The 69,921-nt window shown below is 44.5% G+C and overlaps 1 protein-coding gene and 1 long non-coding RNA gene across 2 annotated transcripts; one reads left to right on the forward strand and one right to left on the reverse strand.

Moving 5' to 3' along the window:
• Positions 1-2,155: 2,155 nt before the first annotated feature.
• PDYN (prodynorphin) lies at positions 2,156-26,618 on the forward strand. The gene is made up of 4 exons (XM_039326960.1): positions 2,156-2,338; positions 20,542-20,686; positions 22,226-22,345; positions 26,124-26,618. Exons 2-4 carry the CDS (start codon positions 20,558-20,560, stop codon positions 26,586-26,588), a joined length of 714 nt encoding a protein of 237 aa, XP_039182894.1. The 5' UTR covers positions 2,156-2,338; positions 20,542-20,557; the 3' UTR covers positions 26,589-26,618.
• Positions 26,619-46,289: 19,671 nt separating this feature from the next.
• LOC120300650 lies at positions 46,290-61,777 on the reverse strand. The gene is made up of 2 exons (XR_005554708.1): positions 61,080-61,777; positions 46,290-47,037 (listed from the first exon to the last, which is right to left on the reverse strand). It is a non-coding gene; the product is annotated as an uncharacterized LOC120300650 (long non-coding RNA).
• Positions 61,778-69,921: the final 8,144 nt, after the last annotated feature.

Below are 69,921 nucleotides of genomic sequence, written 5' to 3' on the forward strand. Positions count from 1 at the left end.
AACAAATTGGACACAGGTTACCCCCTTCCTTTCAGACAGGAAAGTTGTAGCCCACAAAGCTTTCTAAGAAGTCAAATCAAGCACTACGCAATCCTTCAGAAACGCTTGGTCTGGCTAGTGCTCACTGCTGCAAATATGACTCATAAGAAATGTACACCTTTGCACATCCGAAGGAGGAAAGCTTTGCCCATACAACCATTGTTGTTGTTATTGTTGTTGTTGTTGTTGTTGTTGTTATTATTATCGATCATCGCACAGTCAGCCAGATGTTCAGACTGGATTTGGCATTTTGTCTACCTATCGAGTCCTTACCCAGGACCTGGGATAGGCAGATGTGGATGTTTGATGGTATTACAGATATCGTTGCAGGATGGAAGCAGTTTATTATTATTATTATTATTATTATTATTATTATTATTATTATTATTATTATTATTATTATTATTATATATGGAGTAGCCAAACTGAATTGGCATGGCATTAACCGGCAGCCAAAATACATTGGCAAGGATTATAAGAATGAAAACAAGTCTTTGTCACAGATTTACTATATACCCAGGGGTTACTTAAAACACTTTTAAGGCAGCTGTTCAATTTTAAGAAGCTGAACATGTAAAGACAAGCTGCTTTTAATAGGCATTAGAAAATAGACAATGTATTCCTTTTGGAATTGATAGACCTAGGCAAGCAAATACATTTATTTATTTATTTATTCTCCCCTTTTCTACTTCTTGCACATTCTGTTTTCCTCTCCCAGGGGTGAGAAGTTTGCTATCCAAATATATTTTATTCTTTATACTGTCTCGATCCTCCCCTTTGGAAGGGACCTTGGAGGTCATCTAGTCCAACCCCCTGCTCAGGCAGGAAACCCTATACAATTTCAGACAAATGGTTCTTCAGTTTCTTCTTAAAAACTTCCAGTGTTGGAGCATTCACCACTTCTGAAGGCAGGTGGTTCCACTGGTTAATTGTTCTGTCAGGAAGTTTCTCCTTAGTTCTAGGTTGCTTCTCTCCTTGGTTAGTTTCCATCTGTTGCTTCTTGTCCTGCCTTCAGATGCTTTGGAGAATAGCTTGACTCCCTCTTCTTTGGGGCAGCCCCTGAGATATTGGAAGACTGCTGTCATGTCACCCCTTATCCTTCTCTTCACTAAACTAGACATACCCAATTCCAGCAGCTGTTCCTTATATGCTTTAGCCTCCAGTCCCCTAATCATCTTTGTTGCTCTTCTCTGTACTCTTTCTAGAGTCTCAACATCTTTTTTACATCATGATGACCAAAACTGGATGCTGTATTCCAAGTGTGACCTTACTAAGGCCTTGTAAAGTGGTATTAATACTTCACGTGATCTTGATTCTATCCCTCTGTTAATGCAGCCTAGCACTGCGTTGGCCTTTTTGGCAGCTGCAGCACCCGGCTGGCTCATATTTTAATCCACAAGGGTCTGAGAACTAGTGTCTCCACTAGATCGTTGACAAGTCAAGCTGAAACTAAGTGAATCCACTAAAATTAGCCAGCTTCCTCAAATAAGTCACCCAGACTTAATCCACATCTCAAAGGAGGAGGTCTGCAAACACAAACAAGAGTTCATTCAATTATATCTCCCAGAGGGAATTGCACATGAATAAACATAAGTTACACACACACACATACACACACACACACACACACACACACAGAGAGAGACACAGACACATGCCCCTCAAGTGTCACCCTAGAACCAGCCTGTGACACCCCGACAAGCTCCTGCTATAAAAATCTGCCGCTGTACCCCATTTCTTTGCAACCCGCTCCCAAAGCAAACTCTTTTGCTTTTAGAAATAAGTATTTCTTCTCTCCTCACAGAGGAGAGAAGAATGGATCTCATTTTTATTTATTCTCGTGCAATCCCAGCTCCAGTTGGATCTCCAAATTATTCTTCGGACCTGGGTTCAAAACACCCTCCTTCCCAAGCCCTGCCCAACGCTTGGGTCAGTTTTTTTTCCCCCTTTTCTCCTGGTTTTCTGGCGTGGCACTTCCAAGCCGGAGCAATGCTTTTTTTTTCTTTCTTTCTGATTTAAAGCTTTGCTTTTTCCTTATTGGCTCAGCGTAGGCTGAGCTGAGGCTGAATGACAGGAGGAAACGGGGCGTCAATAAAAAGGAGAACAGAAATTCTCTCCCAAAGGGTGGAAAAATCCAAGTTGCAACCTTACCAGCCCCTCTCCTACAGGCTGAAAGGAAGGGGGTGCTGAACCCCTGGAAGGAAAAATACAACATCAGCCTACAAATTTTGGAGAGTCCGTCTATTCTACTGGAACCAAATCTCGACATTCCATCTGCTTCTTCAACTTCTCCATCCCGGTAACTTCTTCACTCTTTTTTCAGCTGCAATTGTCTGCTTGTTAAGTTGCTAGCCTGCTCTTTTTATTCTTACATATGTATGCTCCTTCTCTTCCTTCTCTCCACGTGTGTGTTTTTAAAACTTCCCTTCAAATCCAGCACTAGCCACCAGTTGTGTTCCCTCGGTTTCCCTGGTATCCCTCGGGTTGTTTTTTTTTTTTCCCTGAGGACCAGGTTCAAAAGAGAATTTGAGAAAAGAAAAAAAATGGGATAAATGCTGGCAGGCATCCTTGCCTTACGATGCTACGCTGTGTTATTTATTGGCATATGTTTTATTCGTTCTTCTCATCCCGCCCCCTTTTTTTGCAACAGATGTTCCTTTTTGTTAATAATGAAATATAATTTATTATTATTATTATTATTAATAATAGTAATAATAATAATATAAAGTTGGAAGGGACCTTGGAAGTCATCTAGTCCAACCCCCTGCTCAGGCAGGTAACCCTGTACCATTTCAGACAAATGGCTGTCCAATCTCTTTTTTAAAGTTGCGTGGATTGTATATCTTGCTTTGACGAACAGGTTAAAAAGAGAAGTTGAGAAAATGGAAAATAATGTTTGAAATGATATAGGTTCTCCTGCTTGAGCAGGGGGCTGGACTAGAAGACCTCCAAGGTCCCTTCCAGTTCTATTCTATTCTATTCTATTCTATTCTATTCTATTCTATTCTATTCTATTCTATTCTACAATCTGTTTATTCTGTTTTATTCTACTCTATTCTCTATTCTCTATTTCATTCCATTCTATTCTATTCTATTCTATTCTACTCTATTCTACTCTATTCTCTATTCCATTCCATTCCATTCCATTCCATTCCATTCCATTCCATTCTATTCTATTCTATTCTATTCTATTCTATTCTATTCTAATTGTGTGCCCCATATTACAAATCTATGTTACGTTACGTTATTTATTCACGCTTCTATCTATTCATTCTTTTCCCCTTTCCTTGCAATAGCTGTTCCTTTTATTTAAAGTCACGTATAGGTGTGTGAGTGAATTTTATCTGTCTGTTATCTATTTATTGGAAGTATAACGTAAGCTTTATTTCTGGATGAACTAAGAGTCTTGCCATAAGGGGGGGGAAAGAAATTTTTGCTGTGGCGCATTTCTAATTTTTAGAAATATATAAGTATTACACATAAAAATATAGAAATATGAATTTTTGGCTGGATGTTGAAAAGAAAAATTAAAAAAAACCCAGATAAATTCTCCTCTCCTTATATACTGGGTTTGGAAATAGTTATAAACTTTCTCATCCTTATTTAACAAGAAAAATATATTAGATAAACAAATATTTCCAATGAGGAGATCTCTGTCTAATCATCAAATCGCCCCAACATCTAATATATATAAAAAGTGAAAGAAAAAGAATTTTTTTAAAAAAACCAGTCAATCAGTGAGCCCAAATATTATACTGGCATCCAATCAGGGTGGATTGTTTTTTTTCTATGTTTAATGTTGGACTTATTTGATATTTGGGTTGTTTTTTTTTCTTTTTTCCTTTTTTGTACGCAAGTATTTTTGGTGGTTACTATTAGGTGTATAGATCTTCTGTTTTGTATTTTATTCTCATTGATAAAACATAATAAATCTTTAATATAAAGGGAGCAGTCTAACCCATGCTTAGAAAAAAATCCTTTTTCTTTTAAACATTATTTTCCTGCGCCTTAAATGCTTGTCAACCTCTTTTGTTCATTTTTTCCGCTTCTTCTGAACTGTGGGTATACTACTGTATATTGAATATTTCGTTTCGCGCAGAGATAAATTCATTGAAGGCAATAAAAATCCTCTCTGTAAACACAGGAGAGGATTTTTACTGCCTTCATCCTATTTCTCAGAGCAGAAGGAAATATTCAGTATATAGCAGCATAAACAATCAAACATATTTGCTGCAGAAAAGGGTTGATTCTTTCCAAATCAAATTGTCTGGAACGCTGTGAGACCTCCGGTTGTTGAAATCAGTGGGATTTTATAGTTATGGTCTTCCTTGCTAAAGAATTGCTGGAATTGGGTATATCTAGTTTAATGAAAAGAAGGACGAGGGGGGACATGATAGCAGTGTTCCAATATCTCAGGGGCTGCCCCAAAGAAGAGGGAGTCAAGCTATTCTCCAAAGCACCTGAAGGCAGGACAAGAAGCAACAGATGGAAACTAATCAAGGAGAGAAGCAACCTAGAACTAAGGAGAAACTTCCTGACAGAACAATTAATCCGTGGAACAACCTGCCTCCAGAAGCGGTGAATGCTCCAACACTGGAAGTTTTTAAGAAGAGACTGGACAGCCACTTGTCTGAAATGGTATAGGGTTTCCTGCCTGAGCAGGGGGTTGGACTAGATGATCTCCAAGGTGCCTTCCAACTCTGTTCTTCTGTTTTTTCTGTCCTGTCCTAACAATATTTGGGTACTTGTCACAAAAAGCTAAACCTTGAACCCGTGTTAACACAATTGCTGTGCTTCACATGCCACGCTGGAGCAAATGAATGGTAGGCGGTCCTTGACTTAACGATCACACCTGAACCCCACATTTCCAACAGTCGTTAAGTGAGTTTGTCTCCATTTTGCAACTTTTCTGGCCACGGTGGTTAAGGGTAATCACCGCAGGGGTTAAGTTAGCCACACACAGTTGTGAGCGTGAATCTGGCTTCCCCGTTGATTTTGTTTGTCGGAAAGGTTTTCCTGGGGATAAAACCTCTTGGGATAAAATTCAGGATGAAATTCTCCTTCCCAAAATAGACACTAGAGAAGCAGCCAAGGTTTCTCTCTTTCCTTACATTTGCTGCTGGAGAATGAAATCTCAGGGGGTTGGATTAGAACTCAGGTCCCCAACACCAGGTTCCGTGGAGAGAGGGTGGAGGGTGTGTGGTTTTGTGTGCTGCCTGTATCTCACGGATGGGGCTTTGCTTGATTGTGCGGACCAGTTGCTGGCGGACTGCAGATCGGGGACTGGGGACCCCTGTTTTAAAGCATTTTCATGTGGGACCTGTACACCCCTTAAAGCAGGGGTGTCAAACTCAATTTCATTGAGGGCTGCATCAGCATTGCGGTTGCCCTTGGGGGGCTGGGTGGGTGTGGCCAGGATGGGTGCAGCCTACTGCGTGGGCGTGGATGGGGTGGGTGTGGCCTACTGGGTGGGCGTGGCCAGTTCTACATCATTCGCGTCAAGGGTGCTAATGGGGGCCTGGGCAGGAGTGGGACAGATCTGAGGGTCTCTGGCAGAAGGGGGGGGACCGGGGCAAGTGTCAAGGCATGGTCCACCGGGGCAAGTGCCAAGATGGCCACCACAAAATTGTACATTGGCTCCCGGCCGGCCTGGGCCAGGGCCAAGGCAGTGGGGGCCGTTCCCTCACTGTTTCCAGGATGGCTTCGCGGGCCACTGAAACCACTTCGCGGGCCGCATCCGGCCCCCGGGCCTTGTGTTTAACATGTCTGCCTTAAAGTGTGTCCCAGATCTGTGGGTCTCCCTAAAACTGCAGAAAGTGTGTGGGGAGAGGCCTTTATACCAACCTTCCCATCCTGGGACACCTGAATACGCTGGATTTCGACTCTCAGAATCCCTGGTTAGCGTGAGCCACCAATGGCCCTAGGATTTAAGAAATTTGAGCAACCATTTGGGATTGGTTCCTAACTTATCTCATGTTTTGCTCATTTTTAATGTTTTGCTTTTACGACCTTCTAAGCCAGAGGTCCCCAACCTTTTGGGCAACAGGGACCGGTTCCATGGAGAGAGGCATTTCCACCAGACCGGAGAGTGTGTGGTTTTGTGTGCTGCCTGCATTCCACAGATGGGGCTTTGCTTGTTTGTGCGGACCGGTTGCTGGCATGCCATGGCCCCGTCCCGGTCCAGAGACCGGGGGTTGGGGACCACTGGACTAGAAGATCTCTAAGGTCCCTTTCAAACTCTGTTATTCGGTCAAATAGAACCTCTGGGTTCAAAAGCAGGCTATCTGATTAGATAGTATGATCTCTGTAGTAGGACTGTAGTAGGACTCATCTGTAGTAGGTTCTGTAGTAGGACTCCTCTCTCGTGTAAAACTCAGAGTGATCCCAACAAAGAGGAAACATAGAAATCAAGGCATTCCCATTACACAACGTACTGATCCTAAGCATTCACAGAGACTACATCTGCATTTTTAACTGTATCTACTGTGTTAGTATTAATATTGCATCCAATTCTGGTCGGCATGATAGAAAAAGGATGCTGAGATTCTAGAAAGAGTGCAGAGAAGAGCAACAAAGATGATCAAGGGACTGGAGGCTAAACTACTGAGAGAATGAGATATGTCTAGTCTAACAAAGAGAAGGACTAGGGGTGACATGATAGCAATATTTCATATATTTGAGGAGCTGCCCCAAAGAAGAGGGAGTCAAGCTATTCTCCAAAGCCCCAGAAGGCAGGATAAGAAGCAATGGATGGAAACTAGTCAAGGAGAGAACCAACCTAGAATTAAGGAGAAATTTCCTGACAGAACAATTAACCAGTGGAATGGCTTGCCACCAGAAGTGGTGAATGCTCCAACAATGGAGGTTTTAAGAAGCAACTGGACAGCCATTTGTCTATAATGGCTTAGGGTCTCCTGCCTGAGCAGGGGGTTGGACTTGAAGACCTCTAAGGTCCCTTCTAGGTTGATTCTGATTGAAATTCAGTCTGGAACAGTAATTTCTCAATCTTGGTGCCTTGAAGACATGTGGACTTCAACTCCCAGTAGCAAGAGAAAAGAACGAGGCATGCCCCAAATATTCCTTTTAGTGGGGACAATAATTCTCCATTATATTCGTCATCACTGGAAATGTTTAAAAAGAGATTGGACAGACATTTTCTCTGGAATAACATAGAACAGTGACCGCGAACCTTTTAGAGACCAAGTGCCCAAACTGCAACCCAAAACCTACTTATGCATCGTCAGGTGCCGGGTGGGCGTGGCCCATTGGGTGGGCGTGGCTGCGGTGGTAACAGCAGACTGGGTGGGACTAAAAAGCTCAATCAATCAATTCCAACTTTGCGAGATCTTTTTTTCCCCGTGAGAAGTTGAAATTGACTGATTGATTGAATCTTTTTTTTTTTTTTGCACCCGTCGGCAGAGGCCTAAAGCGAAAAGGTTTTATAAAACCCAGCTGAAGGCCTAGGACTGGGGCGACGGCACACGTGCCCACAGAGAGGGCTCCGAGTGCCGCCTCTGGCACCTGTGCCATAGGTTCGCCACCACTGGTCTAGGGTTTCCTGCCTGAGCAGGGGGTTGGACTAGATGACCTCTAAGGTCCCTTCCAACTCTGTCTTTCCGTTCTGTTCTTATCAAGGAGAGATTCAGCCTAGAACTAATGGGGGAAAAAATTGTCAGTGAGAACAATCTATCGGTAGAACGGCTTGTCTTCAGAAGCTGTGGGTGCTCCATCACTGGAAGTTTTCAATAAGAGACTGGACAGCCGTCTGTCTGAAATAGTATAGGATCTCTTGCTTGAGCAGGGGGGGGGGGCTGGACTAGAAGACCTCTCAAGGTCCCTTCCAGTCCTACGATTCTATGCTTCATGTCCTGATTCTATCAGTCTGTAGAAAGTTTACCCTCCAGTTGTAAATCACAATAGCAACCAGAGATCACCTCCCAAGGGATGGACAAGGACTATCCATTAGATGCAAACAATTCTCTCTCTCTCACTTTATCCCTGGCAACAACACACACAAAAGAGACTGAAAAGGTTTTGTTCCTTAATTGGCTTTGAGCGCTTAATTGCCACGCTGACTTTGACCCAACAGAATGAATTGTTACGCCGTCATCCACCCCTGCAATATTATTTATATCAAAAATAGGACCTGGAACTTCTTTTTTTTTTCCTGTTCTCAGCTAGCGGAGGCCACCGCATTGACCTTTTTAAAACATGGAAAAAAGAAAAAAAAAATCAAACGGATGACTAATAGTTATCATATTATCGGTAAATGTTTTTATATGCTAGGGCATAAAAAAGAAAAGCATAAAATACGTCATCCTATAACAGTGGTCTCAAGTCCGTTAGATTTTTTTTTTTTGTAAAAGGTGTGTATTTTAGGCTTGTAATTTATTGTTGTTGTTGTTATTGTTGTTATTATTAACAATAAATTACAAACCTAAAATGCACACCTTCTTTTACAAAAAAAATCTATAACAAAAAAAAAATCTAACGGACTTGAGACCACTGTTATAGGATTGACGTATTTTATGCTTTTCTTTTTTACTCCATAGCATATAAAAACATTTACCGATAATATGATAACTATTAGTCATCTGTTTGATTTTTTTTCTTTTTTCATTTTTTTAAAATGTCAATGCAGTGGCCTCCTAATCCTCGTGGCCGCGAGCTGAAAACAGGAAAAAAAAGAAGTTTTAATAATAATAATAATAATAATGATGATGATGGAAGGGACCTTGGAGGTCTTCTAGTCCAACCCCCTGCTCAGGCAACAACAACAACAACAATAATAGGTATTGTTAGGTATTGTTACTGATTGTGATACTAAAGAGACCACATTAAATTTAATTACAGCTGCAAGGTTGTTAGTAGGGCAATGTTGGAAGAAGGAATCTTTGCCTACTTTGCAAGAGTGGTTTTTAAAAGTTTCTTATTTGGCGGAAATGGCAAAGATTTCGGCTTTCTTGAAGGATCAATCGCAAGAGAAGTATGTTGCGGTATAGAAAAAATGGATAGATTTTATACAATGTAAGTTGGATATTAAAAATATTATTTAGTTTTTTAATAACTTATATTTAAAATTTAAAATATCTTATAGATTTTATTCCTTTTTTATTTTTATTTTTTATTTTTATTATACTTTCTTTTATCTTTTTCTTTTTTCCTTTTCTTTATTCTTTTTCCTCTTAAGTATTATTTTTTTGGTATCTATGTTTTTTATATATATATTATTGTTAATTATCTTATAATTTGTTTAATTAATGTATTTAATATTTAGAGTTATTCATGGTTTATATCTTTTTTTAAGATTTTTTTTTTTTGATGAAATTTCATTTAAGCCTATGTTCAGCTCTGGGAAGGTCGGGGGAGGGAATGGGAGGGTTGGGGAGGTTTGGGGATGGGTTGTTTTGTTTTTGTAAAATTTCAAAAATTCAATAAAAAAAAAATAATAGATATGGAAGGGACCTTGGAGGTCTTCTAGTCCAATCCCCTGCTCAGGCAACAACAACAAAACAACAACAATAATAATACAGTTGGAAGGGACCTTGGAGGTCATCTAGTCCAACCCCTGCTCAGGCAGGAAACCCTATACCATTTCGGACAAATGGCTGTCCAGTCTCTTCTTAAAAACTTCCAGTGTTGGAGCATTCACCGCTTCTGGAGGCAGGTAGTTCCACTGGTTAATTGTTCTCACTGTCAGGAAGTTTCTCCTTAGTTCCAGGTTGCTTCTCTCCTTGATCAGTTTCCATCTGTTGATTCTTGTCCTGTCCTCAGGCACTTTGGAGAATAGGTGGACCCCCCCTCTTCTTTGTGGCAGCCCCTCAAATATTGGAAGATTGCTCTCATGTCCCCCCTCGTCCTTCTCTTCATTAAGCTAGGCCTTTTTGCAAACCCAGCCTGATCTGCCGAGTCTCCTCAAATGGACATCCAAGGCCACCGATTTCTTTACATCTGTGACATATTATTACCATATATTTAGAATGTGAAAGTCTTCCTGGTGTTGGGAACATTTTCACAATGCGGCTCTATTTATATCATTGTTTCTGGCCACAAAGCGAGCCTGGGAACATTCTTAGCAAGGCCTCGGTTTTTGGCGAGCTTGTCAGCAGGAAAACGACTGCGCTGCTTTTGGGCTTTAATAAGCAGATTTAAAGCACTCCGAGGGCAATCAATAACCGAGCCTGTTCTGATAAACGGCGTGGAAGATGGGGGGACCGATCGGTTTCCATCCTTTGGTGCGGGAAATGTAGAGGATTGGAAGGCTCCGAGAAGCAGTCTTTCGGGAGAAACAACTTATGGGCCCCACGACGTGGGATATTAAAAGAGGCCTGTTTTGGCCATCTTGCTTTACTTGGTGTCTTTGGATCGCCTTAGGAGAAAACTTCTTTAAATGAGAGTCTTTCAAGCTGTGGCCAAAATCCTATCTCCCTCACTCCATCCTCCCTCCCTCCCCCTCCCTCCCTCCCTCCCTCCCTCCCTCCCTCCCTCTTTCTTTCTTTCTTTCTTTCTTTCTTTCTTTCTTTCTTTCTTTCCTTCCTTCCTTCCTTCCTTCCTCCTCCTCCCTCCCTCCCCCTCTTCATCTTTCTTTTTTTCCTCTTTCCATCCCTCCCTGCCTCCCTCTCTGCCTCTCTCCCCTTCTTCCCTCCTTCCTTCCTTCCTCCTTTTTCTTCCTTCCTCCCCCTCCCTTCTTCCTTCCTTCCTTCTCTTTCTTTCTTTCTTTCCTTCCTTCCTTCTTTCCTTCCTTCCTTCCTCTTTCTTTTTCTTTCTTTCTTTCTCTCTCTCCTTTCCTTCCTTCTTCCTTCCTTCTTCTTTTCTTTCTTTCTTTCTTTCTTTCTTTCTTTCTTTTCTTTCTTTCTTTCCGTTCTTTCTTTCTTTCTCTCTCTCTCCCTCCCTCTTTCTTCCTTCCTTCCTTCCTTCCTCCTCCTCCCTCCCTCCCCCTCTTCATCTTTCCTTTTTTCCTCCTTCCATCCCTCTCTGCCTCCCTCTCTGCCTCTCTCCCCTTCTTCCCTCCTTCCTTCCTTCCTCCTTTTTCTTCCTTCCTCCCCCTCCCTTCTTCCTTCCTTCCTTCTCTTTCTTTCTTTCCTTCCTTCTTTCCTTCCTTCCTTCCTCTTTCTTTTTCTTTCTTTCTTTCTCTCTCTCCTTTCCTTCCTTCTTCCTTCCTTCTTCTTCTTCTTTTCTTTCTTTCTCTTTCTTTCTTTCTTTCTTTCTTTCTGTTCTTTCTTTCTTTCTCTCCCTCTTTCTTTCTTTCTTTCTTTCTTTCTCTTTCTCTCTCTCTCTCCTTTCCTTCCTTCTTCCTTCCTTCTTCTTTCTTTCTTTCTTTTCTTTCTTTCTTTCTCTCTCTCTCCCTCACTCTTTCTTTCTTTCTTTCTTTCTTTCTTCTTTCTTTCTCTCTCTCTCCCCCCTCCCTCCCTCACTCCTTCCTTCCTTTCTTCCTTGCTTCCTTTCTTTCTTTCTTTCCTTCTTTCTTTCTTTCTTTCTTTCTTTCTTTCTTCCTTCCTCCTCCTCCCTCCCCCTCTTCATCTTTCCTTTTTTCCTCCTTCCATCCCTCCCTGCCGCCCTCTCTGCCTCTCTCCCCTTCTTCCCTCCTTCCTTCCTTCCTCCTTTTTCTTCCTTCCTCCCCCTTCCTTCTTCCTTCCTTCCTTCTCTTCTTTCTTTCCTTCCTTCCTTCTTTCTTTCTTTCTTTCTTTCTTTCTCTCTCTCTCTCCCTTCCTTCTTCTTTCTTTCTTTCTTTCTTTCTTTCTTTCTTTCTTTCTTTCTTTCTTTCTTTCTTCTTTCTCTCTCTCTCTCTCCCCCTCTCTCCCTCACTCCTTTATTTCCTTCCTTCCTTCCTTCCTTCCTTCCTTCCTTCCTTCCTTCCTTCCTTCCTTCCTTCCTTCCTTCCTTCCTTCCTTTCTTCTCCAATGCAAGTTTTTTTAGACAGACTCCTGGTTGTTCTGCAAAACGGGATAAAGGTGTAGGAAAAGGAAGCCATGTGTCCTTCACCTCAAACCCCTCGTCTTTCTTAAGGGATAACTGAGTTCTACTTTGAGTATGAACCACTCCAGATCATCTCCCAGGACATTTGATTCTGGATCACAAGGTGGCTGTTTTGGGGACAATGAAACTCTGCCAGTGCTGTAGAGGGAGTGGCTGGGGAATGGCGTTACATCAAAAGGTTTCAGGATATCTGGAAAGGACTCAACCAACACAATGGCTTTTTGACACAATGCAGTCGCTAATGGATGAGGTACTTCTAATCTAGCTCCTATGTTCTAACCTACATTTGCATTATCACCACTTCCTGCCTTAATTCCTCCCAATTTAAACCCCACATTCAAGTATTGGAGAAGGCTTAGTACAGGACACGGACACAATTACACCTTGTAGTAAAAATGTGTGTTAGGCTAAAAAGGTGCCACAGCTCCTTGCTGCGTTTTGCTACCCGCTACTAGACCTGTGGCCGTGCGGTTTGTTATGGCTGATAATGTATTGATTTATTTTGTTATTATATTGTGCTGTGTGCTGTGTTTGACATTAAAAAAAAAACCCATCTGCTTTAGGTGGCGTACAGGCAATCCTCTGCTTACAAACATTCATTTAGTGACTGTTCAAAGTTACGATGGCATTGAAGAAAGTGACTTATAATCATTTTTCACACTTTCGGCCATTGCAGCCTCCCCTGTGGGCATGTGATCAAAATTCAGATGCTTGGCAACCGACTCGTATTTATGACGGTCGCAGTGTCCTTTGCGACCTTCTGAGAGGCAAAGTCAATGGGGAAGCCAGATTCACTTAGCAACCGTGTTACTTGGTATATAGGGTTTCCTGCCTGAGCAGGGGGTTGGACTAGATGACCTCCAAGGTCCCTTCCAACTTTATTATTATTGATCATCGCACAGTCAGCCAGATGTTCAGACTGGATTTGGCATTTTTGTCTACCTATTGAGTCCTTACCAATGACCTGGGATAGGCAGATGTCTTATTATTATTGTTATTATTATTATTATTTATTACTACTACTACTACTACTACTACTACTACTACTACTACTACTACTACTACTTAACAACTGCAGTGATTCACTTAACAGCAGTGGACAGAAAGGTCGTACAATGGGGCAAAACTCACTTAATGACTGTCTCGCTTAGTAACAGAAATTTTGGGCTCAATTCTGGTCGTTAAGATGAAGACTAACCTGGAAGAAGGATTCGTTGCCTACATTAGAAGAATGGACATTTAAGGTTTCTAAAGGATCATACACAAGAAAGATATATTATGGTATGGAGAAGATGGATAGATTATATTAAGATTAAATATGGAACTGAAAAGTTCCACTTATTTTATGATTAAATAATAAGTATTATTAATAATATTTAAATTAAAAAATATTTATTATATAACAATTGATTATAAACTGATTTTGTTTATGATATGTTATTAAGGTTTAAAGGGAGTTAAGGTTTAAGTATGATTTTAATTGTTGTATAAATTGTTAAACTTGTTTAGCTTATGATTAATATATTTGTTAACTTAATTAGATTATGTTTCATATGTTTGAAACACCCTGTATTTGGTTCCGGGAAGTCTGGGGGTGGGGGTTGGGGGAGGGCAAATGGGTTTATTTTGTAACTTTTAATAAAACTTTTTTTTTAAAAAAAGAAGACTAACCTGTATCTTTTCTGTAAATCGTTCAGCATTCTCATCCTCCTTTCTCGAGCGAAATCCACAGTAGGAAAGTACAGCGCTTGAGTTATATTTCAGCACCATGGAGAGCAACTCCTTGGCTACAATACCAGGAAATAAATCATTACATCAGAATAAAACTGGAAGGGAACTTAGAGGTCTTCTATTCCAACCCCCTACTCAAGCAGGAGACTCTATGCCATTTCAGACAAATGGCTGGACAATCTTTGCTTAAAAACCTCCAGTGATGGAGCACCCACACGTTCCGGAGGCAATTCAATTAAATGTTCTCACCATAAACCTTATATTCTCTGTTAGTTATACCTTTGCTGCCTATCATAGTTATAATAGTTTGTTCTGCTCTCACAATTGGGAGGGGGAGCTACATTAGGCATGCCAAGTCAGGGGTCTAGGTGGATCTCACATGTTGTTGTTGTTGTTAATTGCAAAGTCGTGTCCGACCCATCGTGACCCCATGGACAATGTTCCTCCAGGCCTTCCTGTCTTCTACCATCTTCTGGAGTCCATTGAACCTCACGCCTCCTGCTTCAGTGACTCCATCCAGCCACCTCCTTCTCTGTCGTCCCCTTCTTCTCTTGCCCTCCATCTTTCCCAGCATCAGGCTCTTCTCCAGTGAGTCCTTCCTTCTCATTAGGTGGCCAAAGTCCTTGAATTTCAACTTTAGGATCTGGCCTTCTAAAGAGCAGTCGGGGTTGATCTCCTCTAGGACTGACCGGTTTGAACGCCTTGCAGTCCAGGGGACTCGCAGGAGTCTTCTCCAGCACCAGAGTTCAAAGGCCTCAATTCTTTGATGCTCAGCCTTTCTTGGGGTCCAACTTTCACAGGATCTCACATACTTCTTAGTTAATTTCCCCCCCCCCAAGCACTTGACTACTCTTAATCAGAATAGAGCTGGAAGGGACCTTGGAGGTCTTCTAGTGCAGCCCACCTACTAAAGTAGGAGAACCTATGCAATTTCTTAGTCACCATCGTCAGAGGCTTGATTTCCAAGTTCTGCTGTTTCTCCTAGAATCCTAGGGCTTGGAAGGGGCTCTGGAGGTCTTCTAGTCCAACCCCCAGCTCAAGACAGGAGTCCTTATATACCAGGGGTATATAACAGAGGTAGGCAACCTTGGCCCTTTTATGACTCGTGGACTTCAACTCCCAGAATTCCTGAGCCAGCCACGCTGAGAGAAAAGGGAGAGGTTTCCAAGCTGAGCCAGGCTGGCTCAGGAATTCTGGGAGTTGAAGTCCACCAGTCATAAAAGAGCCAAGGTTGCCTACCCCTGGTCTAGGAGGCTCACCACTTAGAACAGGAGGACTTAGGACAGGGGTAGGCAATATTGACTCTTTTATGACTGGTGGACTTCAACTCTCAGAATTCCTGAGCCAGCCATGCTGAGGGGAAAGGGAGAGGTTTCCAAGCTGAGCCATGCTGGCTCAGGAATTCTGGGAGTTGAAGTCCACCAGTCATGAGGGGGCCATAGTTCCCCTATGCTGGCTCAGGAATTCTGGGAGTTGAAGTCCACAAGTCATAAAAGAGCCAAGATTGCCTACCCCTGTTATTTACCATCTCAGACAAATGCATGTCCAACCTTTTCTTGTAAATCTCTTGGGACACGGCAATCTAATCTCTGTTCAATCCCACTGTGCAATTTGTAAATTGTGAATGATATTGATACGCAGAAGTGGCTATAATTTATTACGCAGTTATCAGTTTCATGAGCCTTGGACAAGTCCAATCCACCTGGAATGTTCAGAATCCTCTATTCATCCCTAGCTGTTTTGATTTAAATCATATTTTAATCTGACTTTTAAGGGGGAGGGGGAAATTGAATAAATAAAGAGAGAAATGCCACAAAGAAGAGGGAGTCAAGCTATTCTCCAAAGTGCCTGAAGGCAGGACAAGAAGCAACGGATGGAAACTCATCAAGGAGAGAAGCAACCTAGAACTAAGGAGAAACTTCCTGACAGTTAGAACAATTAACCAGTGGAACAATCTGCCTCCAGAAGCTGTGAATGCTCCAACGCTGGAAGTTTTTAAGAAGAGACTGGACAGCCATTTGTCTGAAATGGTATAGGGATTTCCTGCCAGAGCAGGGGGTTGGACTAGATGACCTCCAAGGTCCCTTCCAACTTTATTACTACTATTACTATTATTATTTTATGGATCATCGCACAGTCAGCCAGATGTTCAGACTGGATTTGGCATTTTGTCTACCTATCGAGTCCTTACCCAGGACCTGGGATAGGCAGATGTGGATGTTTGATGGTATTACAGGTATTGTCGCAGGATAGAAGCAGTTCCTAGTAAGGCCGCCTTTTGCAATTGACTAATAGCAAATTTGTCAATGCCAATGGTGTTCAAGTGGTGCTCCAGTTGTTTTGGGATTGCACCCAAGGAGCCTATGACTATTGGTACTACCCTTGCTTGCTTTTGCCACAGTCTTTCTATTTCTATTTGTAGGTCTTTGTATTTTGTTGCTGTTGTTGTTGTTGTTGTTATTATTATTATTAAATAGGCTGTTCAATTACATTTCTAAAATATGGAGTTTCCCATTTTATGAAGATCTTTGATTCTTTGGGGCTTAGCAAAAAGGAAGACCTTACAGAAAGAAACTTATCCTCTTGATATTAAGAAACGGATCTGGGACATGAATGTCTCATGTATTTTGAAAAGCCCCTCCATTTTAAAAATGAGAAGATGGAACAGTATGTCTTTACATGGCCTAGATTTAAGAACAAGCTTCAGGACTGAAGTAATTCCATATTGATACAAACCAGTATAATATGCATCTTTTTCATTCATTCTTTTTTCCATTCTATTCTGTTTTATTTATTTGAATCACTATAATGAATGTATTTTTTAAAAAAATAATCACCCTGTATTTGGTTGGTGCAATTGATTGCAATTGTTTTTGATTATATATTGAAATAATTGACTTTTTTTTTTTTGAAAGGAAGAGACTTTTCCTTCAACTATTCCAGGGGTTCTCAACCTTGGCAACTTTAAGACTTGTGAACTTCAACTCCCAGAATTCCTCAGCCAGCAAAGCTGGCTGAGGAATTCTGGGAATTGAAGTCCACAAGTCTTAAAGTTGCCAAGGTTGAGAACCCCTGAACTATTCAGATTTTTTTCCACCTCAGAAAATATCTTGTAAAGCAACTGTTACAGATCAACCTGATTCTGGAGACTCAGAGTTTCAGTGTTAGCCTGAACCCCGAAAATGTGGTGATGCATTGTTGTGGTGGGAAGCATGTGAGGGCACCCAGTTGTGGGGTGTGTCAGCTGCCACAGAGTTAGGCAAAGACGTTAGCCCAGCCACACACTCAAACCCGTGAAAAGAAGGGCAAAGAAATTCCATTCGTCTTTGGCAAAACTGAAGTGATACAGGCAATTAGTCAAGTTAGGGCTATGTGACTGGGTGACTTTGAACCAATCACCAGGAGACTGTGAGTTCTAGTCCTGCCTTAGGGATGAAAGCTGGCTGGGTGTCTTTGGGCCAATCACCAGTAAATTGTGAGTTCTAGTTCCGCCTTAGGGATATAAGATGGCTGGGTGACTTTGGGCCAATCACCAGGAGACGGTGAGTTCTAGTCTCACCTCAGGCACAAAAGCCCACTGGGTGACTTTAGTCCAATCACCTGGAGACTGGGAGTTCTAGTTCTGCCGTAGGCACAAAAGCCCACTAGGTGACTTTGGGCTAATCATCAGGAGATTGGGAGTTCTAGTCCTGCCTCAGGCATAAAAGCCATCTGGGAGACTTTAGTCCAATCACCTGGAGACTGTGAGTTCTAGTTCTGCCTTAGGCACAAAAGCCCACTGGGTGACTTTGGGCCAATCATCAGGAGATTGGGAGTTCTAGTCCCGCCTCAGGCATAAAAGCCATCTGGGAGACTTTAATCCAATCATCTGGAGACTGTGAGTTCAAGTTCTGCCATAGGCACAAAAGCCATCTGGGTGACTTTGGGCCAATCTTCAGGAGACTGAGAATTCTAGTCCCGCCTTAGGCACAAAAGCCATCTGGCGGACTTTAGTCCAATCACCTGGAGACTGTGAGTTCAAGTTCTGCCGTAGGCACAAAAGCTGTCTGGGTGACTTTAGTCCAATCAACTGGAGACTGTGAGTTCTAGTCCCGCCTTAGGGATGAAAGCTGGCTGAGTGACCTTGGGCCAATCACCAGTAAATTGTGAGTTCTAGTTCTGCCTTAGGGATATAAGATGGCTGGGTGACGTTGGGCCAATCATTCTCTCTCAGCCCAACCCACCTCGCTTTGATCTCACGGTTGGGGCTGCCATCTTGATTTTTTTTTTTAACCCATTCTGATCTGGGATCTGCCTATTCTGGCACTTCTTGAATTTGAGATTTATCTTTTTAGAGCAGTGGTTCTCAACCTTTTTAATGCCGCGACCCCCCAACCGGTCGTAAGTTGAGGACTACTCAACCGGTCGTAAGTCGAGGACTACTCAACTGGTGCAGCACCGTTTGCAGACTGGGACTTTTGGCGGGCTCAGCAGGGCAGAGACAGCCTGGACAATCCCTATTGGCTTTGGAAAGCCAATAGAATTAGACTCTATTCAAGAGAGTCTATTCTATTGGCTTTCAAAAGCCAATAGAATAAAAGGGAGTAGCACAGCTAAGGAAAAGGGGGGAAAAAATGGCAGACTGCGTTGTTTGGCAACCCCCGTGAAATGGTCGTTCGACCCCAAATGGGGTTCTGACCCACAGGTTGAGAACCACTGTTTTAGAGTCTCTTGTGAAAACAAGAACCCTATTTCTTCCACCCTGAGTACGAACAATTTACAGACTTTTGAGTTTGTGATCCGAAGCCCACACTCTGTAGGGTGTGTGTGTGTGTGTGTGTTTGTGTGTGTGTGTAACGGGCAGCCCCGAATGGCGGCCCTCAGATCTTTCCATCATGTTCTGAGGCTCCATTAATTAACGCTCTTAAGGCAATTTGGAATCAGCAGATGAGGAACGCCAAATGATTGGGATTGGATCGTGATTCGTGCCACTTTGCCGAAGCCAGCAGCTCGGCGTAATTTATGTTCTGCCGAGGCTGATAATTTGACATATGATAATGCGTATCATTCAAATTACGGCTTAATTTAGCACAAATGAATATCGGAGTGTTAGTTCTATTTCTCCCATCAGCCCCAATTAAGGGACCGTTTGCTAAGAAAGTCCACTCTGTCATCCGGGAAGAAGGTTAAGCTTCCGAATGGAATTCAGGACACGGATCCGGACCGGGCCTAGTTTGAGTCTGAGGTCACGAGAATGGCCTGCCAGTTGAGGGACGAAGCGTGTAAGCTAAGTGTTGGTGCACGCATCTGAGAAAGTCTCGGTCTTTGGGTGTTCCATTTTCAAAGGAAAGAAGATGGATTTCTTGCAGACGTCTCATGATCGAACTAGGTAACGTCATCAGTGCTAGAAGGGAGTGAGGTTTGCAGGGAGGAGGAGGAGGGGGAGGAGCAGGAGAAGCAGGAGGAGCAGGAGGAGGGGGAGGAGGACAAGGATGACAAGGACTATGGAGTCCTTGGTGCTCTCTGAGCTTAGTTCTTTTTTTTTGGCAGACATTTCATTATCCAAACTAGGTAACATCATCAATGCTAGTAGGCAGGAAGAGGAGAAGGAGAAAGAGAAGGAGAAGAGGACATCAGTGCTAGTAGGGAGTGGGGAGGAGGAGGAGGAGGAGGAGGAGGAGGAAGAGAAAGAGGAGGAGAAGGACTCTGGGGTCCTTGGTGCTCTCTGAGCTTGGTGGTTTTCTTGCAGACATTTCATGACCGAACTAGGGAACATCATCAGTGCTAGAAGGGAGTGGGGGGGAGGAGAAGGAGAAGGAGGACTGAGGACTCCTTGGTGCTCATTGAGCTTGACGTTTCATTACAAAATTAGGTAACATCATCAGTGCATCATTATAGCACTGATGATGTTACCTAGTTGGGACATGAAACATCTGTAAGAAAACAATTGAGCTCAGATACCCAGGATCCCACAGCCCTCCTCCTCCTCCTCCTCCTCCTTCTCCTCCTCTCTTCTAGCATGATGTTGCCTAGTTGGGTAATGAAATGTCTGCAAGAAAACCGCTAAGCTCAGAGAGCACCACGGACCCCACAGCCATCCTCCTCCTCCTCCTCTTCTTCTTCTTCCTCCTCCTCCTCCTCCTCCTCCTCCCATCTAGCACTGATGATGTCACCTAGTTGGGACATGAAACATCTGCAAGAAAACCACCAAGCTCAGAGAGCACCCAGGACCCCACAGTCCTCCTCCTCCTCCTCCTCTTCTTCTTCTTCTTCCTCCTCCTCCTCCTCTTCTTCTTCTCCTCCTCCTCCTCCTCCTCCTCCTCCTCCTCCTCCTCCTCCTCCTCCTCCTCCTCCTCCTCCCTTCTAGCACGATGTTGCCTAGTTGGGTAATTAAATGTCTGCAAGAAAACCACTCTCAGAGAGCACCACGGACCCCACAGTCCTCCTCCTCCTTCCTCCTCCTCCCTTCTAGCATTGATGATGTTACCTAGTTGGGTCATGAAATGTCCGCAAGAAAACAACCAAGCTCAGAGAGCACCAAGGACCCCACAGTCTTCCTCCTCCTCCTCTTCTTTCTCCTCCTCCTCCTCCTCCTCCTCCTCCTCCTCTTGTACCTCCTCCTCCTCCTCCTCCTCCTTCTCCTCCTCCTCCTCCCTTCTAGCACTGATGATGTTATCTAGCTGGGTCATGAAATGTCCGCAAGAAAACAACCAAGCTCAGAGAGCACCAACGACCCCACAGTTCAGCCCTGAGTTAGAAATATTCTCTTCCATTGATGCGTAATTGCTCTTAATTCTTAACTTGTCTTTCCTCCAGGTAGCTTCTGGCAAGCATGGACTGGCAACTTTGGGGACTGGCTCTCTATCTCCACGTGGCTTTCTCAGCTTCTTGGGACTGTGTCTCTCGGTGTTCCCTGTGTGTCCTTCACAGCCAGGATGCAGAGAAGCCCATCGACCCGCTAGTAAGTTACAGCAGAGGTTGGCCACAACACTGGAAACTCATCAAGGAGAGAAGCAACCTAGAGCTAAGGAGAAACTTCCTGACAGTGAGAACAATTAACCAGTGGAACCACCTGCCTCCAGAAGCGGTGAATGCTCCAACACTGGAAGTTTTTAAGAAGAGACCAGACAGCCATTTGTCCGAAATGGTATAGGCTTTCCTGCCTGAGGAGGGGGTTGGACTAGATGACCTCCAAGATCCCTTCCAACTTTATCATTATTATTATTATTATTATTATTATTAGTAGTAGTAGTAGTAGTAGTAGTAGTAGTAGTAGTAGTAGTAGTGCTGTTTTGCCAAGGGTCAAGACAGGGATTAGGTGCCCAGGCAATTGGTTCTGTTGGATCTAGGCTGACATACCCAATTCCAGCAGCCTTTTCTTTGGAGAATAGCTTGACTCCCTCTTCTTTGGGGCAGCCCCTGAGATATTGGAAGACTGCTATCCTGTCCCCCCTCGTCCTTCTCTTCATTAAACTAGACCTACCCAGTTCCAGCAACCGTTCCTTATATGCTTTACCCTCCAGTCCCCTAATCATCTTTATTGCTCTTCTCTGCACTCTTTCTAGAGTCTCAGCATCTTTTTTACATCGTGGTGACCAAAACTGGATGCCCCTTTCCCAGTGTGGCCTTACCAAGGCCTTGTAAACTGGTATTAAGAAGCCCAGCACAGCAGCCAAACCTGTTGAATTGACACCGCCATACATATTTAAAAAGAGGAAGGGTTTAATTGTACGGCCAGAGCCACCATTTTGAGTTTTTATGACCATCCCTGTCTGCACAAGTTTCAGAAGGGTGGAAAAGCATATTACAGGAGACCCCATCCTCACCCATAGCATCCTTGGCTATCTTGGCCACCAGAAAGAAAGTTCAAAATTAACCGCCCCCCCCCCAAAAAAAAATTAGAAAGAAATTCTCCAGCATCCTGAGAATAAAGTAGAAAACCGGAAGCCAAGCCGATTTTTGTTCCATGTGATGGCTAGGAGGTCCCTGGGGTCCCAAATAAAGACAATGCATTGTTGTAAACCACCCACACTCCTATGAGTGTGATAGGTAATGCAGGAGCTTAATAAAGAAATAAAATACAGGTCGACTTACAACCACAGCTGAGCCCAAAATTTCCGTTGCTAAGCAAGTCACTTGTGAAATGAGTTTTGCTCCATTTTACGACCTTCCTTGCCACAGTTGTTAAGTGAATCTCTGCAGTTGTTAAGCTAGTAACCCGGTTGTTAAGTGAATCTGGCTTCCCCCAGGGACATTGCTTCTCAAAAGGTCGCAAAAAGGGATCGCACGACACGACAACCGTCATAACTATGAGTTAGTGGCCAAGCGGCTCAATTTTCACCACGTGACCACGGAGGGATGCTGCAATGGGTTGTAAGAGTGAAAAACCAGTTGTTAAGTCCCTTTTTTCAGCGCTGCTGTAACTTCAAATGGTCACCCAACGAACGGTCGTAATTTGAGGACTGCCTGTAATTCTCTTGGCTTTTTTTTTTTTTTGCAGCGCTGCGCTTTGGGGTGCCAAGGTAGCTTGGGATCCAGTGTTGAATGGCGTAAATGTGAGCGACTTTTCTCGGTCTTAACTTCGTTTCCGATGGAGGAGGATGACACTGGCAGATCCCAGGTGAGTGTGAAAAGATATTAATACACACACAATATTGAAAGTTGACCAGATTTACCTCAGTTTTAGGAAGAATACCGCAGACAGCAATGTGAGGGAAAGGCCTAGTAAGAGGGCTTGTCTGAAGAGGCCTGAAATCAGGTGGTCCTCAACTTACGACAGTAATGGAGCCTGCCCCTTTCAGGTGGTCCTCGACGTAACGACCGCAAGGGAGCCCAGAAATTTCTTAAGTGAGCCTGGCCCCACTTTACAATGTTTTTTGCCCCGTTTGTTAATAATAATAATAATAATAATAATAATAATAATAATAGACAAAATGCCAAATCCAGTCTGAACATCTGGCTGACTGTGCGATGATTGATAATAATAATAATAATAATAATAATAATAATAATAATAATAATAATAATAATAATAATAATAATATGTCGCCCAGACTGACTACAAGCAGCGTCATGACAAAGTAGCAACAGTGGTGCATTGGAAGATCTGCAAAAAAATATCATTTGCCTGTAAGCAAAAACTGGTGGGATCATAAAATAGAGAAAGTCATAGAAAATGATAAAATTAAACTGCTCTGGGACTTCAGAATTCAAACAGACAAGCACCTGCAACATAACACCCCAGACTTAACAATTGTCGATAAGAAAGACAAAAAAGTCTGGATCGTGGATGTGGCAGTGCCTGGAGACAGCAGAATAGACGAGAAAGAACTGGAGAAGATAACAAAATACAAAGACCTACAAATAGAAATAGAAAGACTGTGGCAAAAGCAAGCAAGAGTAGTACCAATAGTCATAGGCACCTTGGGTGCAATCCCAAAACAACTGGAGCACCACTTGAACACCATTGGCATTGACAAATTCGCTATTAGTCAGTTGCAAAAGGCGGCCTTGCTAGGAACTGCTTCCATCCTGCGACGATGTCTGTAATACCATCAAACACCCACATCTGCCTATCCCAGGTCCTGGGTAAGGACTCGATAGGTAGACAAAAATGCCAAATCCAGGCTGAACATCTGGCTGACTGTGCGATGATCCAAAATAATAATAATAATAATAATAATAATAATAACAACAACAACAACAACAACAACAACAACAACAACAATAAAGTTGGAAGGTACCTTGGAGGTCATCAAGTCCAACCCCCTGCTCAGGCAGGAAACCCTATCCCATTTCGGACAAATGGCTGTCCAGTCTCTTCTTAAAAACTTCCAGTGTTGGAGCATTCACCGCTTCTGGAGGCAGCTTGTTCCACTGGTTAATTGTTCTAACTGTCAGGATTGGGACACACCAGCAGCATTTTCTCTCGTCAGCATGAAAAAATGGTCATAAAATCGGGTTGGTGATATGACATACCGACCAATGGTGGGATTCAAATACCTGAATAACTAGTTCTCTTATTGGATGCAGGCCTGGACCTCCAAGGCCTAGAACGGACTTCCGGAAGTGGCATCCATGCACTTCCGGTGGGCCATTCTAGGCCTGGGAGGCCTCCTCCCTGCCTCCTAGAATGGACTTCCAGAATTGGTATCCATGCACTTCCGGTGGGCTGTTCTAGGCCTGGGAGGCCTCCTCCCTGACTCCGAGGCCTAGAACAGATTTCCAGAAGTGGCATCCATGTACTTCCTGTGGACCGTTCTAGGCCTGGAAAGCCTCCTCTAGGCCACTGAGGCCTAGACTGGATTTCCGGAAGCAGTGTGCATTCAGCTGGTTCTCTGAACTCAGTAAAATTTAGCTACCGGTTCTGCTGAACCGGTGTGAACTGGCTGAATCCCACTACTGATACCGACCCATTTCACCACTGCCCTAACATATGACGGTAATGGGCAGGCTCCATTACAATCATATGTTGAGGACTATCTCTAAGCAAAGGGCCAGGGTAATAGCAGCCAGGTGGCTATACGTAATCCTCGATTTACAACAATTCATTTAGTGACCGTTGGAAATCACAACGGCATGGAAAAAAGAGACTTAGGACCATTTTTCTCTCTTACGACGGTTGAAGTGTCCCCCACGGTCACGTGATCAAAAGAAAGATAGTAAAACGGGGCAAAATTTATTAAGTCTCACTTAGCAACAGAAACTTGGGACTCCATTGTGGTCGTAAGTTGAGGACTACGCATAGCCACCTGGCTGCTATTACCCTTGCCCTTTGCTTAGAGATAGTCCTCAACATATGACTGTAATGGAGCCTGCCCATTACCGTCATATCTTGGGGCAGTGGTGAAATGGGTTGGTATGTCATCTCACCGACCCGATTTTATGACCATTTTTCCACAGGCCGTTAAATGAACACTGGTCGTTAAGCAAAGCCATTTTTTCACTGGAAATAAATGCTGATTTTCAGCAAAGCCATTGTAAAACATGACCACAGACTCTGTGTACACATGAAACCGCGTGTGTTGTATTGTGTTGTGTTGCCGAGTGCCCAAAATGTGGTTATATGACCATGGAGGGTGTGTGTGTGTGAAACAATTGGAAATTCTGAAGCGGTTTGTTACCCAACCTGAGAAGCCTCATTGAGAGCCGCTGCTATAGATGTCTAGACTTGGGCTTTGTCCCTCTTCTTCTGAGTGCTCCAGCTGACCAGGAGATGCTGGGGATGATCAGCCTCCATGGGATCCTGACTTCTTGATTCCTGAGGCTGACCAGCCAGAAGAACAGGCTCAGCACAGTCAGATTCCAGGTCAGAGTCAGACTTTGAATTGTGGCTTATAACATGAGGAAAGAGTTGGCCCGCCTCTGGAACAGGTTGATGATGAATATGGCTCAACACTTCTTTTCTTTTTTTCTCTCTTCTCTTCCATTTTTTCTCCCCTCCTCCTCTCCCCTCCTCTTCTCCTCTCCTCCTTCCTTCTTATATTCTATTTCCTTCCCTCTTCTCTTCTCTTCTCTTCCCTCTGCTCTGCTCCTTCCTTCTTATTTTATATTTCCTTCTCTTCTCTTCTCTTCTTTTCTCTTTTTTCTTCTTTTCCCTCTTCTCTTCTCTTCTCTTCCCTCGGCTCTGCTCTCCTCCTTCTTATTTTATATTTCCTTCTCTCTTTTCTCTCCTCTCCTCTTCTCTTTTCTTCTCTTCTCTTCCCTCTGCTCTGCTCCTTCCTTCCTATTTTATATTTCCTTCTTTTCTCTTTTCTCTTCTTTTCCCTCTTCTCTTCCCTCGGCTCTGCTCTCCTCCTTATTTTATATTTCCTTCTCTCTTTTCTCTCCTCTCCTCTCCTCTTCTCTTCTTCTCCTCTTTCCTTCTTACATTATATTTCCTTCTCTCTTCTCTTCTCTTCCCTCTGCTCTGCTCTCCTCCTTCCTTCTTATTTTATATTTCCTTCTCTCTTCTCTTCTTCTCCTCTTTCCTTCTTACATTATATTTCCTTCTCTTCTCTTCTCTTCTCTTCTCTTCTCTTCCTTCTTATATTATATTTTCTCTTCTCTTCTCCTCTTCTCTTCTCTTCTCTCTGCTCTGCTCTCCTCCTTCCTTCTTATTTTATATTTCCTTCTCTCTTCTCTTCCTTCTCCTCTTTCCTTCTTACATTATATTTCCTTCTCTTCTCTTCTCCTCTTCTCTTCCTTCTTATATTATATTTTCTCTTCTCTTCTCTTCTCTCTGCTCTGCTCTCCTCCTTCCTTCTTATTTTATATTTCCTTCTCTCTTCTCTTTTCTTTTCTTCTCCTCTTTCCTTCTTACATTATATTTCCTTTTTCTTCTCTTCTCTTCTCTTCCCCTTCCCTCCCCTCTCTCCTCCTCCTCCTCTTCCTCTCCCCTCCCCCATTTTCTCCAACAGAGTGTCCTCACCAAGGGAGATGTCAGCCACTCCTACGGGGGCTTCTTCCAGAGGACCGGGGAGAGGATAGGCCCAGAGCCAGAGGCAGATGAAGACAATCTAGAGATGCTGGATATTAGAGATGTGGTCTCTCGCCGAGAGGGAGAACCAGATCTGAGCTCTCTCAAGGCGGAGAGGAAACGCTACGGAGGCTTCCTCCGCAAATTCCCCAAGCGAGGCTCCGGGGTGGTGGGTACTGAGGAGCAGGAGGAAGAGGAGGAGGAGGAGGAGGAGGAGGAGGAAGAGGATGGGAGTGACCTGGAGGAGCTACAAAAACGTTACGGGGGCTTCATGCGCAGGATCCGTCCCAAACTCAAGTGGGACAAGCAGAAACGCTACGGCGGGTTCCTGCGCCGCCAGTTCAAGGTGACCACAAGATCAGCAGGAGGGCCCAAGGCCACCTCCGAGGAGCTGGCTGACCTATAAGAGGCCCAGATGATGGCAGCCCAGTCTTCCTCCTCCTCCTCCTCCTCTTCCTCCTCCTCCTCCTCCTCCTCCTCCTCTTCCTCCTCCTCCTCCTCCTCCTCCAGCTGAAACCCTTCCCCAAATCACGGAGACCCCTCCCCCTCAACCCCTGGCCCCTAGCTTTCCCCTTCCCTGTGCCAGCCAAGCCACGCAGAGAGCCCCTGCGAATCTGACCAAGAAGGAAAAGTATAAACCAGCATTGGTGGCTTAAGAGTCAAATGTGCTTCTTAGATTGGTGGGGTGGGCTTAGTTGGACCCCTGGCTGCATTTATACAACGAGCTAAGCTTGATTAGGTGAAATCTTATTTTTGGGGGGGCGGAGGGGGTTCATTTTTCTGCTTTTCAAAGATGTCTATAAAACGGGCATCTCCATCCTTTAGAATAGAATAGAATAGAATAGAATAGAATAGAATAGAATAGAATAGAGCTGGAAGGGACCTTGGAGGTCTTCTAGTCCAGCCCCCTATTCAAGCAGGAGAACCTATACCGTCTCAGACAGGTGAATGTCCAGTCTCTTCTTAAATATCTCCAGTGATGGAGCGCCCACAACTTCTGGTGGCAAGCTGTTCCACTGGTTGATTGGCCTCACTGTCAGGAAGTTTCTCCTTAATTCCAGGTTGCTTCTCTCCTTGCTCAGTTTCCAACCATTGTTTCTCGTCCTTCCCTCTGGTGCTCTGGTGAACAACCTGACTCCCTCTTCTTTGTGGCAGTCCTCAAATACTGGAATGCTGCTATCCTGTCTGCCCTATTTCTTCTTTTCTTTAGATTAGCCAAACCCAAGTCCCGCAGCCGTTCTTCGTATGGTTTGGTCTCCAGGCCTTGGATCACCTTAGTTGCTCTTCTCTGAACTTTTTCCAAACTCCCAACGTCTTTTTTGCGATAAGGTGACCAAAATTGGCTGCAGTATTCCAGGCGTAGAATTTCGACTTTAAGTGGAATTTCAACTTTAAGACGTGTGGGTTTCAACGCCCACAATTCCCCAGCCAGCCCACAGGTCTTAGAAGGGCCAAGGTCTCAAAGATTTTTCTAAAGTTCATCCTCGATTTACGACGCCACTGAGGTCAGAATCTCTGTTGCGGTTGTTCGGTTCAGTTGTGCCTGATTTTTACAGTCATGTTTTCCCCCGCAGCTGTTAAGTAAAACAATGCAGTCATTAAGTGAATCTTGCCGTCGTTAAGCGAAAAACAGCTTCTCCCATTGACTACTTGTCAGAAGCCAGCCGGGATGCTGCAACCGTCGTAAATAGCTGCACCTTGCCAAGGGCCCAAATTTTGATCATGTGTCCATGGAGATGCTGCAACGGTCATAAGTTCGAGGACCAGTCCCTTCTTTCAGTTTTCTTGTAATTTTGAATGGTTCCTAAACCAACGGTTGTAAATGGAGGACTATTTGTATGATATTCCGGCCAAATTAGGCCACAATACTAACAATTAATATTAGCTGCTAGAACAATAAAGTGGAACAACCTGCCTCCAGAAGTTGTGAATGCTCCAACAATGGACGTTTTTAAGAAGAGATTGGACAGCCATTTGTCTGAAATGGGTATAAGTCCAGCCACCTGCTCAGGCGGGAAACCCTATACCATTTCGGACAAATGGCTGCCCAGTCTCTTCTTAAAAACTTCCAGTGTTGGAGCATTTACTGCTTCTGGAGGCAGGTTGTTCCACAGATTAATTGTTCTCACTGTCAGGAAGTTTCTCCTTAGTTCTAGGTTGCTTCTCTCCTTGGTTAGTTTCCCTCAGTTGCTTCTTGTCCTGCCTTCAGGCGCTTTGGAGAAGAGCTTGACTCCCTCTTCTTTGGGGCAGCCCCTGAGATATTGGAAGGCTGCTATCATGTCCCCCCTCGTCCTTCTCTTCATTAAACTAGACATACCCAATTCCAGGGTATGTTTTAGCCTCCAGTCCCCTGATCATCTTTGTTGCTCTTCTCTGTACTCTTTCTAGAGTCTCAGCATCTTTTTTATATCATGGTGACCAAAACTGGATGCAGGATTCCAAGTGTGGCCTTACCAAGGCCTTGTAAAGTGGTATTAACACTTCACCTGATCTTGATTCTATCCCTCTGTTAATGCAGCCCAACACAGTGTTGGCTTTTTTGGCAGCTGCAGCACACGGCTGGCTCCTGTTTAAGTGATTGTCCACTAGGACTCCGAGATCCCTCTCACAGTTGCTACTATTGAGCAAGGTAGCACCCATACTATATTTTGTATATTCTATAATGTTTGTAAGTTGAGGACTAACTGTATGAAATTGTTTTATTCACCGCGCTGCCATCACAGATTATGCTCGGAAAAAAAAGCTGTCAAGTGATTTGTTCATTTTTCCCGCAGCCGCAGAGATGATTGAAGTGGGTTTCGCACCCTTTGCAAAGGAATCAACTGATCCTGACTTGTGATTTTGTGCGTCGTAGGCCCTTTGACCTGCTGTGTGAAGGAATAGCTTCATCTGAGCTCCGTGGCTCTAAGCCTCACCCTCTTGAACAACATGCCAAGCCTTGATTGACAAGCCATCATAGTTGGATGTAGCTCGCAAAGTGGCTTCATGTGGCCCGCGAAGCCATCCTGGAAACAGTGAGGGAACGGCCCCCACTGCCTTGGCCCTGGCCCAGGCTGGCCGGGAGCCAATGTACAATTTTGTGGTGGCCATCTTGGCACTTGCCCCGGTGGACCACGCCTTGGCGCTTGCCCCGGTCCCACCCGCTTCTGCCAGAGACCCTCAGATCTGTCCTACTCCTGCCCAGGCCCCCACAGGCACCCTTGATGCGAATGATGTAGAGCTGGCCACGCCCACCCAGTAGGCCACACCCACTCCATCCATGCCCACCCAGTAGGCCAGTGTTTCCCAAACTTGACAATTTTAAGGCATGTGGACTTCAATTCCCAGAATTCCACAGCCAGCGTTGCTGGCTGTGGAATTCTGGGAGTTGAAGTCCTCATGCCTTAAAATTGTCAAGTTTGGGAAACACTGCAGTAGGCCGCACCCATCCTGGCCACAACCCCCCCCCCAGGGCAACTGCAATGCTGATGCGGCCCTCAATGAAATTGAGTTTGACACTCCTGCTCTTATGTGACGAGGCCCCCAGTCCGCCATTGTCCTCCTCCATCCCTCTCCATCTCCATCGAGGGCTTCTGAGGTCAATTTCTTTTTAATTCCACCACCGTAACGAGGTCTCTCGGCTTGCTTTTATCCAGGCTAAACTCTGGCTTGCTGTACAGGTGGTCCTCAACTTACAACCGTTTGTTTAGCGATGGTTCAAAGTTACCTCAGCGCTGGCAAAAAAACCGACTTGCGACCATTTTTCAAACGCTTATGATCACTACGGTGTCCCCAGGGTCACACGATCAGAAGTCAGATGTTTGGCAACTGACTCATATTTATGACGGTGTCCCGGGGTCTGGCGATCCACTTTTGTGACCTTCTGACAAGATTCGCTTAACAACCATGGGACTCATTTAACAACTGCAGTCGCTCACTTAACAAATGTGGCCAAAAAAGTCATAAAAACGGGGCAAAACTCAACCCATGTCTCACTTAGCAACATAAATGCTGGGCTCAGTTGGGGTCGTTAAGGCGAGGACTACCTGTAATGTGAAAAATAAACGGGCTTTCCCCCCCTCCCTCTAAGCGACTGGCGATCGAATACAGGCAGTCCTCAACTTATAAGCATTCATTTAGTGACCATTCAAAGTGGCATTGGAAAAAGTAATCTATGATTGGTTTTCCCACTTGTGACCATTGCAGCCTCCCCAGGGTCATGTGATCAGAATTCGGACTCTTGGCAACTGACTCGTCCTTATGACGGTTGCAGTGTCCCGGGCTCACGTGATCTCCTTTTGTGAACTTCTGACAAGCAAAGCCAGAGTCGCTTAACGACCGTGTTACTCACTTAACAACTGCAGAGATTCACTTAACAACTGTGGCAAGAAAGGTCATAAAGTGGGGCAAAACTCACTTAACGACTGTCAATTGTGGTCGTAAGTCAAGGACCACCTGTAGCTCCCCTTCCTTTCTGCAAGAGGCCATTAGAGTGGTGCTTGAAAAAATCCAGCCATTTTGGATCTCTGCTGCCATCTAGAGGTTTGTGGTGAGACATGCTTTTTTTTCTGGATCCCTTGATTTAACCATAAGACCATTATCATCGTAAGCTGCAATTGTCATAAAAACAGGCTATCCACCTGACCAATCCCATTTTAGGACCTTTTTTGGGGGTGGCTATTATCAAACATTGAAAAAAGGTTGCCAAATCAAGTTGGACAAGTAGGTGAACCACTTTACAATCGTCACCACATATACCTGTAACAGGGTAAGGCTCTATTATAAGATGTGTCGATCTGCTGGGGCATTCTGGGAGTTGAAGTCCATGCATCTTTTGAACGTCACCCAAGTTTGAAAAAATGAAAAAAACTGCAGGAGTAGGCCCTAACAGAAATCTAGAAAGCCACTCAGCCTGCTGTTGTAAACGAAAAGTCGCTTTTTCGATGAACGCAAGAATCACCCTGTATAAATTAGATTTTTTGAAGACAAGGATTGTGCACTGGCTTTTTGTACTCGTTGTGCTCATTTTTTTTTTCTTTTGCTATTTTCCCGGCTTGGCTCCACTGGGCTCAGATGAATGATTGCGCATCCAGTAAAAAGTAAAATTTCCAAAAAAACGGCAGGCCACTTCGTGCACTCGTGTCATCTGGATTTGAACATAGCCTGGTGCGATGTTTCGCTCATATGGACCGGCATTTTTGTTAATGTCCATAAACTTTTTTTACGCTTTGTGTTAAAGCCACAAGTGGTTTTAGCTGTCGGTAATGAGCAGAGCTGCCATCTAGCCTGGACGCTGCAAATGTTTGTAAGGAAAGAATATAGATAGTACTAGAACTAAGGAGAAATTTCCTGATAGTTAGAATCAAGATAGTTAGAATCAAGTTAGATAGTTAGAATCAAGTTAGAATTCCTGATAGTTAGAATCAAGATCACGCGAAGTATTAATACCACTCTACAATGCCTTGGTAAGGCCACACTTGGAATACGGCATCCAGTTTTGGTCACCGCGATGTAAAAAAGATGTTGAGACTCTAGAAAGAGTGCAGAGAAGAGCAACAAAGATGATTAGAGGAGGCTAAAACATACAAGGAACGGTTGCTGGAATTGGGTATGTCTAGTTTAACGAAGAGAAGGACAAGGGGGGACAGGATAGCAGTGTTCCAATATCTCAGGGGCTGCCATAAAGAAGAGGGAGTCAAGCTATTTTCCAAAGCACCTGAAGGCAGGACAAGGAGCAACGGGTGGAAACTAAGCAAGGAGAGAAGCAACCTAGAACTAAGGAGAAACTTCCTGACAGTGAGAACAATTAATCAGTGGAACAGCCTGCCTCCAGAAGCAGTAAATGCTTCAACACTTGAAGTTTTTAAGAAGAGACTGGACAGCCATTTGTCCAAAATGGTGTAGGGTTTCCTGCCTGAGCAGGGGGTTGGACTAGATGACCTCCAAGGTCCCTTCCAACTTTACTACTACTACTACTACTACTACTACTACTACTACTATTATTATTATTATTAATCAATGGAACAACCTGCCTCCTTGTGGATGTTGTGAATGCAGTCCCCGACTTACGAGTTTGAGCAACCAACCGCTCAAAATGACATAAAACTGACCGGTCCTCGCACTTAGGACTGTCCCAGTTTTCCCAAGGTCACATGATCAAAATCCGGTTGACACTTGTCAACCATCACGTATTCACGATGATGGGGCAACATCGCCAGGGTGTCATGATCAAAATGTGTGATCTTCACAGCTAGCTTCTAACAAAAGGGAAATCAAAAGGGAAGCCGCATGACTGCGTGACTCATTTAGCAACGGCAGTGATTCACTTAACAACCATGGCTGAAAATTGAGTGCAACGATTGAACAACCACATGATTCACTGGCTTGCTTGCTTAACTATAGAAATTCTCGTTTTGATTGCGGTTGTAACACGAGGATTAGCTTCAGTGAACAGCGAACCCAACGGTCTAATCGGATGGTTGAATTCGAACTCTGCACTGCTTGGCTCAGCACTTCCCCTGCATTCCTGTCCTTGGTGGTGTCTTTTTTTTTAAAAAAAAAAAAATGTGTCCTGGTTCTTAAGGGAGGCAGGCCAATTTAATTCCGTGGTTTTCAGGAAGACAAGCGAAGTGAAACAAAACGGCTAGACAGTCTGGCACGCCAAAAATCTCCTTGAGGTCTCCCCTCATTCTTTGCTCTTCGATAAATAAAATGATTGTGTTTGTGTCTGTCTCGGAGCTTTCTTCTCTTTCATCCTGAAATAATATACATTAGTGTGCATTTGCAAAAAGCTCCCGGATAAAAACAGGGTGCAAACTTTGGAATTGTACACACCGGAGAAGTTTGAAAAGATTTGCTTAATAAATGTTGAAGTTGAAAGAGACTGTCGTTCAGTTTTCAGCCTCCAGTGCAAAAAAACAAACAAACCATATCTGGATGAACCAGAGCTGACTTGTGTAATTCACTTGTTCCAAAATAGACTAGCATCACACAAAGAATGGTTTCTCCTAGACAACTGACTCGTGAAAATGGGCAGAGATGTTCCTTTGCAATTTTTCTGTTATGTCAGGGGTCTTCAAACGTGGCCCTTTTATGTCTTGTGGACTCCTACTCCCAGAATTCTTCAGCCAGGCACGCTGGCTGAGGAATTCTGGGAGTTGGAGTCCACAAGTCATAAAAGGGCCAAGTTTGAAGACCCCTGTGTTAGGTAGACCAACAGGAGAGACGGTCTGGTTTTATCCTGCTGAATTCATCAAAGGTGAGTAGCCAGGTGAATCTCTGTCACGAATTGAAATCACAACCCTTAGATCAGTGTTTCTCAAGCTTAGCCACTTTAAAATGTCTGGACTTCAACTCCCAGAATTCCCCAAGCAGCAGCAGCATTTCTGGTGGTTTTTCCTGCCTCAGTATAAAACTTTGCTTTTCTCCACATTAAAATTCATTTTGTTGGATAGGGCCCATTGCTCATGTTATGTGCTCCTGGCTACTTTCCTTCGTGACCAGAGGCAAGCTCGCCTGACCAATAACCAGCCAAGACATAGTGAAGGCCTTTTCTTTCGTTTATTGCAATAAGCGGGGAGAGAAGCTATCAAAGCTTGGTTCTCTCCAAAGTTTTAATCCAAATATCTCCTTCTTTTATTCATCCCTATCACCGCCACTACAGCCCTCCTCTTTCCCCATTGGCTGAGGTAGTATGAGGTTACACTCTTTCCATCTGCCTATACACATTTCCTGATAACATACTAAATCATATTCACACATAGAATAAGAATAAGAAAAAATAGACATTTAAATGGTTATTTTAAACTCAGTATATATTTATGTCTCCATTTTAAACAATAAGTTCTTTTCCTGCTTTTCAATTCAGTGTGTCTTTCCTCTTATCTTATTTTCCTTTTCTCCAACCTGTCTTTTCCTGGCTAGCCATTTCCTTTAAAAAAACTATTTTATGGCTTCCCTTTCTCAGACCCAGCTATTTTTGCCTATATGGTTTATCTTACTTCCTTAATATTATCTCTTCCTGACTCTCACCATCTGTATTTTTTTATTCAATTAGTTTCCATTGTATTGTAGGTTTAACTGACTCTGAAGATTTATCATATTGATGTATATTTATCACTCGTGTTTGTCAAGATCTGGTCCAGTTGCCTTTAAAAACAACAACAAAAAAGCACCTTGTGGGATTCTCAGCAGGACCTGAATCATCCATTAAAAGCACATGTTAAAATTGCACAGAGCGAAATGCAAACTGGGTGGGTGGGAGGTGTGTCTTTCCTCCTGCTCCTTCTGGAGGGGGGGGGGCTCTTCCCTCCACACACACACAGCTCCAAGAACAGGAACCAATGCAGCCAAAGCAGAAGCATCAGTCATTATGGTTACTACGGGGAGAATTTTGCAAAAGGCAGGTCATTTTCATCCAGAGACACAGAGGAAGCAAACCACCCGGCCTCAAGGTCACTCCAGCCCTGCTGGGGAGGGCTCAGGCTGCCCCTCCAACACACACCCCCCACATCCCACCGCTTAGCTCCCACCTTAGTAACAGTTCCCGCAGGCGACAAATTGTTTCTATGGAGATTGCAGAAGATTCTGTTCCTGCCCAGTTGCAAGATGACTTGGTAGGGAAGACAGAAACAGTGAGGTGCATTCTTATTGGATGGAGGGCTAGGAGCGTGTCTGTGTGTGTCTCTCTGTGTGTGTGTGTGTGTGTAGCGAGAGGAGAAACCACACCCCTTTCAGCATGATGTTGTTGTGTGCAGGTGATGCCACTGGTGACAAATTGCACTCTGCAATTTGGCCAGTGTTGCTTCTTGCAGGTGGTTGCAGGTACTGAATCAAAACTCACCTGCGTTATCACTTTGGTCTACTGGTTAAGAAACTAGGAGATAGTGAGTTCTAGTACTGCCCTATGCATGAGAGCTGGCTGGGTGGCTTTGGGCTAATCACCAGGAGACGGTGAGTTCTAGTTGGGAGTTGGAAGTCCACACGTCTTAAAGTGGCCAAGGTTGATTATAGATTGCAGAAGGTGTCCCAGATTCAAGTTCCATCATAGTTGGGGCAATGGCGCCCTCTAGTGGTCGGTATGTCAGTTACAAGTGCAGAGAGGAAAATAAATAAATACAAATTCAAAGCCGTGTTCAAACTTTCCAGATCTACTAAAGCAGTGGTGGCGAACCTATGGCACGGGTGCCAGAGGCGGCACTCGGAGCCCTCTCTGTGGGCAGGCGCGCCGTCGCCCCAGTCCTAGGCCTTCAGCTGGGTTTTATAAAACCTTTTTGCTTTAGGCCTCCGCCGCCGTGTGCAAAAAAAAAAAAAAAAAAAGGGTTCAATCGGTTAATTTTATCTTCTCGCAGGAAAAAAAGATCTTGCAAAGTTGGAATGGATTGATTGAACTTTTTAGTCCCACCCAGTCTGCCGTTACCACCGCAGCCATGCCCACCCAATGGGCCACGCCCAGCCAATGGGCCGCACCCAGCCAATGGGCCATACCCACCCGGCACTCGACGATGCATAAGTGGGTTTTGGGTTGCAGTTTGGGCACTCAAATCTCTTAAAGGTTCGCCATCACTGGACTAAAGCATCTGCGGTTCTGTGGGGATGTTTCTGAACCTTGACACACTTCAGATGGGTGGACTTCAATTCCCAGAATTCTTCAGTCAGATTAAGAAAGTCTGGTTCAAGGAAGGTAGCGCTGGTCTTGAGAACGGGGTGGAAGAGACGGGAAAACTGGAGGAGGGGAGAAAGAGAGTCAAGAGAGCCACCTCAGCCTCGTCCTTGGGGCAAGGAAGGCTTGGGGTGGGAGGTCAAGATTCCCTGGAGGCCACTCTGCAAGTCTGTTGTGAATTTTGGATAGCACTGCTGCCATCTGCTGGTTGTCGGGTATCTCGCAACCCACCTATTGGGGAAAAAACTCTTCACAATACGCAACTGGGTTAGGAATGAAGGGTAGGTGGGTCAGGGTTGGGAGGGAGGGAGGGAGGGAGGGAGGGAAGAGTGGGTTAGGGTTGAGAAGGAAGGAAGGAAGGAAGGAAGGGAGGGGTTAGGATTGAGAAGGGAGGGAGGGAAAGGGAGAGAGGGAAGAAAGGAGGGTGTTAGGTTTGGGAAGGAAGGAAGGAAGGAAGGAAGGAAGGAAGGAAGGAAGGAAGGAAGGAAGGAAGGAGAGAGGGAAGGAAGGAAGGAAGGAAGGAAAGGGTGTGTTAGGGTTGAGAAGGAAGGAAGGAGATATTAGGGTTGGGAAGGAAGGAGGAAAGAAGGGAGGGAGGAAGGAAAGAAGGAAAAAAAGGAAAGAAGGAATGGCTGGTTAACGGATGGGAAGGAAGAGAAAGAGGGAGGGAAGGGAGAGAAGCTGATCCTGGTAATGTCCTTTTAGGTTTTCCGTTTTATTATTCAGGCTGGGTGGAGGGAACTTGCTGAAAAAAACAGAACAAAACAACACAAAACAAAAACAACACTCTGCACAGCCACCTTCCTTGGCATCTGAAGCGTTCCCAGTTCTGAGCGTCCCACCCACACAGATGTCACGGTTCCGCAAGCGGTAACTTAAGTCCTCCCTCCCTCCCTCCCTCCGGCTGACTTCAAATCACCAGAGTGAGAATTCAACTCTCCAAAGTTGATATTTTTAATGGCTTAAGCCAGGGTCTTCAAACTTGGCCCTTTTATGACGTGTGGATTTCAACTCCCAGAATTCCTCAGCCAGCATTGCTGGCTGAGGAATTCTGGGAGTTGAAGTCCACACGTCAAAAAAGGGCCAAGTTTGAAGACCCCCGTTTTACACAAAGAAAGCAGTGTTAAACATAAAGGAATGGGTCAATCTGCTTTCTTTGTGTAAAACAGGGGTCATCAAACTTAGCCCTTTTGTGACTGGTGGAGTTCAACTCCCAGAATTCCTGAGGCTGGCTGAGGAATTCTGGGAGTTGAAGTCCACCAGTCGTCAAAGGGCTAAGTCTGAAGACCTCTGCTATAGAATATATAAGGCAGGTATGAGTATTTTGAGGAAATCTTGAAGGAACATTCTGGAAAAAAAGGATAGAGGCCTAATTCAGATTTTTGTTGGCTGCTTTATGGCTCCGCGGCTGGAAGATAGGTAATTGCCACTCAATTTAGAACAAGGGTAAGATTTCTGCTTTTTCCCCCCTCATAAAGAATGTAATGCAGGTATGTAGTCCTAAACCAGGGGTCTCCAAACTGGGCCCTTTGTTGACTTGTGGACTTCAACTCCCAGAATTCCTCAGCCAGCCATGCCCCAGAAGCGGGAAGCTCATGCTGGCCTAGGAATTCTGGGAGTTGAAGTCCATACGTCATAAAATGGCCACCATTGCACCAAAACCCCAGGCCTAGACTGAGGCCTCTGCAGGAGAGATGGCAGGCCTAAACCAAACCTTGCATTGTCAGCTCCGCTCCTTCTATGGACATTCTGTTTACTTATTATTTACTATTACTTATTATTTACTTATTAATTACACGTAGTCCTCGGCTTACAACTGTTCATTCAGTGACAGTTTGAAGTTACAAGGCCACTGGAAAAAAGTGACTTATAACCGTGTTTCACACTTATGACCGTTGCAGCGTCCCCAGGGTCACGTGACCAAAATTGGGATGCTTGGCAACAGGTTCTTATTTATGATGGTTACGGGATCCTGGGATCGCGCGATTCCCCTTTTAACGACCTTCCAACAAGCAACATCAAGCCAGATTCACTTAACAGCCATGTGACTAACTGAACAACTGCAGGGACCCGCTTAACAACGGTGGCAAGAAAGGTCGTAAAATGGGGCAAAGCTCAGTTCACAACTCTCTCACTTAGCAAGAGACGTGTCGGGCTCAACTGTGGTCGTAAGTCAAGGACTATCTGTATTTACTTATTTATATCCTGCCTACATTATTTTAACAATAACTCAAGACAATCTACATATTGAACACTCCTCCTCATAAGAAGGATCCTGTGAGGTGGGTTGGGCTGAGAGGGAGAGATGCCTGATGATTGGTCGAAAGTCAGCCAGCCAGCTTTCATGCCTAAGGCGGGACTAGAACTCACCGTCTCCTGGTGATTGGCCCTAAGTCACCCAGCCAGCTTTTAGGCCTAAGGCGGGACTAGAACTCACCGTCTCCTGGTGATTGGCCCTACGTCACCCAGCCAGCTTTTAGGCCTAAGGCGGGACTAGAACTCACCGTCTCCTGGGGATTGGCCCAAAGTCACCCAGCCAGCTTTTAGGCCTAAGGCGGGACTAGAACTCACCGTCTCCTGGGGATTGGCCCAAAGTCACCCAGACGGCTTTTGTGCAGGACTAGAAAATATTTTTATGCTTTTGTAAGTTTCCCAGAGTCACTCTGGATAGTAAGATGGACAGCACACAATTTAATAAATAAGCAGGCACGTAACAAACTGTGTTTATATGATACAGTTAGACTTTTTGCTTTGCTACACAGGGCACGGTAGGAATTCCATCAGCCTAACTCACCAAGGAGAGCCCCGTATGTACAGGCCAGGTGGGGTTTCAGGGCTGCCAATTAGAGGAAGGATAATTCAGGTGTTTTCTGTTTTTTTTTTTTTTAAAGTTTCATAGAATAGAATGGAATGGAATAGAATAGAATAGAATAGAAAATATGGAATCAAATGCAATGAATGTAATAGAATAGAATAGAATAGAATAGATTGTAGAATAGAATAGAATAGAATAGAATAGAATAGAATAGAATAGAATAGAATAGGAGATGGAATTGTGGTCGTTAAGTTGAGGACTACCTGTATTTCGTGGTCCCACCAATTCTTCCTTGCAGGCAAATGATATTTCTTGCACATCTTCCAATGCACCATTGTTGTCGTTTTGTCATGCGGTTATTTGTAGTTGGTTTTAGTATTAGAGAATAGAATAACAAGAGTTGGAAGGGACCTTGGAGGTCTTCTAGTCCAACCCCCTGCTCAGGCAGGAAATCTTATACCATTTCAGACAAATGGCTGTCCAGTCTTTTCTTAAAAACTTCCACTGCTGGAGCATTCACAGTTTCTGGAGGCAGGCTGTTCCTCTGGTTAATTGTTCTGACTGTCAGAAAATTTCTCCTTAGTTCTAGGTTGCTTCTCTCCTTGATCAGTTTCCATCCGTTGCTTCTTCTCCTGCCTCCAGGTGCTTTGGAGAATAGCTTGACTCCCTCTTCTTTCGGGCAGCCCCTGAGATATTAGAACACTGCTATCCTGTCCCCCCTCGTCCTTCTCTTCATTAAACTAGACCTATCCAATTCCAGCAGCCGTTCCTTATATGTTTTAGCCTCCAGTCCCCTGATCATCTTTGTTCGCTCTTCTCTGCCCCCTTTCTAGAATCTCAACATCTTTTTTACATCCTGGCGACCCAAAACTGGACGCAGTTTTGTTGAGGTTGGGGAATTCTGTCTTCGAGTTTCTTTTCTGTTTTCTTTTTTTTTAAAAAAAAAGTTTTATTTTGTTTCTCCCTTACCTGCTTATGGGAGGAAAGCAAAACCTCCTAAGCATCTGGGTGGAAAGTAGAAAAACAAAATCCACGTGGAATTGGAGGAAGCAGACAGAAGGCCCCTTCCCATCATCCTTGACATCGAGGTTAATCAGATTCAAGGTTCTTCAGAGATTTGAACAGAAAGCTTGCAGAAAACACATTTCCAAACAGACATTCCTCTGTTTCCATCACTCCGGAGTCATGGCCCCCTCAAGTTATCTCTTACAACGGTCACCTTTTCTGACATCCTCCTGGTTCCTTACACACACACACGCACACACACACACCACTTTCCAGAGAAATAATCAGATTTTGCTCAGGCAAAATGGAGGACCGGCCTGCTGTAGAAGGACGAGCTCAGCCATGGAACAGATGGGCACGCTGGGCGAGTTCCCTCCGGAGCCCAATTACGGAGGATGGAAGATGCTGGGGGCAACGGTGGCTGGCAAGATCTGGACCCAGAGCAGGGTGACCGGCTGGGGAATCCTGGGAGTTGAAGCCCACGCGTCTTAACCTTACCGAGATAGATGATCCTCTGATCACTCTTGAAGGGGATCATGCTTGCTCTTTTGACTGATCTGCCCTTAATCCCCCATAATATCTTCTTTTTTTTTTCCTGGATGTTCCAGCATTATTTTTCTGCTTCCCCTCCACCCATTTCCCTTATTTTCCACTCCCCACTCTTTGCCAGCTATCAAATGAAAAGTAATCCGGTTATTTGCAGAACAAGCCAGTTATGAGTGTACCCATTTTCTGGATGGGTGTAGTGTGCAACTGAGTGAGTGGAGTTTGTACAATGGAAGGGAAGGGAAGGGAAGGGGAGAGAAGGGAAGGAGAGGGGAGGGAAGGGAAGGAAGGAAAGGGAGGGGAAGGAAAGGGAATGGAGGGGAGGCGAAGAAAAGGAAAGGGAGAAGAGAAGAGAGAAGGAACTATAAAATGAGAAGGAGAGGAAAGGAGGAGAAGAGGAAAGGGAGGGAAGGGAAGAAAAGGAAAGGGAGAGAAGGGAAGGTAGGGCAGAGGAGAGGAGAGGAGAGGAGAGAAAATATAGAATAGAGGAGAAGAGGAGAGGAGAGGAAAGAGAATATAGAATAGAGTAGAGTAGGAGAAGAGAAAAGAGAATATAGAATAGAGTAGCTAGCGTAGAGTAGAGTAGAGTAAGAGAGGAGAGGAGAAGAGAAGGGAATATAGAGTAGAATAGAATAGGAGAGAGGAGAATATAGAGTAGAGTAGAATAGGAGAGGAGAGGAGAGAATAGAATATAGAATAGAGTAGAGTAGAATAGAATAGGAGGAGAGGAAAGGAGAGAAGAGGAGAGAAGAGAATATAGAATAGGAGAGGAAAGAGAATATAGAGTAGAGTAGAATAGGAGAGGAGAAAAGAGAAGAGAATATAGAACAGAGTAGAATAGGGGAGAAGAGACTTTAGTACAGCGGTGAGCGGTGAAGGTACCGTCATGGTGAGTTCTAGTCCTGCTTTAGGTATGAAAGCCGACGGGGTGATTTGGGGCCAATTACCAGGAGACGGTGAGTTCTAATCCCACCTTAGGCAGGAAGGCCGGCTGGTTGGCTGGCTGGCTGATGGTGAGCCAGTCCCAGATTCGTCACGAAAGCTGGCTTGTTGACTTTAGGAGGTGGCGAGTTCCAGTCCTGTCTTTGCCCTGAAAGCCGGCTGGATCACTTTGAGCCAGTCCCTCTTTCGCTCTCTCAGCCCAATCCACCTCCCAGGGATGTTGTTACGGGGAAAGTAGGAGGAAGAAGCAGCATTAGGTACGTTTGCTTCCCTGAATTGTCTACAAAAAATAATAAAGATGGCATGAAGATAAATAAACGAGCAATAACCCAGTTTAAAAAGTCGGGGGATAGGGGAAATGTGGAACCGCACCCCGTTGGCCCAAGGATCCATCGTTGGGCAGAGCGGGCCAACTGTCAGAAAACTTTCCCGAGGCGAGAGGGACTTTTGCAAGATACGTCAAAGCTGGCTGGCATTGTGTACATTGTGCGATCTGGAAAATAACTCGTCCTGCAAAATCAATTCATACGCCGATGATTATGTGAACAGATGCAATCCCAAAATGACATAAAGCTGTTTGCTTACTTGCGGATTTTGGAAAAACGCGACTCGGGGAAAAAAAAAATCACAATTTTTCTTTTTTTTAAAATAAAATAAAATAAAATACGGGTGGGAGAAAATAAAGAACGGCAGACCCCCCCCCTTTTTTTTCCATCTGTCCCGTGGCTGCTAGTCAAGCGATAAACAGCTGTGGCCAAGTCCAAACAATAATAATTAGAATTATTGTTCTCCTTCAGAATGGGCGAATAAGCGACGGTTGGACTTCCCATTCAGCCTAGCAGTTCTGCGTAATTGTAGATTGCCTCCCCCCCCCGATAATTATTGGTTTGGGCGAGGGTGGAATGTGTGTTTTTCTGTTTTTTTTTTTGCAAGCACCAGCTATTTTTCTATTTTGCATCGCTGCGCTCGGATATTTGGGTGGACGATCGAGATGAGACTTTCTTCAAGTTCTGCTTCTCTCTTCTTTTTTTCACAATGAAGCAGAAAAGATTGGTTCTTTTGCCCGGAAGTGCGTAAAAATAGTCCTCGATTTACAGCAGTTCTGTTTAGGGACGGTCCAAAGTTACAACAGCCTTGAAAACAGGGAATTATGATGGATTGTCCCTACTTTATGAGCCTTGCGTCGTCTCCAGGGTCACGTGATCAAAATTCAGACACTTGGCAACTGACTCGTATTTATGACGGTTGCAGTGCCCCCCGAGTCACGTGATCCCCTTTTTGTGACCCTAGTCAACGGGGAAGCCTGATTTGCTTAATAGCGGTGTTCCTAGCTTAACAATAGTACTGATTCGCTTAACAACGGTGGGCAGAAAGGTTGTAAAGTGGGGCAAAACTCACTTAATGACCGAAATGTTGGGTTCAAAGGTGGCCACAAAGGTTGCAAAATGGGGCAACATTCACTTAATAGTTTTTAAGAAGAGACGGGACAGCCATTTGTCCAAAATGGTATAGGGTTTCCTGCCTGAGCAGGGGGTTGGACTAGATGACCTCCAAGGTCCCTTCCAACTTCATTATTATTATTATCATTAGTTGTGTCACTGAACAACGGAAATTTTGGGTTCAAAGGGGGCTGTAACCTGTGGCCAGAAAAGTTGCAAAAAATGGGGCAACGTTCATTTAAACAGCTGTTTCACTTAACAATGGAAATTTTGGCCTCAAATTTTGGGCCGTAACTCGAGGACCGCCTCTATGTCTTTAACGCCAACTCAGTCATGACCACTCACACAAAACCAAAAGATGATGCAGAACGTTTTATTACAAAAATATCTTGCAAGCGAAAAAAAAACAAAACAAAATCAGGAAACAAAAAAAAAATAAAATAAGGTGCAATTCATACAAACACGTACTTTTCCGGTCCACAACAAATATATCCCAACGAGTTCAATAACCCTTCCCTTCCCCATCCCGCCCCGCCTCCCCTGACCTTCGTTCCATTCCTTCCGGCAAACTGAGGCCAAGCACTGAGGCTATTTCACAATCTTCCTATAAGTGGGATGCTCGCTGTTGTGTGGACTTCATTCCCCAGCATGCCTTTACCTGTGGAGGCTGGAATTCTGGGAACTGACGTCAGGGTTAGGGTTGATGAAGGTTGCTTTACATCAGGGGTGTCCAGCCTTGACAACTTTTACGACTGGTGGACGTCAACTCCCAGAATCCTCCAGCCGGCCAATACTTCTAAGACTGGTGGACTTCAACTCCCAGAATCCGCCAGCCAGCCAATACTTTTAAGGCTGGTGGACTTCAACTCCCAGAACCCCCCAGCCAGCCAATATTTTTAAGACTGGTGGACGTCAACTCCCAGAATCCCCCAGCCAGCCAATACTTTTAAGGCTGGTGGACTTCAACTCCCAGAATCCCCCAGTCAGCCAATACTTCTAAGAGTGGTGGACTTCAACTCCCAGAATCCCCCAGCCAGCTATGCTGGCTGGGGAATTCTGGCACGTGAAGTCCACCAATCTTAAAAAAAGTTGCCAAGGTTGGATATCCCTGCTCTACGCAATCGCTACTCGCTAATTCCCCCTTTTCTGCTTTGCCCAAGTTTTGACAATTCTCTTCCAAGCAGTAGGATTTTGAAGCTTCTGGGCGCCCTCGTTGTCACTGTAACTAAAGCAGGCAAACAGCTGGGGTGAGTTCTTCGCCGTGCTATGGTGTGTCATCCCCAAATAACAATCGTGAGTCAACCCTAAGGGCCACCTCCTTCTCCGTTGTGTTCATGAGCCCACAAGCATCACAATTAGCTTTGTTCCAATCCAGTTGGCACAGCACGGGGGTGTAAATTCAGAGCAGAGCTGGAGGAGAAAGATCCAGGAGAGGTGGAAGGAAAAGACCCAAGCGGCTGCCTTCAATAGCGGTTGCTGGGCAGTAGGAACATCTAGGTTGGCTTTGAGGGACACGCCAATCCAACTCCTTCCAGAAGGAAGCACCAACCTTCGCTCCTTCCCAAACGGGAATGGAGAATTTGAGGCCTCCAGATGTTGTAGAACTGTCACTCCAGAAGGAGGCCTAATGGGAGATGTAGTTCTTCAAAGTCTGGAGGACCGTAAGTGCTCACCTCACTTAGGTCTTTGCGACCTAGGAAGGTGAGGACTTGATCGCTTGCCCAGATTCCTGAATTCCATCCTCACGGTTTCCCTTTAAGAGGCTTTCAACAGGTATGACCTCTCCCAGGGTGTTTAAGAAAATCAGGGATCTCACAGCAGCACCTGGATTCCAAGCTCCACCAGGAGAACCTCCACGGGAGGGTCAATTCCAGGGTTCGGAGATGTGACCTTGGATGAGCTAGGGTGAAAAGGGATCGTCAACTAATCCAAGAGGAAGATGGCTCTTCAGGGGTTTGATGGAGAGCCAGCTGAAAGCAGCAGAGGTCAGGGGGAAGGTGAGGGAGATGTCTCAAGGTGGTCCATTTCCCTGGGAGCTTTTGAGGTCTTCTTGGATCCTCAAGATGGACATCGGTGTGCAAGATGGACCCAACAGCATTGGGAGACATCCCTATGGCTTCCCTCCCTCCTTCCGTGTCCACCCAAATTGCCAGTTAGTTCTTACACGTTACGGTTAAGGAGGAACGCAATGCCACAACAAGGAGGACCTTGAAAGAAAAACCATCTCAAGAAGAGTTTTGGTTACCGGTGGCATGGGAGCCCCAGAAGGTTGGTCGTGAAGGTTCAGAGCAGCCTTCCTCCAGCTTGGCAACTTCTCAAGAAGTTGCCATCTGGAGATCTTGGAAGCCAACCCTCCGAACGGACGTCTTCCCTGGCGCTCAGGCCCGTCCCTTGCTCCTCTGATTCTTTTCCACACTAGTGCTAAGTACACGGTACTACACTCACTTACAAAGAACGTACACAAATATTGGTATGTTTTAGTTGTAAAAGGAGTAAACAGTTATAAGGTTGGACAGTCAACACAAGCAGTACAGCGGCATCTCGCGAGGTGCCCCTACCCCCCTCAAGAGGGGCAAACGGGGTCCCGTTTTTAAGGGACCCCCCCTTCTCCTTCCCCCCCATTCTTATTCAACGGCACTTCCAGAACGAAAAAAAAAAAATTAAGACTTAAAGAAGGGAAGAAGAAGCCCCATAGATCTGGTGGGTAGGAAGAGAAGAAATCACAAAATAGGTGGGTCAGGTTGACCTCCCCAAAGGCGTCAGGTCAAGCCAGATGGGGCCCCTGTTCCTCTCCCTTCATCTGGAGATGTTTCCCTATGCTCCACCCACCTGGTGGGAGATCAAGAAGACCTCCGGCCAACAGCCCCGTCCTTCCAAAGCCCCAGCCTTGTTTTCAAGGTCAAACGTTGTCCTTCTCGACGTCCACCAGAAGAATTCATGAGTGGAGTTACAGAGAAGACTTAAGTTTGTGTTGCTGTAGACTGAGGGATGTGGGGGATGGCTAAACTTGAGCACTTTAAGACTTGTGGACTTCAACTCCCAGAATTCCCCAGCCAGCCGTGCTGGCTGGGGAATTCTGGGAGTTGAAGTCCACAAGTCTTATAAGTGCCCAAATTTGGAGATCCCCTGCCGTAGCTCTATCTCCGGGACACGAGGACGGTGGAAAGAGAAGGGAGATTCCCCCCCCCTTTCAGAAACACACACAAACACACATACACCTTCACACACACACACATCTTTACCGTTAGAGTTACTCTTAGTTTACTATGGGGAGAAGGCCCGTAACGAAGATAAAAGATTGGTCAGGAACCCAAGCGATTAATCAGTGGGCGTTCCTAATTCTCGAAGGGCCGGGTAGATCGCCGAGGCTGTTTCACGCGTCTCATCGCCTCCCCAAAACGAGAAGTCCTGAGGGAAGAAATGTTGATTTCAAAGAAGAGGAAGTAGAAGAAGAAGGAGGAGGAGGATAGGAGGAGGAAGGAGATTGACACTCGAGAAGCTTGTCTACAGATCTGTAGCCTTGCCAGCAAAAGCCTGACTGAAGCTGAGCTAAAGAGGCACGTCTTGTCACGGGCAAACCGAGGAAGTACCTGCGGGTTAGAGTAAAGCAAAGTGAAAGAGAACCCCTCTGGACCCAAAAAATGGGAGGCTTCCTCAGCCCAACAGCCCTTGAGAAGCAGACCTCCTTCTCCCCCCCCCCTTCTCCTGAAGCCAAGTCGAGACCTTTGAAGTGGACAGGGCCCAATCCACAAGTTTATTTCAAGTTTTAGGGGGCGAGCTGGGGCCACCGATACAGGCGGGCTGCGCGAAGGAGGAATCTCAAGGTGGCATCTCAGAAGCTTGGTGCTCTCCAAAGGCCAACGAGAAGAGCTTCACCAGGAAGAGCCAGACGTGGCACCGGCCTGCACCCGCGCGCCTCTCGTGGCCTGCTCGTCCTTGTTGGCGTGTTGACGGATGTTGAGAAGAGGGCGGTGGTGCTCGGTGAGAGAAGCCGTGTTAGATCCTTCACCCATCTTGACGTCTTCCGTCCACCCGCCGAGCGGGGAAGGAAGAAGTTCAGACACAGGATCCAGCTGTGAGTAGCACCAAACAGTTTCCAAGGGACCTCTGAGGAGCATGAAGATCGCGAGTCCAAGCCCTAGCGGAAGAACCCTCAGCCAACTGGTCAGAGGTCCTTCGAACCCCAAGCGGCCGCCGCCTCTCCCGGACATCACTTGTTCTGCACCTGGACGCTGGCGTACTCCGAACTCGCTTCCTCCGCCTTCAGGGCCGGCCGCTTGGGGGCTTTGTTCAGCTGCACCATATCCAAGTCTGCATAGGTGACGTTTTCGTCCTGGATGGAGGGCTGCACCGCCTGGAGGGTGGCGTACTCCGACTGGAGGGGGCTGTCCACCCGTGGGCAGGGTCTCTTCTGGGCCTCCTTGTCGAAGTTGAGATCTGCATAGGCCACGTTGTTGGGATCGGTGTCCTGAAGCGGGCAGCGGCCGAAAGGGAGGGAAGGAGACAAGAAAAGAGACATTTTTTTTTTTTTTTGTCTTTAAAGAATTGGATGGGATCTGATAGAAGAGAATGTTTGTAGCTCGGCGTTGAGCTGGGGGTGACCTTAGTGCTCTCTGAGCTGGGTGGTTTTCTTGCAGATGTTTCATGACCCAACAAGGGAACATCATCAGTGCTAGAAGGGAGGAGGAGGAGGAGGAGGAGGAGGAGGAGGAGGAGAAAGACGACTATGGGGTCCTTGGTGCTCTCTGAGCTGGGTGGTTTTCTTGCAGATGTTTCATGACCCAACCAGGTAACATCATCAGTGCTAGAAGGGAGTGGGTTTTATGGAGAAGAGGAGGTGGTGGTGATGGTGGTGGTGGTGGTGGTGGAGGAGGAGGAGGAGGAGGAGAAGGAGGAGGAGAACTGTGGAGTCCTTGGGGCTATCTGAGCTTGGTTGTTTTCTTGCAGATGTTTCATGACCCAACCAGGTAACATCATCAGTACTAGAAGGAAATGGGTTTTATGGAGAGGAGGAGGAGGAGGACTGTGGGAGTCCTTGGGGCTCTCTGAACTTGCAGATGTTTCTTGCAGATGTTTCATTAACAGACTAGGTAACATCACTGCTAGAAGGGAGTGGGGGATTTGTTCTCTGTGTATTTCACTGATGATGTTACCTAGCTGGGTCATGAAACGTTTGCAAGAGAACAGCCTACGCAACCAATCTCAGAGAGCACAAGTACAACGTTGTGGAATTCCAGGAGTCATCGCCCTGACATCTTAAAATTGCTAAGGTGGAGAAACTCTAATGTAAATCCAGAAATATAACACAATTTCTCTCCTTTAAAATGAAGCTTTAAGATCTTAACACCACGAGCTTTGATCCGTCTACCCACGGTAGAATCCACATTTTCTTAGTGAGCAGTTGGATAAACACCATATGGCTAAGAAAGAGGTGCAAATCTGGAGGGACTCGGATTGTAATTCTGTCACCTTCCCACTAAGTGAGCTAGCTTTTGAAGGAGGATGCGATAGGTGTGTGTGTTTGCTCCACTAGGCAGAACTGCCAGGATGCAGCAAGGGGACACGGGCTTACGGTTTGCAAGAACACAGAATCATAGAATCCCAGAGCTGGAAGAATCATTTCCATGCCTTCCAGGTTGAATCTCTGTTTAATGAGCTTCTACCCATTACTTCTGGTGCCTTCTGGTGCTTTGGAGAATAAGTCAATCCCCTGTTTTGTGTGACAGCCCCTGAAATACTGGAAGACGCTTATCGTGTCTCCCCCCCCCAAAAAAATCTTTTTGTTAGACTAGGCCAGGGGTAGGCAACCTTGGCTCTTTTATGACTGGTGGACTTCAACTCCCAGAATTCCTGAGCTAGCGTGGCTCAGCTTGGAAACCTCTCCCTTTCCCCTCAGCGTGGCTGGCTCACGAATTCTGGGAGTTGAAGTCCACCAGTCGTAAAAGAGCCAAGGTTCCCCACCCCTGGCCTAGTCCATTGTTTCTCCATCTCAGCAACTTTAAGACGTGTGGACTCCAACTCCCAGAATTCCTGAGCCAGCCACGCTGAGGGGAAAGGGAGAGGTTTCCAAGCTGAGCCAGGCTGGCTCAGGAATTCTGGGAGTTGAAGTCCACCAGTCATGAGGGGGCCATAGTTCCCCCATGCTGGCTCAGGAATTCTGGGAGTTGAAGTCCACGAGTCATAAAAGAGCCAAGGCTGTCTACCCCTGGTATAGGGTCTCCTGCTTGAGCAGCGGGTTGGACTAGAAGACCTCCAAGGTCCCTTCCAGCTCTATTCTGATTAAGAGCAGCCAATTCTAGGCCAGAGCTCTACCCGTCCCAGGTGTGGCTGCCAGTGTCCATGGCTCTTCATACAATGAATCCCATAGGGCAGTGGTAGGCAGCCTCGGCTCTTTTATGACTCGTGGACTTCAACTCCCAGAATTCCTCAGCCAGCATGGGGGAACTATGGCCCCCTCATGACTCATGGACTTCAACTCTCAGAATTCCTGAGCCAGCATGGGGGAACTATGGCCCCCTCATGACTCATGGACTTCAACTCCCAGAATTCCTGAGCCAGCATGGGGGAACTATGGCCCCCTCATGACTCATGGACTTCAACTCCCAGAATTCCTGAGCCAGCCTGGCTCAGCTTGGAAACCTCTCCCTTTCCCCTCAGCGTGGCTGGCTCAGGAATTCTGGGAGTTGAACTCCACGAGTCATAAAAGAGCCCAGGTTGCCTACCCCTGGCCTAGACATACCTAATTTCCTCAATCGTTCATTTCAATTAAAATAGCAATTAGGTAATAGCAATAGGAGATTGCTGTAGATTTTCAAAAGAGCCGGCACAGCCGTACAGCAAGGATGCCGCTGTTCTCCAAACAATTCCAGCAACGAGTTCATCCATCCCCTGGGCTCTTTGCAGACAAAGCCAGTCACACTTCTGTTGCGGCAGCGAAGTTGTCGTCGCTGCCCCGTTTCTGCCGACAGCTGCAGATGCACGTCGCCGTCTACCCAGGGCAGCGAGAAAGCAACGACGATGGTGCCCCCCCCCGGGGGGGGGGGAGAGGAGCTTGGTTGGCTCAGCAAAATCGCACAATGGTGCCACTCAAAAGCCTCCCTCTAAAAATAAAACTCACGCTCAGGGCTTTTGCGCAGCTGGGCCTTTGTGAATAAAGCCGTTTGGGAAGACGGGAGCGAAAAAGAAAAACAAAACGGATATCTGTACAGCCAGCAGTCTTGTGAAAAGGGACCAAAAATCTTTCTCTCAACTTTCCGCTTTGTACGTTACCAGATCGAGTTTGGGGATAGGGTGGTAGTGGGGAGGGGGGTGGAGGAACAGGAACCCTGGTTTTAAATAAAACAAAACAAGTTTCTAGTCCTCAGGATGAAAATACCAAGCCGTGAGGCTGGTTAGGGCCCCGAAAGCCCTTTGCCCCGCCCTTTTTAATGCATTTTTAACATCCTTTGCCTGTTTTTTTTTTTTAAAAAAAAACATTTTACGTATGGTTTTTATTATTTTTTAATGTTTTATTTGTGCGCCGCCCGCGGTTGCTCTGTGAGGGAGGATGGGTGGTTAGTTAGTTTGTTTGTTTTTTTAAATCAATTAATAAATAAAAATGTTTCAAAAGCCTTCCTGGTTAAAAAAAAAGCAAGTTTCTAGTCATTATGGTATGGTTTTTATTATTTTTAATGTTTTATTTGTGCGCCGCCCAGGGTTGCTCTGTGAGGGAGGATGGGTGGTTTGTCTGTTTGATTTAAATCAATTAATAAATAAAAATGTTTCAAAAGCATTCTTGGTAAAAAAAAAAGGCACGTTTCTAGTCCTCATGATGAAAACAACTCCAGGTGCAACCTAGAAGCCTGGGGTAGTTATTTTGAAATTCTAAAATACAGCACAATTTTACAGAGTGGGAGCCCTGATCCTTCTTGGCCACCGTTGTCACTCAGTCTCTTCATGCTTACAGGCAGTCCTCGACTTATGACCGTAATGGAGCCTATACTTTTAGTCCTAAGTCCTGATGTCCATTAAGCGGATCACCACGTGATCCATGCCCAATTTTACAACATTTATTGCGCTGTTGGTTAAGCAAACACAGCGGCTGGAAAGCTAACACACCGCGGTCGTTAAGCGAGTGCCACAGTCATTAAGTAAACCCATGGTTTGTTACGGGGTGGTTTTGCTAAAAAAAAAACAATAGTAAGACCACTAGTGGCAAAAAAATATCATAAATCCTGGTTTTTGTGGTGCAAAAAGTGGTAAATGCAGGCTGGTTACTGAATACAGATAGTCCTCGATTTACAACAGTTCATTTAGTGGCTGTTTCGAAGTTACGACATCACTGAAAAAAGTAACTTAGGACCATTTTTCACACTTAACGACCACTGCAGCATCCCCGTGGTCACGGGACCAAAATTTGGACGCTTAGCATTGGGTTCATATTTGTGACGGTTACGGGGTCCCCCTTTTGCGACCTTCTGACAAGCAAAGTAAACCAGGAAGCCAGAAATTTCAGGCTCAATTATGGTCGTAAGTCGAGGAATAGAGAATAGAATAGAGCTGGAAGGGAACTTGGAGGTCTTCTAGTCCAGCCGCTTGACTAGAAGACGAGCGAGCGTATGTCAATAATAGAAGAATAGAATAGAACAGAATGAAATAGAACAGAATAAGAAATGGAATAGAATAAGGAATATAATATAATATAATATAATATAATATAATATAATATAATATAATATAATGGAATGGAATAGAATGGAGAAATTACGGACTAGACTAGACTAGACTAGACTAGACTAGAAGAGAAGAGAAGAGAAGATAAATTGAAGAACAGAAATTGGACAATAGAATAGAACAGGAATACAATAGAATAGAATAGAGATTGGAGAAGAGAAGAGAAATTGGAGAATAGAATAGAATAGAATAGAATAGAATAGAACAGAAATACAGAACAGAAGAGAATAGAACAGAAATACAGAATAGAATAGAATAAAAATACAGAGTAGAATAGAAATACAGAATAGAATAGAATAGAAATACAGAACAGAATAGAAATACAGAATAGAATAGAATAAAAATACAGAATAGAATAGAAATACAGAACAGAACAAAATAGAATAGAAATACAAAATAGAATAGAAATACAGAATAGAACAGAAATACAGAACAGAACAGAACAGAAATACAGAATAGAATAGAATAAAAATACAGAATAGAATAGAAATACAGAATAGAACAGAACAGAAATACAAAATAGAATAGAATAGAAATACAGAATAGAACAGAATAGAAATAAAGAATAGAATAGAATAGAATAGAATAGAAATACAGAATAGAATAGAAATACAGAATAGAATAGAATAGAAATACAGAAGAGAATAGAATAGAAATAAGAATAGAATAGAAATACAGAATAGAATAGAGTAGAAATACAGAACAGACAGCCCCTCAAATACTGGAATGCTGCTATCATGTCTCCCCTATTTCTTCTTTTCCTTAGACTAGCTATCTGTACATAAACATGCGGTCACGTGACCTGGTGGAGGGAGAAGAAATGGATTTTGGAGTTTCAAATCTGGCTTGTTTTCGAAATCCGATGTACACCTAGTCCTCAACTTACGACGACTCAAAATTTCTGTTGCTAAGCGAGACAGTTGTTCCGTGACTTTCGCCCCATTTTACAATCTTTCTTGCCACGGGGGTTAAGGGAATCACTGCAGTTGTTACAAGAGTCACCCGGTTGTTAAGCGAACCCAGCTCCCCCCTTGACTTTGCTGGTCAGGAAGTCGCCAAAGGGGATCACATGACCTTGGTACACTGGAACCGTCCAAAGTACATGTCAGTTTCCGAGCCTTTGAATTTTGATCACGTGAGCACGAGAGATGCTGCCACGGTTGTAAGTATGCAAAAATGGTCAAGGTTGCGTTTTTCAGTGCTGTTGTAACCCTGAACGGTCACTAAACAGAACATTGTAAGCAACTTTGATCGGTTGCTAAGCCACCGGTCGTAAGTTGAGGACTACCTGTATTATAGCCAGCTATCAAGTGTGAAATTTAATTTGAAAAAAAAAACCAAACAAACATGAGACGAGCGGCCTAACTCACCCACCAGATTTTTCTCTGCACCCCCAATTTGCACCCTCTTTACTAACTCCATCTACAAACCTCCTCCGAGAATGTCAAAAGGCCATTTTGGGATCTCTTTTACCGACTCGCTCTGTCCCCGTTTATCTTCCTGCCTGAATGCAAGAAAGAAAAGTGTTTTGTTCCAAATTTGGAACTTTTTAAGCCTGTTTCTCCATTCGCACGAAAACTCTGCTGAGTTGCAAAAAAAAAAAAAAAAAAAAAAAAAAAAAAAAAAGAGGAAGATTTTAAGCTGTAAGTTGACATTCCTATTTGGGGCATTGAAAGCAGAAACTATAACCGAGGATTTAGGATTATTCATAGTTGGCAATGAGGAATATATTGAGAATTATCTTCCCCGCTAAAAGGAATCTTTTGGGCCTGCCTCGTTCTTTTATCTTGCGACGTCTACAGTCCTAATAAATCCTAATGAACAGAAGAACAGAGTTGGAAGGGATCTTGTAGGTCATCTAGTCCAACCCCCTGCTCAGACGGGAGACCCTGGCCTATACCCTTTCAGACAAATGGCTGTCCAGTCTCTTCTTAAAAACTTCCAGTGTTGGAGCATTCACCATTTCTGGAGGCAAGTAGTTCCACTGGTTAATTGTTCTCACTGTCAGGAAGTTTCTCCTTAGTTCTAGGTTGCTTCTCTCCTTGATTAGTTTCCATCCGTTGCTTCTTGTCCTGCCTTCAGGCGCTTTGGAGAATAGCTTGACTCCCTCTTCTTTGGGGCAGCCCCTGAGATATTGGAAGACTGCTATCCTGTCCCCCCTCGTCCTTCTCTTCGTTAAACTACTAGACCTACCCAATTCCATCAACCTTTCCTTATATGTTTTAGCCTCCAGTCCCCTGAACATCTTTCTTGCTCTTCTCTGTCCTCTTTCTAGAGTCTCAACATCTTTTTTACATCGTGGTGACCAAAACTGGATGCAGGATTCCAAGTGTGGCCTTACCAAGGTCTTGTAAAGTGGTATTAACACTTCACGTGATCTTGATTCTATCCCTCTGTTGATGCAACCAAGGATTGCATTGGTTTTTTTTTGGCAGCTGCAGCACACAGCTGGCTCATAGTTAAGTGATCGTCCACTAGGACTCCAAGATCCCTCTGGATTCCTGTTTGGTATGTAAATCTTTCCTTAATTGTGGGGCACTTGCTGGTGTGTAGAAAAACTACAGTTTGTCTCAACCCTGGCAAGGTTAAAATGTGTGAGTTCCAACTCCCAGAATTCCCCAGTCACCCATGCTGGCTGGGGAATTCTGGGAGTTGAATTTCACTTATCTGAACCAAAAAAAATAAAATGTGCTTTGTTGTCACAACTCAAAAACTGACTTCTCTTTACCCAAAGAAGCGGAATTTGTTTTTGTGATGTTTGTGTGTTGCATCGCCTGCAAGTACAGGTAATCCTTTATTTACAACCACTTGTTTAGTGACTATTCGAAGTCACTATTCGTGGCACTGAAAAAAGGGTCTTATGTCTGATCCTCGTGCTTACGACCGTTGTAGCATCCCCATGGTCACACAATCAAAATTGGGGGACTTGACAACTGCGTTTACGACAATTCGAAGCACCCCAGGGCCGAGTGGTTGTCATTTGCAACCTTCTCAGCCAACTTCAGACAAGCAGTCAATGGAGAAAGTCAGATCCGCTTAACAATCTATGAACAACTGCAGTGATCGGGTGTCTCTCATTTAACAACCATGTTGCTTAGCAACAGAAACTCTGGCCCAATTGTGGTCATAGCTGAAAGACCACCTCAAAAGGACCGGCTATTTTTTCCCCAGCTTATATTTTAAAATTAGCTTCCCCCCATTTGGGTAACGCTTCGCACTCTCCACTTAAGACATAAGCCCCATTATTATTTTTAGTATTAGTACTGTTTAACAATTTCGAGATTGTATTGCTTAATAATTAGGAAATTAATTTGTTTATGTATTCATTATTATTATGTTTATTTTTAATTTGTTTATATTTATGTTAAAGGGGAGTTAAAGTGCATTATGGATTTGGTTATTTATATAGTTGGTTAATGTTAGTTAGATTATGATTATCATATTTGTAACCCTGTACTCAGCTCTGGGAAGTTGGGGAGGGAGAGGGGGGGGTTGGGTGGGTTATACTGTAATTTTTATAAAACTTTTTAATAAACTAATCTAGGAGAGAAGCAACCTAGAACTAAGGAGAAACTTCCTGACAATGAGAACAATTAATCAGTGGAACAACCTGTCTCCAGAAGCGGTGAATGCTCCAACACTGGAAGTTTTTAAGAAGAGACCGACGGCCATTTGTCCGAAATAGTATAGGGTTTCCTGCCTGAGCAGGGGGTTGGACTAGATGACCTCCAAGGTCCTTCCAATTCTGTTATTGTTATTTAGTGGAATGGCTTGCCTCCAGAAGCGGTGAATGCTCCAACACTGGAAGTTTTTAAGAAGAGACTGGACAGCCATTTGTCCGAAATGGTGTAGGGTTTCCTGCCTGAGCAGGGGGCTGGACTAGATGACCTCCAAGGTCCCTTCCAACTTTACTACTATTATTATTAAAAAAAGACATAAGCCCCATAATTTCATTTTTTTTCTGCAGCTTTTAATACGGCTTGACTTGGCAAGTACATTTTAGTCCATTTCAGCCCTTCCCAACCCACGTTGGAAAAGATCAGCAGGTGACAAGATTTACTTTGGCCTGTATTTTTCAGAAGGGTTGCTGTTTCCTGGCTTTTGGATTGGTGCAAATTGCCAAAACCCTCTGAAAAAGGTCTAAATTATGGTCTCCAAAAAAAAACGAGCCGGGCCATTTTAAGCCAATTTAGTTTTCTCCTCTCATAATGATAGGGTAGGTCTTTCCTTGGTTACGAAGTCCACCTGGCCTTTTAAATTAAGTGTTTTTAGTGTGAAGGGGGCCATTATGATTCTATGGTAGAGAGCAGGTGGCAAAAACTACCTTTCAGAATATTTCAAGTTCAGTTCTTGGGAACTGAGCCTTCTTAGATAAAAGACATAGATTTAACTTTAATGCTTTTGGATTCTCTGCGTGAAACAGAAAAATGTGGATTTTTTTTTCCCTTATCAAAAATGTGACAAGAAACAACGGATGGAAACTCATCAAGGACTGCCATCTATCAGAAATGGCATAGGGTCTCCTGCTTGGGTGAGGATTGGACTAGATGACCTCCAAGATCCCTTCTATTCTATTCTATTCTATTCTATTCTATTCTATTCTATTCTATTCTATTCTACTCTATTCTATTCTACATTCCTATTCTATATTTCTCTTCTCTTCTCTTCCCTTCCCTTTCATATTTTCTATTCTATTCTATTCTATTCTATTCTATTCTATTCTATTCTATTCTATACTCTATTCTATTCTATTACATTACATTACATATTTTCTATTCTATTCTATTCTATTCTATTCTATTCTATTCTATTCTATTCTATTCTATTCTACTCTACTCTATAATCTGCCTATCCTGTCCTATCCTATCCTACATTCCGATTCTATTCTATATTTCTCTTCTCTTCTCTTCTATATTCCTATTCTCTTCTCTTTCTTTCCCTTTCATATTTTCTATTCTATTCTATTCTATTCTATTCTATTCTATTCTATTCTATTCTATTCTATTCTATTCTATTCTATTCTATTCTATTCTATGCCATAATTCTATTCTATTCTATGCCATAATTCTATTCTATTCTATTCTGTATTTCTATTCTACTCTATTATGTGTTTCTATTCTATTCTATTCTATTCTGTATTTCTATTCTACTCTATTATGTGTTTTTATTCTATTCTACTCTACTCTATTCTATTACATTACATATTTTCTATTCTATTCTATTCTATTCTATTCTATTCTATTCTATTCTATTCTATTCTATTCTATTCTATTCTATTCTATTCTATTCTACTCTGTTCTGTCCTGTCCTGTCCTGTCCTGTCCTATCCTATCCTATCCTATCCTATCCTATCCTATCCTATCCTATCCTATCCTATCCTACCTTACCCTACCCTACCCTACCCTACCCTACCCTACTGTAAAAACCAACCAAGAACTAAGGAGAAATTTCCTGACTGTGAGAACAATTAACCAATCACTGGAGGTTTTCAAGGAGAGACTGGACATCCATTTGTCTGGAATGGTCTAGGGGCTCTTGCTTGAGCAGGGGGTTGGACTAGATGACCTCCAAGGTCCCTTCCAACTCTCTTTACTCCGTTAAATTGTGAGGCAGGTAGTTCTCGAGTTACAACCATCCCTTTCGCCACCATTTGAAATTACAAAGGCACTGAAAAAAATGATTTACAACTGGTCCTCGCACTTATGACTGTCGCAGCACCCCTGCCTCCACAGTCACGTGATCAAAAATCAGGCACTTGGCAATCGGCCTGTATTTACAAGTGTTGTGGCATCCCAGGATCACGTGATCGTCATTTGAGACCATCCCAGGGGGCCTTCCACAAGCCTGGAGGAGCTGGATCTGCTTAATGACCACGTGATTCATTTAACAACTGTGGCAAGAAAGGGCTGCGACTGATTTAACAGCCTCCTTGCTTGGCAATGGAAATTTTGATCACAATTGTGGTCCTAAACTGAGGACAAACTGTATATGGATTTGAGGAGCAGGAAAAATAGTAGATAATGGGGGGAAAAAAATGAACGTTATACGGTCAGTTTAGAGCAGTGGTTCTCAACCTGTGGGTCGGGATCCCATTTGGGGTCGAACGACCATTTCACGGGGGTCCCCAAACAACGCAGTCCGCCATTTTTTTCCCCTTTTCCTTAGCTGTGCTACTCCCTTTTATTCTGTTGGCTTTTGAAAGCCAATAGAATAGACTCTCTTGAATAGAGTCTAATTCTATTGGCTTTCAAAAGCCAATAGGAATTGTCCAGGCTGTCTCTGCCCTGCTGAGCCCGCCAAAAGTCCCATTCTGCAAAAGGTGCTGCACCAGTTGAGTAGTCCTCGACTTACGACCGGTTGAGTAGTCCTCGACTTACGACCGGTTGGGGGTCGCAGCATTAAAAAGGTTGAGAACCACTGGTTTAGAGATTAATGTAAATTCATACCTATATTGATTGTAAAAGAATGTCGGAGGTTATTTCTCTACATTTATTCCCCCATCTTTTCCTCTGCTTCCTCCATCGTTCTTTATTCTGTTTCCTATATTAATTCTTAGTTTTCTTTAGTTTTTAACCTCTCTGGTTTAAAAATCTAATAAAGTTAAAAAAAAAGGCAACTTTTAAAAGGTACAGAGAGAAGGCTTAGGAAAAAAAAAACTTTGTACAAACCTCTTAGAAATCTGCTGTGCTAAAAAGATTTATGGACTTAAGATAATGAGGGTTTTTTTCCCCTCCTATTTTAATACAATGATCCTCTGAAAAAATAACACTATTAATCACAGGATAATGGTCTACTTGGCTAGGCTGATCACACTTTCTCTCTCTCCAAGTGCAAAAAAAGTACACCAATTTAGCAGGAAAAGAATTCCGCCAAGTTAGCTGGCTTGACTTTGAGAAAGATCTTGGCGTCCTCATGGACAATCACTTCAGTGGCTAGTCTAAAGAAAATCAGAAACAGGGGTGACATGATAGCAGTGTCCCAGTATTTGAGGGGCTGCCCCAAAGAAGAGGGGGGCCAAGCTATTCTCCAAAGCACCAGAAGACGGATGGAAATTAATCAAGGAGAGAAGCAACCTAGAATTAAAGAGAAACTTCCTGACAGGGAGGACAATTAACCAGTGGAACAGCTGGCCTCCAGAAATTGTGGGTGCTACATCACTGCATGTTTTTAGGAAGAGACTGGACAGTCACTTGTCTGAGATGGTAGGGGTTCTCCTTGGACTAGAACAGTGGTGGAGAACCTATGGCACGCGTGCCAGAGGCGGCACTCGGAGCCCTTTCTGTGGCCACGTGCGCCGTTGCCCCACCCCCGCCTCCCCCCACAGCCCCCACCTCACCAGCAGCCCCCCCAGAAGAGAGTCGCCCCAAGCGCGGCCCACGCGGAGCAGCGCAGCCAAGAACATGGCAGCCGGGCAGTGGGGACAAGACTCCGCCCTCGTGTCCTGTCGTGCACAGTTGATTCTGTGGGGCGCAGGCAGAGGGTGTGGCTGCCATGGCGCTGCTGGGCCACCTGGGCGATCTGTGGCAGGCCGTGGAGGCGGTGGGTGGCCCTGCGGGCAGGCGGGGCCAGGGGCAGGATGGGGAGGGTGAGGTGCGGGCGGGGCCTGTTTTTGGGCACTCAGTCTCTAAAAGGTTTGCCATCACTGGATTAGAAGATCTCCAAGATCTTTTCCAGCTCTATTCTATTCTACGTCTGAGCCAGCCATGTGCTGCAGCTGCCAAAAAAGCCAATTCAGTCCTCGGTTGCATAAACAGAGAGATAGAATCAAGATCATGTGAAGTATTAATACCACTTTACAAGGCCACACTTGGAATACTGCATCCGGTTTTGGTCACCACGATGTAAAAAAGATCTAGAAAGAGTGCAGAGAAGAGCAACAAAGATGATTAGGGGTCTCTGGTTTAAACATACGGTGAACAGTTGCAGGAATTGGGTATGTCTAGTGAAAAGAAGGATGAGGAGTGACTGTGATAGCAACAAAGATGATTAGGGGACTCGAGGTTAAAACATATAAGGAAAGGCTGCTGGAATTGGGTCTGTCTAGTTTAATGAAGAGAAGGACGAGGGGGGACATGATAGCAGTCTTCCACTATCTCGGGGGCTGCCCCAAAGAAGAGGGAGTCAAGCTATTTTCCAAAGCGCCTGAAGGCAGGACAAGAAGCAACGGATGGAAACTAATGAAGAAGCAACCTGGAACTAAGGAGAAACTTCCTGACAGTGAGAACAATTAACCAATGGAACAACCTGCCTCCAGAAGCGGTGAATGTTCCAACAGTGGAAGTTTTTAAGAAAAGACTGGACAGCCATTTGTCTGAAATGGTATAGGGTTTCCTGCCTGAGCAGGGGGTTGGACTTGATGACCTCCAAGGTCCCTTCCAACTTTATTACTATTATTATTACTACTACTACTACTACTACTACTATTATTATTATTATTATTATTATTATTATTATTATGGATCATCGCACAGTCAGCCAGATGTTCAGACTAGATTTGGCATTTTGTCTACCTATCGAGTCCTTACCCAGGACCTGGGATAGGCAGATGTGGATGTTTGATGGTATTACAGGTATCGTCGCAGGATGGAAGCAGTTCCTAGTCAGGCCGCCTTTTGCAATTGACTAATAGAGAATTTGTCAATGCCAATGGTGTTCAAGTGGTGCTCCAATTGTTTTGGGATTGCACCCAAGGAGCCTATTATTATTATTATTATTTATTGATCATCGCACAGTCAGCCAGATGCTCAGACTGGATTTGGCATTTTGTCTACCTATCATTTTGTCTACCTATCGAGTCCTTACCCAGGACCTAAGATAGGCAGATGTGGATGTTTGATGGTATTACAGATATCGTCGCAGGATGGAAGCAGTTCCTAATAATGCCGCCTTTTGCAATTGACTAATCTGTTAGTCTCTGTTCTGTTATTTCTGATTTTGGATGTTGTTCTTTCCAGAACTGGTGGATTCGTTTTAGATATCCTCGTCTTGTTGGACTTGATCTGTAGTAACAGATCATTATTTCTTTGTTTTCCATCACTGTGTATCTGCGACGGGTAAACACCTTTTCTTCCAGTAGTTCTGCAGCTACTGGCCCTGGTTGCTCAGCCAACAGTCCTGAGTCCTGTAACCCATTTTTCACCAGATATCCAGGAACTCCAAGATCTAGTGCGGACCTTGTTAACCCGGGCGATGTCCGAGCCGGTATGGCATTCTGCAATTTACGTCTCACCATATTTTTTATGGGATAGACACTCTTTGTCTGACTCCTCTGATGAGACCTGTCCAGTATGGTTGAACCTCTGGCATAGCTCTCATCTTCCTCAGAGTACACAAGCCCCACAACCACGTCAAGGTAGTGCCTCACTGGGGATTATTATTATTATTATTATTATTGGGACTCCTACAAAGAAAAGGGGGTCAAACTATTTTCCAAATCACCAAAAGGCAAGACAAGAAACAACAGATGGAAACTAATCAAGGAGAGAAGCAACCTAGAACCAAGGAGAAACTTCCTGACAGTTAGAACAATTAATCAGTGGAACAGCCTGCTTCCAGACATTGTGGGTGCTCCATCCATGAAGATTTTCAAGGAAAGACTGGACAGTCATTTGTCTGGAATAGTATAAGGTCTCCTGCTTGAGCAGGGGGATGGACTAGAAGACCTCCAAAGTCCCTTCCATCTCTGTTATCCTGTTAAAGGTTGTTCTGTTCTGTCAGTTCAAGCTATTTCAGGCCAAACGGATGACTACTGTAATTATTATTTCTAGGCAGCAGCTCAAGAAATTTAGCTCGGCCTACCTGATTTGTCAACGCGGGAGACTTCTCAGCTTCGTGGAGCCTAAAGATAGAACCAAAAGCTCAGATCAACCAAAAGGAGTCAACAGCAAATTTCACACACTGACTTTTTAAAACGAAATTAGAAACAACACCTGCAAACAAAACAACAACAACAACAACAAAATTCAAACTGGCACAGATTTTGTAGAGGTCTCCATTGTGACCATTTGCTTCTGCAAAGGAGATTTGAGATATAGCAGCATTGGTCTTTGGGGTTTAATGGGTAAAGAGCTTGAAAAAAAAAGGGAGCTTTCATGTTATATACACTGACAGCAAGAAGAATACAGATGGTGCTTGAGTCTTCCTTCCCCTGTCCTCACCACTTTCTGCAGAGGGACGATCTGGAGCATCCTGTCATACAGCATCACAGCCTGGTTTGGAAGCATCCCTGCTTCGGACAGGAAGGCGATGCCGAGAGTGGTGAGGACAGCAGAAAAGATTATTGGCAGTTCCCTCCCTCCCATTGAGGATGTGGAACAGAAGCGTTGCTTGTGTGGGTCCGCAAGATTGTCTGGGATACCACACATCCTCTTCACAACCTATTTTCCTTGTTACCCCTTCTGGGAGGAGGGGCTCCATGGTACCCGAAGCAGAACATCCCGATGCAGTCACAGTTTTGGTCCATATAGTATTAACCTTGTGAAGCTCCAAAGCTTCCTCTTTCCATTATGTCAGGGGTGTCAAATTCAATTTTGTTGAGGGCCGCATCAGCATTGCGGTTGCCCTCGGGGGGGGGTGGGGTGTGGCCAGGGTGGGTGTGGCCTACTGGGTGGGCATGGACAGAGTGGGTGTGGCCTACTGGGTGGGCCTGGACAGCTCTACATCGTTCGCGTCAAGGGTGCCTGTGGGGGCCTGGGCAGGAGTGGGACAGGTCTGAGGGTCTCTGGCAGAAGGGGGTGGGACCGGGGCAAGTGCCAAGGCATGGTCCACTGGAGGAGCCTCACTGTCCCTCTCAGGCCATGCGGGGGGGGGGGGGGCTTACAGAGCTAAGACTGAATGTGTTTCAGCATAGATGGCCACCACAAAATTGTACATTGGCTCCTGGCCGGCCTGGGCCAGGGTCAAGGCAGTGGGGGCCATTCCCTCACTGTTTCCAGGATGGCTTCGCAGGCCACATGAAACCACTTCGCGGGCCACATCCGGCCCCCGGGCCTTGTGTTGGACATGTCTGCGTTATGTATTCAAAATGGACAGTGATTAATATTCATATCTTACTTATATGTAAGGGTGTAGGTCTATACATATGTTGTATATAGTATGTTTTTTTTAATTCAAAAGTTTTATAAATTTATTACAATATAAACCCCCCCACCCCTTCCCCCCTCCCCCACTTCCCAGAGCTGATTACAGGATAAAAAAAATAAAATAAACAAACATAATCTAACTAACATAAACCAACTATACTATCAATCAAAACCATAACACACTTTAACTCCTTCTCAAAACAAGTATTAACAAATTAAGTCAAAAATAATAATATAATTAAAACTAATAATAATTATCTAAAATCTACTCAAAAGCAAGATAATACTTTTCAATTTCATATTTCTTCTGAATGTAATCAATCCATCTTCTCCAAACCATAATATAATTTTCTTGTGAATGTTTTAAATGTGTTATGTATTTGTACACTTTGAGAGCAAGCAACTAAGTTTCATTTTTAATGTGTGCCATTGTGCCCACAGTAAAAATGACAATAAATCTAATCTAATCTAATCTAATCTAATCTAATCCAATCTTAAAACAGTTCGTTTAGTGACTGAAGTTTCAATGGCACCGAGAAAAGTGACTTATGACAATTTTTTACACAACTGTTGCAGCCTCCCCACGGTTGCATAATCAAAATTGAAAGACTTGGCAACTGACTCACATTTATGATGGTTTCAGTGTCCCGGGATCACGTGATCCCCTTTTGCGACCTTATGACGAGCAAAGTCAATGGGGAAGCCAAATTCACTGAGCAATCACATTACTAACTTAACAACGGCAATAATTCACCTAGCCACTGTGCCAAGAAAGGTCGTAAAATGGGGCAAAACTCGCTTAACGGCTGTCTCACTTAACAACAGACATTCTGGGCTCAATTGTGGTCGTATGTTGAGGTTTGTGCTCAAAAATGAAAGGATGCAGGTAGTCCTCAACTTACAACCATAATGGGGCCCGGAAATGTCCATTGAGACAGTGGCTAAGTGAATTCTGGGAGTTGAAGTCCACGCATCTTCAAGTTGCCAAGGTTGAGAAACATTGCTTCAAATGCTCAGATTCCAAGGAACTGATCATAATCTATGGACTATCATAACTGGAAAAGCTGGATTTACCCTCCTCTTTCTTTCTAGATTAATATAGAGCAGAAATGTTCAACTGAATCCCTCTGAGCATTGCTAAACCACATCTCCCACCATACTTCAACCATTTGCATTTTGCAGCTGCTGGGAACAGAGGTTCAGCCATATATAAATGCTACAGGTTCCTTAACCTTGATTTACGATGAGAGAGAGATCAGGGTTTAAGTTCACCTCCAGCCATTTTTTCAACAAAAAAATCTTTGGACAAGCCATACAGGCACTTCAGTGCAATTTTTTTGAGTCACCTACTTAAGAGATTGCTATGTAGTTAATGTAAAATGCAGAGATGGGGAAAAATACATATTGTTTTATATTAAAGTTCACATTTTAACTCAGCGGCTGTTAGTTTGCTTTTTTTTTAAAAAATCTGCATATATTTTTATTGATGCCTTCCTTCTTGACTTTATGGTGCATTTTACTATTTGTGTGAAAAGGCAAGGAATAGATTTAATATTAATAAGTAAATATGTATTTGCTACAAAGCCGTCAGTGATGTAAATTCATAGACACAGCTAAGTCCCTGGAAAATATATTCAGGCTCTTAATAAAAGGCTTGACATAAATTAAGTAATTAAACTTTATGCTTTGGATCAATGGGTCTGGATATAATCATTTCTTTTTAAGGAATGTATCCCAACTCTGCTCTTACTGAAGGTGTCTGGCACTGCAAAAGGTTAATACAGTACAATCGTAAATAAACTCAGCACATAATTAAAATAGCAGACAAAAGAATAAAACACAGTTAATGAGAATTCTTGCTGAATAGGAAGATGGAGATGTTGGGAAATACAGCTAGAGCAGTGGTTCTCAACCTTTTTAATGCCGCGACCCCCAACCGGTCGTAAGTCGAGGACTACTCAACCGGTCGTAAGTTGAGGACTACTCAACTAGTGCAGCACCGTTTGCAGAATGGGACTTTTGGCGGGCATGCTAGACAGGACTTGGGGTTCAAGCTCTCCCATTCAAGGTTTTAAGGGGTTCCCCAGTAGTCCCACCCAATCAACCCCCCTTCCAGTGATAGTTTCAAGTATCACAATTCCATCCCCTTTCTTCTTCCGTATGGATGGAGACTTCAGATAACTACATGAAAGGCAATTACTCTTCTTTGATATGTTAAAGCTTAGAGGCCACAATAAACACACATTCAGTCCTTTGAAGTGTGCTGAAGGAAGTGAGGGCCCTAAAGCCCCTTTGCTCTCCCCCTTTTCTCCCTCTTATGGCAGAATCCAGAGAAGGCAGAATTGGGAGTTTCTATGTTTGATAATTAAAGATGAAATATAATTGGATTCTGACATCCGGCCCCTCTTAACAATAAGAGAGATCCACCTGAAAGAAAACACACGTAAAAAATTTAGTTAGGCTTGTTAGGATACTCTGTGTGAAACTTCTTCAATAGCTTCGGGGCTCTGACGTGACGTTTAAGGACCCACTCATTTTGTGAGGCAGGGAGGTGTTTCCAGGCAACTAGGTACTGAGTTGTTCCACGATATCTCCTAGAGTCAAGGATCTCTTTTATTTCGAAGTGTTGTTCCCCCTCCACCATGATTGGAGGTGGTGGGGGGGGGGATTTTTGGCCGTAGAGGTGACTGATGCTCTCTTTTCAGCAAGCTGCAATGAAAAATTGGGTGTATTTGCCTGAGGTTTTTGGGTAATTCTAATTCTACTGTTACTGGATTTATGATCCTTTTAATTGGAAAAGGTCCTATATATTTTGGTCCAAGTTTTTTACAGGGCTGTAGGGACTTTAGGTATTTTGTAGATAAGTACACCATTTCTCCTATAATGAATGGTGTAGGCTCAACCCTTTTTTTATCGGCTTGTGCTTTGTATGCCCGCCTAGCTTCATCTAGTGATTTTCTGACTATTGGCCAGGTGTTTTGTAGGTTTTCCATCCATTCTTTCAGTGAAGGGATCGTTGGTTCTTTTGGGGTTAACTCTGGCATAGGGTTGAAACTTTGGCCGTTGGCTATTTGAAAAGGAGTGTAGCCTGTGCTGGAGTGGACTGCATTATTGTAGGCAACTTCTGCAAAAGGAAGTAAGTCCGTCCAATCACTCTGTTGGAAATTTAAAAAACATCTCAAATATTGCTCAAGTACCGACTGGCAGCGTTCCGCTTGTCCATCTGTCTGAGGGTGATGGCTAGATGTCAGTCCCTGAGTGGTCCCTAAGAGGGATAAAAATTCCTTCCAAAATGTAGACGTAAATTGCACTCCCTATCAGAGATGATGCGTTGGGGTGCCCCGTGCAATCTGTAAATGTGCTGGATAAAAAGTTTTGCTAAGGCCTTTGCAGTGGGAATTTTTTGGCAAGGGATAAAGTGCACCTGTTTGGAAAATAGGTCCGTGACTGTCCAGATAACAGTATTCCCATTGCTTTCAGGCAATTCCACTATAAAATCCATGGCTATTTCCCTCCAGGGGGCTGAGGGACTTGCCACTGGTTGTAACAGCCCTGGCGATTTCCCTTGCAACCTCTTTGCTGATGCACAGGTTGGGCAGCTGGCAACATAACTTTCTATGTCCTTTTTTATTGATGGCCACCAAAATTGCCGTTTAATTAAGTGTAAAGTTTTTACAAATCCAAAATGCCCTGCTGATTTTGTGTCATGGCAAAGTTGCATGAAAGTTAGTCTTTGAGTTGTTGGTATATATAACTTTTCCCCTACCCAAGGCAATCCGTCTCTCATTGTGCACACATGTTTGTTTTTCTGGAACCAATCATCTGTTTCCAAACTTTTTCTGAATTCAATCCCAGTTTGGCTGTCCAGTTGTGGTTTTATTTTGGCTTGGGTTCTTGTGGTTACTGGCGCTGCCAGTTGTGATTCTGCCATTATTGGTCTAGAGTCTGTGGTTCGTGCGCTGTTATATTGGGGCATGCGAGATAGTGCATCTGCCAGGAAGTTCTTTCTTCCTGGTAAATGTTTGAGCTTAAATTGGAATTGGTGAAAATGCTGGGACCAGCGGGCTTGTTTGGGATTGAGTTTCCTGGAAGTTTTCAGGGCTTCTAAATTTTTGTGATCAGTCCATACCTGGAAGGGGATTTTGTTGCCTTCCAGGAACTGTCGCCACGTGAGTAATGCCCAACGTATCCCATAAGCCTCCTTCTCCCATACGGGCCAGCGCTGTTCTGTTTCCGTGAGTTTCTTAGATGTATATGCACAGGGTTGCAATACTGCATCATCATTTTCTTGTAATAGCACAGCCCCCACTGCCACATCACTTGCATCTGCCTGTATATGAAGGGCTTGTCCATATCTGGGTGCCTTAGTACTGGTTCGGCAGAAAAAAAGTCTCTTTAGTCTCTCAAACGCTGCTTGGCACTCCATTGTCCATGTTAGTGGCTGGCTAGGTTTTACTGAGGATGTTCCCTTCGTTTTTAGTAAGTTGGTGAGGGGCAAGGCTATCTGTGCAAATGAGGGGATGAATTGGCGGTAAAAATTTGCAAAGCCAGGAAACTTTGTAGTTGCTTTCTTGTGCGGGGTGGTGCCCATTCTAATACTGCTCTGACCTTCTCTGGGTCCATTTCAATGCCCTGTGGGGATATGCGATAGCCTAGGTAGTCTATCCTTTCCTGGTGGAATTCGCATTTTGAGAGTTTGGCATATAGGTGAGCGGCTCGCAGCTTCTTTAAAACCGCTCTGACAAGTTTGACGTGTTCTTCTTTTGTTTCGGTAAAGATAAGAATGTCGTCCAAGTAAACAAGGACCCCCTTAAACAGGTGCTCCCTTAGAACGTCATTGATTAATTGCATAAAGACTGCAGGGCCCCCTTGTAATCCAAATGGCAAGACTTTGAATTGATAGCACCCCATGGGGCAGTTAAATGCAGTCTTCCATTCGTCCCCTTCCTTGATTCTCACGCGATAGTAAGCTTCCCTTAAGTCTAGTTTAGAAAAAAATTTCCCTTTCGATAGGTGTGACAGCATGTCTTTCATGAGGGGCAGCGGGTATAGGTTGCTTTCACTGATTGTATTCAGGGCCCTATAATCCACGCATAAACGTAAAGAGCCATCCTTCTTCTCTCTAAAAAGGACCGGGGCAGCCACTTTAGGCTTAGCTGGTTCAATGAAACCTCTCTCCAGGTTTTTTTTTTATAAATCTTTCCATTTCCTCCTTCTCCTTTGGGCTCATGGAGTATAATCTGGGCTTCGGGAGTTTTGCCCCAGGCTTGAATTCAATGGTACAGTCTGTGGGTCGGTGGGGGGGAAGCTCATTCGCCCTCTCCTCACTGAAGACTTCAGCAAGGTCCCTATATTCCTCTGGTATTTCTGTTAATCTTTTTTCCTCTCCTATGGATGCTTTTTCTATTCTTGATTCTGGTAGCCTCTCTTGGGGTTTTAAGTCCATAGGGTCCCCCTTCGGGAATTTGATTTCTGTCGTCCTCCAATTTACCCAGGGGTTCCATTTTTTCAACCATTCCATCCCTAGAATCATTGGGCATTCCATACCTGGGGTCACCACAAACGTTATGTCCTCTTCATGTTTGCCCAGGGACAGGTGGATTGGTAGAGTGGTAGGGTAGCTGGCACCCCCCCTGCTATGGATCCATCTAGCTGGCCAAATGAGATTGGTTGTTCCAGTCTCCTGGATGGGATGCCCAGATTCCCCATTAGTGTTGGGCTAATGAGGCAGCGGGTGCAGCCAGAGTCTATTAAGGCTTTCACCTTCACAGCTTCGGGCATGGGGGGATTAATATAGTCACTGTTTTGAAGATGGGTGTGATGCATCCACTTACCAGGGGTTCGCCCTCCGAGCTGTCATCTGAGGCATCCACCGGCCCTGTGGTGTAGGCTGGAGTTCTTTCCCCTTGGTGAGCAGAAGTGGGGGGTTCTGCAATTTCCATCATTCTCATGGCCGTTTCTTTTGGCTTAGCTGAAGACTTTCCGGATTTGTTGATTGGGGATCTGTCTGGGTTGGGCTGGGGGGCCTTTGAGCGGCATTCTACAGCTCGATGCCCTTCTCTTCCGCACTTGAAACATCTCATTTGCTTCTTGGCTGTATCCGATGATTTCACCGGTTGGTGTGTCAGCTCAGGCGGGGGGCGGCTCCATTGTTTTCCTCGGCGATGCCTCTTCAATATGTCGATCTCTGCTTCCTCTGCCAAGACGTACCAGTCCTCAAGTCGAGGTGGGTCTCCTCGGGGCAGGCAAGCATCATATAGATCATAGTTTAGTCCGTCTTTGAAACGGCCAAGGAGGATGTCTTCTGGCCAATTCAGTTTGCTGGCAATGGCTCGGAATTCTTGTGTATACTCAGCCACTTGGCGTTTGCCCTGCCTCATCGTTGTTATTCTTTCACGGGCTTTGCGATCAGCCAGGGGGTCTTCAAATCGTCTTCTCAACGAGGACATGAAACGGTTGAAGTTACTGAGTTCTGGGGCATTGGAGTCATGCAGGTTCACCACCCAATCTGCAGCTGGTCCATCCAGGGCAGATTGCACGGTCCGGATGCGGGCTTTGTCGCTGGGGATGTCCTGCCCATATTCCTCCATGTAGCTGAGGACTTGGGTTAGGAAAAACCCCAAGCGTGTGGGCTCCCCTTTGAATTTCACCTCCAACGGTGGACGTCTTGGAATGGATCGGTGCCTCCATTGTGGGTGGTAGTGTCTTCCGTCCAGATTTCCATCTGTGGTCCGGTCGGGGGTGGGAGCTCCTGGATCAGTAAATGTCCCTGGGGTTGCAGGTTCCACGTCCCCCTCGGGGTCTCTCCCTTTGTGGCTCCAGGAACTGGGGCGGGCGTAGGGCTCAGGAATCTCCTCTCCTAGGGAGCTGAGAGTTCTCTTCATCAGGTCAATAGCTCTCTCTAGGATCCAGTCTGAGTACTGCATACAGCTTCCTCCCTCTTCACTTGCGTGCAGGGATTTCTCCATCTCCTGCTTCCATTCTGGTTGCTTGGTCCCCCGTCTCAGGGTCACTTTTCTTGATTCCTTTCCCCACTCGCTTTTCTTTCCAACGCCCATCGACCAGCTAGGCTTGTGGTCCTGTGTCTCCACCATTTCTTCTTCTGAGAAATCTGGCCTCTCGGATCCCAACATCTGGCAAGGTTCCAACGGGGTCAGCGGCTCTCCTTCCAGGGAGTTTTCTCCCTCTCTTGCTTCGTTGTCTGACATGGTAAATTTTTGCAAAATCCCCCGGCAAGGGTCTACCTTCCAGGTGGATTAATTTTGCAAGTCCTGTCTAATGTAAGGACCCACCCCACTTTGCATCTTAAGAAGACAGAACTCTTGGAATAATTCTTCCAACAGGAATCCTTTATTAAGAGAAAATGGTTGCAGGCATGCTAGACAGGACTTGGGGTTCAAGCTCTCCCATTCAAGGTGTTAAGGGGTTCCCCAGTAGTCCCACCCAATCAACCCCCCTTCCAGTGATAGTTTCAGGTATCACAATTCCACCCCCTTTTTTCTTTCTTCCATCTGGATGGAGACTTCAGATAAACTACAGGAAAGGCAAATAACCTTCTT

Source organism: Crotalus tigris, unplaced genomic scaffold (genome assembly GCF_016545835.1).
Source record: "Crotalus tigris isolate CLP2741 ecotype Arizona unplaced genomic scaffold, ASM1654583v1 scf7180000024347.1601321, whole genome shotgun sequence".
NCBI classification, from domain to species: Eukaryota; Metazoa; Chordata; class Lepidosauria; order Squamata; family Viperidae; genus Crotalus; species Crotalus tigris.

What these genes read in the sequence shown, in the direction of transcription:
- PDYN (XM_039326960.1), top strand. Translation starts at nt 20,558, where the DNA reads ATGGACTGGCAACTTTGGGGACTGGCTCTCTATCTCCACGTGGCTTTC. An exon ending in AGAAGCCCATCGACCCGCTA is followed by an intron (nt 20,687 to 22,225) that starts GTAAGTTACAGC and finishes TTTTTTTTGCAG; the next exon opens with CGCTGCGCTTTGGGGTGCCA. An exon ending in ATGACACTGGCAGATCCCAG is followed by an intron (nt 22,346 to 26,123) that starts GTGAGTGTGAAA and finishes TTTCTCCAACAG; the next exon opens with AGTGTCCTCACCAAGGGAGA.